The sequence below is a fragment of the Oncorhynchus clarkii genome, chromosome 9 (genome assembly GCF_045791955.1).
Source record: "Oncorhynchus clarkii lewisi isolate Uvic-CL-2024 chromosome 9, UVic_Ocla_1.0, whole genome shotgun sequence".
In the NCBI taxonomy this organism is placed as follows: Eukaryota; Metazoa; Chordata; class Actinopteri; order Salmoniformes; family Salmonidae; genus Oncorhynchus; species Oncorhynchus clarkii.
The window spans coordinates 63936071-63997018 of record NC_092155.1 but is presented as its reverse complement, the minus strand read 5'-3'; the positions used below and the strand labels follow the sequence as shown (position 1 = coordinate 63997018).

At 41.3% G+C, this 60948-nt stretch overlaps 2 protein-coding genes across 7 annotated transcripts; one reads left to right on the top strand and one right to left on the bottom strand.

Moving 5' to 3' along the window:
- The first annotated feature begins 9725 nt into the window (after positions 1 to 9725).
- LOC139416727 (transmembrane protein 269-like) lies at positions 9726 to 38950 on the top strand. Of its 4 annotated transcripts, none has more exons than XR_011635120.1 (8): positions 9726 to 9963; positions 18751 to 18811; positions 23062 to 23209; positions 30323 to 30420; positions 33151 to 33294; positions 33496 to 33696; positions 36508 to 37537; positions 38402 to 38950. XR_011635120.1 is itself a non-coding variant. In XM_071165730.1 (8 exons), the coding sequence occupies exons 4-8, from the start codon at positions 23160 to 23162 to the stop codon at positions 36615 to 36617; spliced, it is 603 nt and encodes a 200-aa protein (XP_071021831.1). In that variant the 5' UTR covers positions 9795 to 9963; positions 18751 to 18811; positions 19837 to 19901; positions 23062 to 23159; the 3' UTR covers positions 36618 to 37965. The 4 variants fall into 4 exon arrangements, 3 of the variants coding, with proteins under 3 accessions (XP_071021829.1, XP_071021830.1, XP_071021831.1); XM_071165730.1 differs by lacking the exon at positions 38402 to 38950 and adding an exon at positions 19837 to 19901 and having other exon boundaries at positions 9795 to 9963; positions 36508 to 37965; XM_071165728.1 differs by lacking the exon at positions 38402 to 38950 and having other exon boundaries at positions 36508 to 37965.
- Positions 38951 to 39279: 329 nt separating this feature from the next.
- LOC139416726 (tyrosine-protein kinase STYK1) lies at positions 39280 to 46336 on the bottom strand. Of its 3 annotated transcripts, none has more exons than XM_071165727.1 (10): positions 46215 to 46336; positions 45428 to 45540; positions 45091 to 45246; positions 44629 to 44793; positions 43983 to 44164; positions 43604 to 43687; positions 43032 to 43285; positions 42773 to 42813; positions 42524 to 42620; positions 39280 to 42326 (listed from the first exon to the last, which is right to left on the bottom strand). In XM_071165727.1, exons 2-10 carry the CDS (start codon positions 45474 to 45476, stop codon positions 42155 to 42157), a joined length of 1200 nt encoding a protein of 399 aa, XP_071021828.1. In that variant the 5' UTR covers positions 45477 to 45540; positions 46215 to 46336; the 3' UTR covers positions 39280 to 42154. The 3 variants fall into 3 exon arrangements, with proteins under 3 accessions (XP_071021828.1, XP_071021826.1, XP_071021827.1); XM_071165725.1 differs by having other exon boundaries at positions 41854 to 42326; positions 44629 to 44796; positions 46215 to 46322; XM_071165726.1 differs by having other exon boundaries at positions 41854 to 42326; positions 44629 to 44796; positions 46177 to 46311.
- Between the last annotated feature and the right edge of the window lie 14612 nt (positions 46337 to 60948).

Here is a 60948-nt window from a genome sequence, read left to right as displayed (position 1 = left end):
TCTATCATTTCTTTCTATTTTTTCTCTTCTGTGTTTTCTTACTTTACTCTGGACAAGAACTGCAATCTCTGGGATGGAATTCATTGATCTAAAGTGCAAATGCAGTTTGAGGCTTTGACTACAATTGATGGCTGTTTTATGATGCCACCTACGGGTTTGTTTGTGTAAGTGGGGAAGTGGAAGCTGTTAGAACTACAAAGTCCGGTTCACATGCCCTGTAGAGTTTTGTCAAGGTGGGTATCCTATATTATAGTTGTCAGACAATATAAACTAACCCCAAGGAGTGTCCTCGATAACCAAAATGTGTTTGTCTCCAAACTATTTTTGAGACGCAAACATACTAATTCTCCCACATGTCCATGGTACATGGCAATGTCAAAGCTTGGAGACAAACAAACAAACTATATTTTAGCTTTAATCATTATAATGAATTACTGTGAATCTGTAGCTCAAGCACAAGTTCACATTTCAGGGTTTTCATTGTTTTGAAAACACAAGGCTGCTCTCATGTTGTTTGTGTTGATGGCAGAATCCCTTTTTAAATGTCATGTTTTATTACAGGTTTAATGTTCTAGTCTTTTAGGGGTGTGGGACACGGTGGCTGAGCAGTGATAACCCATCAGATGAGGACTACCTGGAGTCCATACCCCAGCTGCTGCAGATGTTTCCTGGTCAAGTGTGTAGAAGCCCCATCAGCATCAAGGCCCAGACCAACTATGGGATATGTGCTCAGCACACTGGAGACACCTTCCTCTCATGAGCAGCTCCTCTAACCTCAACCCTAACCCTAGCTTCATGTCCACATCCTGGTTAAACACGAGCTTAATGTCCACATCCTGGTTAATCCCTAACCCTAGCTTCATGTCCACATCCTGGCTCAACCCTAACCCTAGCTTCATGTCCACATCCTGGTTAAACCCTAACCCTAGCTTAATGTCCACATCCTGGTTAAACCCTAACCCTAGCTTCATGTCCACATCCTGGTTAAACCCTAACCCTAGCTTCATGTCCACATCATGGTTAAACCCTAACCCTAGCTTCATGTCCACATCCTGGCTCAACCCTAACCCTAGCTTCATGTCCACATCCTGGTTAAACCCTAACCCTAGCTTCATGTCCACATCCTGGTTAAACCCTAACCCTAGCTTCATGTCCACATCCTGGTTAAACCCTAACCCTAGCTTCATGTCCACATCCTGGTTAATCCCTAACTCTAGCTTCATGTCCACATCCTGGTTAAACCCTAACCCTAGCTTCATGTCCACATCCTGGTTAAACCCTAACCCTAGCTTCATGTCCACCTCCTGGTTAAACCCTAACCCAAGCTTCATGTCCACATCCTGGTTAAACCCTAACCCTAGCTTCATATCCACATCCTGGTTAAACCCTAACCCTAGCTTCATGTCCACATCCTGCTTAAACCCTAACCCTAGCTTCATGTCCACATCCTGGTTAAATCCTAGCTTCATGTCCACACCCTGGCTCAACCCTAACCCTAGCTTCATGTCCACATTCTGGTTAAACCCTAGCTTCATGTCCACATCCTGGCTCAACCCTTACCCTAGCTTCATGTCCACATTCTGGTTAAACCCTAGCTTCATGTCCACATCCTGGTTAAACCCTAGCTTCATGTCCACATCCTGGCTCAACCCTAATCCTAGCTTCATGTCCACATCCTGGTTAAACCCTAGCTTCATCTCCACATCCTGGCTCAACCCTAACCCTAGCTTCATGTTCACATTCTGGTTAAACCCTAGCTTCATGTCCAGATCCTGGTTAAACCCTAGCTTCATGTCCACATCCTGGCTCAACCCTAATCCTAGCTTCATGTCCACATCCTGGTTAAACCCTAGCTTCATGTCCACATCCTGGCTCAACCCTAATTCTAGCTTCATGTCCACATCCTGGCTCAACCCTAACCCTAGCTTCATGTCCACATTCTGGTTAAACCCTAGCTTCATGTCCACATCCTGGCTCAACCCTTACCCTAGCTTCATGTCCACATTCTGGTTAAACCCTAGCTTCATGTCCACATCCTGGTTAAACCCTAGCTTCATGTCCACATCCTGGCTCAACCCTAATCCTAGCTTCATGTCCACATCCTGGTTAAACCCTAGCTTCATCTCCACATCCTGGCTCAACCCTAACCCTAGCTTCATGTTCACATTCTGGTTAAACCCTAGCTTCATGTCCACATCCTGGTTAAACCCTAGCTTCATGTCCACATCCTGGCTCAACCCTAATCCTAGCTTCATGTCCACATCCTGGTTAAACCCTAGCTTCATGTCCACATCCTGGCTCAACCCTAATTCTAGCTTCATGTCCACATCCTGGCTCAACCCTAACCCTAGCTTCATGTCCACATTCTGGTTAAACCCTAGCTTCATGTCCACATCCTGGCTCAACCCTAACCCTAGCTTCATGTCCACATTCTGGTTAAACCCTAGCTTCATGTCCACATCCTGGCTCAACCCTAACCCTAGCTTCATGTCCACATCCTGGCTCAACCCTAATCCTAGCTTCGTGTCCACATCCTGGCTTAACCTTAGCTTCATGTCCACATCCTGGCTCAACCCTAATCCTAGCTTCATGTCCACATCATGGCTCAACCCTAACCCTAGCTTCATGTCCACATTCTGGTTAAACCCTAGCTTCATGTCCACATCCTGGCTCAACCTTAACCCTAGCTTCATGTCCACATCCTGGCTCAACCCTAACCCTAGCTTCATGTCCACATTCTGGTTAAATCCTAGCTTCATGTCCACATCCTGGCTCAACCCTAACCCTAGCTTCATGTCCACATTCTGGTTAAACCTTAACCCTAGCTTCATGTCCACATTCTGGTTAAACCCTAACCCTAGCTTCATGTGCACATTCTGGTTAAACCCTAACCCTAGCTTCATGTCCACATTCTGGTTAAACCTTAGCTTCATGTCCACATCCTGGCTCAACCCTAACCCTAGCTTCATGTCCACATCCTGGTTAAACCCTAACCCTAACCCTAGCCTCAACCCTAACCCTAGCTTCATGTCCACATCCTGGTTAAACCCTAACCCTAGCCTCAACCCTAACCCTAGCTTCATGTCCACATCCTGGCTCAACCCTAACCCTAGCTTCATGTCCACATTCTGGTTAAACCCTAGCTTCATGTCCACATCCTGGCTCAACCCTAACCCTAGCTTCATGTCCACATTCTGGTTAAACCCTAGCTTCATGTCCACATCCTGGCTCAACCCTAACCCTAGCTTCATGTCCACATCCTGGCTCAACCCTAATTCTAGCTTCATGTCCACATCCTGGCTCAACCCTAACCCTAGCTTCATGTCCACATTCTGGTTAAACCCTAGCTTCATGTCCACATCCTGGCTCAACCCTAACCCTAGCTTCATGTCCACATTCTGGTTAAACCCTAGCTTCATGTCCACATCCTGGCTCAACCCTAACCCTAGCTTCATGTCCACATCCTGGCTCAACCCTAATCCTAGCTTCGTGTCCACATCCTGGCTCAACCCTAGCTTCATGTCCACATCCTGGCTCAACCCTAATCCTAGCTTCATGTCCACATCATGGCTCAACCCTAACCCTAGCTTCATGTCCACATTCTGGTTAAACCCTAGCTTCATGTCCACATCCTGACTCAACCCTAACCCTAGCTTCATGTCCACATCCTGGCTCAACCCTAACCCTAGCTTCATGTCCACATTCTGGTTAAATCCTAGCTTCATGTCCACATCCTGGCTCAACCCTAACCCTAGCTTCATGTCCACATTCTGGTTAAACCTTAACCCTAGCTTCATGTCCACATTCTGGTTAAACCCTAACCCTAGCTTCATGTGCACATTCTGGTTAAACCCTAACCCTAGCTTCATGTCCACATTCTGGTTAAACCTTAGCTTCATGTCCACATCCTGGCTCAACCCTAACCCTAGCTTCATGTCCACATCCTGGTTAAACCCTAACCCTAACCCTAGCCTCAACCCTAACCCTAGCTTCATGTCCACATCCTGGTTAAACCCTAACCCTAACCCTAGCCTCAACCCTAACCCTAGCTTCATGTCCACATCCTGGCTCAACCCTAACCCTAGCTTCATGTCCACATCCTGGTTAAAACCTAGCTTCATGTCCACATCCTGGCTCAACCCTAACCCTAGCTTCATGTCCACATCCTGGCTCAACCCTAATCATAGCTTCATGTCCACATCCTGGTTAAACCCTAGCTTCATGTCCACATCCTGGTTAAACCCTAGCTTCATGTCCACATCCTGGTTAAACCCTAGCTTCATGTCCACATCCTGGCTCAACCCTAACCCTAGCTTCATGTCCACATCCTGGCTCAACCCTAACCCTAGCTTCATGTCCACATTCTGGTTAAACCCTAACCCTAGCCTTAACCCAAACCCTAGTGTCACGCCCTGGCCATAGAGAGGCTTTTATTCTCTATTTTGGTTAGGCCAGGGTGTGACTAGGGTGGGCATTCTAGTTTCTTTATTTCTATGTTTTCTATTTCTTTGTTTTTGGCCGAGTGTGGTTCCCAATCAGAGGCAGCTGTCTATCGTTGTCTCTGATTGGGAATCATACTTAGGCAGCCTTTTTCCCACCTGTGTTTTGTGGGTAGTTATTTTTTGTTTAGTGTCTGCACCTGACAGAATTGTTTTGTTTTTGCACTTTGTTATTATTATTTTTTTGAGTAATAAAGAATCACGAACACTTACGACGCTGCGTTTTGGTCCATGCCTTCCGACAAGAGACGTTACACCTAGCTCATTAATGTTAATGTCATTTCAGAGTTTGTTTTGTTTTTTTATATTGAGTTTTAAATGTACTTCCACACTCCTAGTGAGAAAAAGTTAAAACACAAACTTTGACTTTCCTCTGAAGTGACAGATTATTTTTGTTCTTTGCTCAGCTATGATGTCACATTTGGGTTTGTCTGCATCAATTCTACACAGAAAGAAGTGGACAGTGCAAGGACTACCACGTGATGCTAACCTGTCCCTCTGAATTCTGCCAAGGTAAATCCTCCTCACATACTTTATTGCGAGGTCCATGCAGGAGAAGCACCTTTAATTGTGTTTGTCTTTATTCAAGCTGATATGTGATATGCAACTGCCGAACGCTATATATCCATGGTTTAACTGGAATGAAATATTCCTATCCTGTATATTTGACTGTGATATGTGGTTGTTTCACAAAACTATCTTAAGATGAATGCACTTATGTCTGTCATTAAACAACCCCATGCCATGATTAGATAGTGAAAAAAACACAGCAATCTCTTTAATCATTTCTTTAAACAATAAAAGCAAATTGACCAACATTTAGGAAAATGTCTATATATTCAACTAAACTTTAGAATCGTGTTTATAAATAAGAACACTTGCATTACATTAAACTAGAGCATAATAAGTTAAGCATAACACAAAATATGTATTGATTGAGGTGACTACATGTTGCTATCTACAAAATGTCAATCAAGTCATCTTTACTGAGCTGGTCTTGCCTGTGTGACAGGTTGCAGGACGCGTTGGTTTGACTTGGACAATCGTATTGGGCGAGGCGACTATGAGACCATTTTTTAGCTGCAGATGGAATACCCCAATGAGGTCTGTTCCCGTCCTGTGGTCATCGAAGCCATAACCGTGTCTGATACCCCCGCTCTACAGATCGGAGATGTCCTCCAAGCTGTTCATACTGTACCTGCTCACAGATGACTTAGTGATTTCTATGATGTGTCACTGACACCCAATGATATCCAATAACAAATAATAACAAACTAGGTATTGACGATATTAAAGGGTCAATATCCTTCACAGTTCCAACTTACATATTAAATTAGCTTACATTCACATTTCCAAAGCTGTATGTATAGAGCATCAGGAGTTAACAAATGCCCATAGCTACTAAATTATTTGCCTGTGTGTGTTTTCCAAGTATGATGCCACTCACGGATTTGACTGTGTGAATGCAGAGCAAGATGGTAGACTCTGTCAGGACTACAAAGTCTGTTTCCTGCCCTCAGGCATTCTGCTCAGTGGACAACCAATGAGAACCAATCCACATGAAAGCAAAAAGAATCTGAGTTCTGCGCCGAATGGGACAAATGTGCTTTTGGTCTGAGTTACTTTATATATGAAGGAGCTGTAATTCCTAATGGCTGCTATAGAATATAACATGTAAAAGCAATCCTTCGTCTGCCTTACTTCTGACCTGTAAAGTAAAATGCTTTAGTCTATGTGGAACAGGGTTGTGGTCAACTCAATTTCAATTCCAGGCCATTTAGAAAGTTAACCCAATTCCTATTCCAAATGTTCCTTATTGAAAAAACATTGGAGAGAATTGGAACTTCAGTGTACTTCCTGAATTGGATAGAATTAAAATGGAATTGACCCCAACCCTGATGTTGAATTGATATCTAAACGTACATTTCTTCACGTTAACATTAGAAAATATGTAGTATCATGTTTCCTTTCATGTACTCTACAGTGTAGCCTACAGGCGAACTACAATTACAGTAAGCCATAGTGTGTAAAAAACAACAGTGATCACAGATGCACAAAGAGGCACAGACTGTTATCAAAAATTCAACGTCTACACACAATGTAGTCTAAATTTGGATGGCTAGACTCATGGGGACTGAATTCTTTAGAAATCTCAGATTTAGTATGACAATGCAATGAGTTTATGTGTGGAATGTGTTTATTTTCTCCTGTGGGGTACTAAAACAATCACAGAATGAAGGCAGTGTCACATACCCTACAACCGTTAGGACTATGTACTGGTAGTCTCCTGCCACTGTAAGTCATGGTTTGAAAATGTGACTCTTTAACCTTTAATCTTTAGAGTAAACTTTTTTGCATTACTTAATGTTGGTCATTTCATGTTTATCTTTCCAAGTTCAGAAAACATTAATGAACTAATTTGAGGAATGACTTGAGCCCCAAGTCAGAAAACATACTACTGTATCCTAATAACCTGAATGAAAAAGTGAACAGCAAGTCAGAAAACATACTACTGTCCCCTAATAACCTGAATGAAAAAGTGAACAGCAAGTCAGAAAACATACTACTGTCCCCTAATAACCTGAATGAAAAAGTGAACAGCAAGTCAGAAAACATACTACTGTCCCCTAATAACCTGAATGAAAAAGTGAACAGCAAGTCAGAAAACATACTACTGTCCCCTAATAACCTGAATGAAAAAGTGAACAGCAAGTCAGAAAACATACTACTGTATCCTAATAACCTGAATGAAAAAGTGAACAGCAAGTCAGAAAACATACTACTGTATCCTAATAACCTGAATGAAAAAGTGAACAGCATGTCAGAAAACATACTACTGTATCCTAATAACCTTAATGAAAAAGTGAACAGCAAGTCAGAAAACATACTACTGTCCCCTAATAACCTGAATGAAAAAGTGAACTGCAAGTCAGAAAACATACTACTGTATCCTAATAACCTGAATGAAAAAGTGAACAGCAAGTCAGAAAACATACTACTGTCCCCTAATAACCTGAATGAAAAAGTGAACAGCAAGTCAGAAAACATACTACTGTCCCCTAATAACCTGAATGAAAAAGTGAACAGCAAGTCAGAAAACATACTACTGTATCCTAATAACCTGAATGAAAAAGTGAACAGCAAGTCAGAAAACATACTACTGTATCCTAATAACCTGAATGAAAAAGTGAACAGCATGTCAGAAAACATACTACTGTCCCCTAATAACCTGAATGAAAAAGTGAACTGCAAGTCAGAAAACATACTACTGTCCCCTAATAACCTGAATGAAAAAGTGAACAGCAAGTCAGAAAACATACTACTGTATCCTAATAACCTGAATGAAAAAGTGAACTGCAAGTCAGAAAACATACTACTGTATCCTAATAACCTGAATGAAAAAGTGAACAGCAAGTCAGAAAACATACTACTGTATCCTAATAACCTGAATGAAAAAGTGAACTGCAAGCTAAATAAAAATACATTTGACGGTGGATCGTCAAGATATTCTCTTTGCAACTGTGCATCTAAAATACTGTAAGTGATTTATTGATTAATAGAGTGGCAAATCATTGGGTATTGATTGACTTTCCTGCTAATAAATTATCTTGTGATCATGTGACTGCATGAATGAGCATTAGAGTGAGAGTTTCTAAGTAGAGCTTTCCTCTCACAACATTCAGACTTGCGTTTTGCTTTGTTTTCAGTACATATCAGAGGAACATACGTTGACAAATGAAGAAAATAACTTAACCGTCTTAAAGGGGAATCTGCAATTGCTACATCCATTTTTGGACTTATAAAGAAATGATGTATACCCATTGATTCTTGAAGACTATAATTTATAAATGGTCTGTCAGATCCCACCAGGACTGGAAAATATAAGCTTGTTTTACTTCAATATTTGTAAACATTGTAAATGTAAACAAACACAGTATAGCCTCAAAACATGGATACAATTATAATATTCCCATAATGTACACTATATATACAAAAGTATGTGGACACCCCTACAAATTAGTGGATTTGTCTTTTTCAGCCCAACCGTTGTTGACAGGTGTATGAAATCGAGCATACCGCCATGCGATTTCCATAGACAAACATTGACAGTAGAATGGCGTTACGGAAGAGGTCAATGGCATTCAACGTGGCACCGTCATAGGATGCCACCTTTCCAACAAGTAATTTTGTCAACTTTCTGCCATGCTAGAGCTGCCACGGTCAACTGTGAAGTGGAAACTCTAGGAGCAACAATGGCTCATCCACGAAGTGGTAGGCCACACAAGCTCACAGAATGGGACCGCTGAGTGCTAAAGCGTGTAGCACGTAAAAATCTTCTGTCCTCGGTTGCAACACTCACTACCGAGTTCCAAACTGCCTCTGGAAGCAACATCAGCACAAAAACTGTTAATCAGAAATGGGTTTCCATGACTGAACAGCTGCACACAAGCCTAAGATCACCATGCACAATGCCAAGCGTCGCTGGAATGGTGTAAAGCTCGCCGTCATTGGACTCTGGGGCAGTTGAAACGCATTCTCTGGAGTGATGAATCATGCTTCACTATCTTGCAGTCCGACGGACTAATCTGGGTTTGGTGGATGCCAGGAGAACACTACCTGCCCCAATGCATAGTGCCAACCGTAAAGTTTGGTGGAGGAGGCATAATGATCTGGGGCTGTTTTTCATGGTTCGGGCTAGGCCCCTTAGTTCCAGTGAAGGGAAATCTTAAAGCTACAGCATACAATGACATTCTAAACAATTGTGCTTCCAACTTTGTGGCAATAGTTTGGGGAAGGCCCTTTCCTGTTTCAGCATGACAATGCCCCCGTGCACAAAGCGAGGGCCATACAGAAATGGTTTGTCGAGATCGGTATAGAACTTGGCTGGCCGGCACAGAGCCCTGACCTCAACTCCATCAAACACCTTTGGGATGAATTGGAATGCCGACCGCGAGCCAGGCCTAATCGCCCAACATTAGTGCCCGACCTCACTAATGCTTTTGTGGCTGAATGGAAGCAAGTCCCCACAGCAATGTTCCAACATCTAGTGGAAAGTCTTCCCATAAGAGTCAAGGCTGTGACAGCAACAAAGGGGGACCAACCCTATATTAATGCCCTTGATTTTGGAACGAGAAGTTCGACAAGCAGGTGTCCACATAATTCTGGTTTTGTAGCGTAAATTTGTTCATTACAATGGCCAGAACAAGAATGGACCGTTTGTGCGTCACATCCGGTGGAATATTCTAGCGGATTCGTCTGTGGGGCTTTAAAAGCAGGCGCGCTCAGACTCAAAGTGAGATACTTTGGACAGGAGAATCATTATTGGAATGCGATAAGCAGCCACTTTGTACACATGAAGAAGTAACTATTACAGAAGAGAGATTTATTTAATACGATTATTTAGTTCCATTCAAGACGTGTCAATCATTTGCACTATTTCAGCAGCATCTTTAGGTCATTCCAGGTAAGTACAACTGTTTAAACTAACCGCATATCAGCTTACATAGTGTGCATAAAACCGATTGTTGTCTCCCATATGCAATTTCTATGAGCATTTCAGTCAATTTTATTTAGAGAGGCTATGGATCGACGACTTTGTTCTCAATGTGTGACGCACTTTGTATAAAATAAAATTGCAGCAACCATTTTGTTTTTGTATTTTGAAAATCATTTCAGATTTAAAAATAATATTATCTACAGTGAGAATTATGCGTTTAGCGCCCAACTTTACCCACTGTATAGACTATTGAACGTAGTAAACCAGCGAGGAATGTATGAAGATGCGCGTGGCTCTGGTGCTGAAGAAACTGCGTAGTGTGCGCACACCCACCGGATCAACCTATAGGCTACTGCCGAGCCCACTGTCGACTTGTTATCTGTTGTAACTAGATACTCTAGTACTTTGACTGTGTTTAGGAACTTGCAGTAGTTCATATTTTGAAAATGTACAATAAATATTGCTTTTGAAATAGATTTTCCTTTGAAAATGAAATTGATAGTATTATTTTGGAGCGTTTTTGACTATAATAGATGAGGCTGCTATGGCTTGGTACATTGTGAGCCTGTTTTTTTTGTGTGAATGAATTGTATTTATTTTATTTCACCTTTATTTAACCAGGTAGGCTAGTTGAGGACAAGTTCTCATTTACAACTGCGACCTGGCCAAGATAAAGCAAAGCAGTGCGACACAAACAACAACACAGAGTTACACATGGAATAAACAAACATACAGTCAATAATACAATAGAAAAAGTCTATATACAGTGTGTGCAAATGAGGTAGGTTAAGGGAGGTAAGGCAATAAATAGGCCATAGTGGTGAAATAATTACAACATAGCAATTAAACACTGGAGTGATAGATGTGCAGAAGATGAATGTGAAAGTAGAGATACTGGGGTGCAAAGGAGCAAAATAAATAACAGTATTTTACCTTTATTTAACTAGGCAAGGCAGTTAAGAACAAATTCTTATTTTCAATAACGGCCTAGGAACAGTGGGTTAACTGCCTGTTCAGGGGCAGAACAACAGATTTGTACCTTGTCAGCTCAGGGATATGAACTTGCAACCTTTCGGTTACTAGTCCAACAACAACCCAGCCGCCCCAAGTATGGCGATGAGGTAGTTGGATGAGCTATTACAGATGGACTATGTACAGGTGCAGTGATCTGTGTTTCCAGGGTCCCATATGGCAGCACACAATTACGTTTCCTACAGATTCATTTGATATATAATTATCCGAGAGATTGGTGGTTGATTGAGTTTCTTTAGGCATAGGCCTACAGTGTTTATTTATGCCTAGATCAGAGTCCCTACAATAATAATTAGATGGCTCAGTCAATTATCAACTGCAGGGGATTGAACAAGTAGCGAAATGGTCTTGTGGCCTACCATAATGGACAAATGCAGACCTCAAACCTGGAGCTCTGAATATAGCACGATTATGTGCACCATTGTTATAGCAGTTATTGTAATGTAATATGTCATGAAGTTGACTATACATTAGGACAGATAATACAAATGAATATAAAGTCAAATCAAAATGCAGCAAAGTGTTCTCTTAGTCGACTGGGTTATCTCACTATGGGACACACCCTCTTGCGGGTCATTGGTTGAAGACTTATTCAACCACTCCTATTTGCCATATCTTCAATTTTAGCCTACTGGAAAGTGTGTGCTCTCAGGCTTGGAGGGAAGCAATGGTAATTCTGCTACCTAAGAATAGTAAAGCCCCCTTTACTGGCTCAAATAGCCGACCAAACAGCCTGTTACCAACCCTCAGTAAACTTTTGGGAAATATTGTGTTTGACCAGATACAATGCTATTTTACAGTAAACAAATTGACAAACTTTCAGCATGCCTATATCGGACATTCAACAAGCACAGCATTTCTTTTTTTTTTTTTTACCTTTTATTTAACTAGGCAATTCTTATTTTCAATGACGGCCTAGGAACAGTGGGTTAACTGCCTTATTCAGCGGCAGAATGACAGATTTTTACCTTGTCAGCTCAGGGATTCGATTTTGTAAACGTTTGGTTACTCGTCCAACGCTCTAACCACTAGGCTACCTGCCACCACTTACACGAATGACTGATGATTGGCTGAGAGAAATTGTTGATAAAAAGATTGTGGGGGCTGTTTTGTTAGACTTCAGTGCGGCTTTTGACATTTTCCTTGGCCCAAAAAAACGATACCGCAAAAAAAATATGTGCAGCCTTTTAAGCATTCTAATACAGTTACATAGTTAACACACACGGACGAAGCGGTCAAAGGCACTGCATCTCAGTGCAAGTGGCATCATTACAGTCCCTGGTTCAAATCCAGGCTGTATCACATCCGGCTGTGATTGGGAGTCCCATAGGTCAGCACACAATTGGCCCAGCATCGTCCGGAATTGTAAATAAGAATTTGTTCTTAACTGACTTGGCTAGTTAAAGGTTACACACACACCACACTAGCCAAAAAGTTATTTTGTTGGCATTTACGTATGTCCCCGTTACCAGTAAAACATAATCAAAACCTATTGATTTCACTTACTTGCCGTGCTGTTCAATCATTTCATTCCAAACCAGGATTTCATCATGCATGTCAAGAAGTGAAGTTTCAGCGCTGTCTGTCCATGGCCTCGGTGCGCACTGTCACTGTGTCCGTCTCCATCTTGTCCAGCTGTGTATGTAACATTTCACGTTAACCCTGTTTGTCTGCATCGAAGTAGCGGCCCTTGTACCTAGCATCGAGCATGGTAAAGAGGCTCAGAGAGAATGCCACCGAATCGCTTGTTCACAGCCTCAAGTTTTAACCCCACGGTATGTGTCAAAGTTTTGTTGAGCAGGCGTTTCATTGCCATGACAGACGGTATGGTATCACGTCTGCTGCAGATGCAGTTGATGAGCTTATTTCCTGAGTCAGTTGTTCGAATGGAGCCAGTAGTGTGTTCATGTTCTCAAATGCCATTGAAATTGCAGCAGTGTTATGAGAACCAGCACATTCTTGAGCATGCAATACGGCTTTCCTCAGTATGAAATCATCGTCGACCCACTGTGCTGTCAGACTCATAATGCTCATGGGGCTGACATCGCTGGACCAAATGTCAGTAGTGAAGCTCATGGATGTGAGTTTCAACAATACTGTGTAACTCCAGTAGGGCAACATTTGAAAAATAGTGTGTACCAGGGCTCGACCAGTCGGCGAAAGCCAACATAATCCATGACAGAGCATGATTGATTGTCAAGGGCAATTAATTCCATTATCTTGGCGTTAATGGATTTCGCCTTTGAGTTGTCTCGCTAAAAAGGTCTTACTCTTTCAAATGACTGCTTGACTTGAACTTGTTTAGTTGTTGGAAGTGTGCGCTTAGCATTTTTCTGCTTTTGTCTGTGTAGCGCTGTCTTTTTCATTACGTAATCTACTTACATTATATAGGTATGCACGTCAGCTTTGACATCGGTTTTGCACATCTGGGTTAAACTAGACATCGGGCCGATGTTGACATTTTTGGCTAATATCGTCCGATTCCGATATATCGTGCATCCCTATGTGTTATGGCTTTACACCCCCTGCTATATTGGGATAATGAGTTACCTGTCTAACAGAACACAGAGGGTGTTGTTTAATGGAAGCCTCTCCAACATAATCCAGGAAGAATCAGGAATTCTCCAAGGCAGCTGTCTAGGCCCATTCATTTTTTTCAATCTTTACTAATGAATTGCCACTGGCTTTGAGGAAAGCCAGAGTGTCTATGTATGCGGATGACTCAACAGCTACTACAGAGACTGAAATGTCTGCAACCCTTAACAAAGAGTTCCAGTTAGTGACAGAGTGGCTGGCAAGGAATAGGTTAGTCCTAAATATTTCTAAAGCATCGTATTTGGGACAAATCATTCACTAAACCCTAAACCTTGAATAAATCTTGTAATTAATAACGTGGAAATTGAGCAAGTTGAGATGACTAAAATGCTTGGAGTAACCCTAGATTGTACTGTCATGGTCAAAACATATTGATACAACAGTAGCTAAGCTGAGGAGAAGTATGTCCATGATAAGGCGCTGCTGTACCTTCTTGACAGCAGTGTCAACAAGGCAGGTCCTACAGGCCCTACACCTACTAATTCAAGGGATTTTCTTTTCTTTTTACTATATTCTACATTGTAGAATAATGGTGACGACATCAAAACTATGAAATAACACAAAAAAAAAGTGTTAAACAAATTTTAAAAATATGAGATTCTTCAAAGTAGCCACCCTTTGCCTTGACAGCATTGCATAATATTGTCATTCTCTCAACCAGATTCATGAGGTAGTCACATGGAATTCATTTAAATTAACAGGTGTGCCTTCTTAATTTGTGGAATTTCTTTCCTTCTTCATGCATTTGAGCCAATCAGTTGTGTTGTGACAAGGTAGGGTTGTTATACAGAAGATATCCCTATTTGGTAAAAAAACAAGTCCACATTGTGGCAAGAACAGCTCAAAGCAAAGAGAAACAACAGTCTATCTGTAACGATTGTCGTCGGGAGAAGGAGAAGAGGACCCAAGTGCAGCGTGGTACGTATTCATAATGATTTTAATAAAGATGACTACTGGAACAAAAACAACAAACCGACAAACGAACAGTTCTGCAAGGTGCAACAAAAACACTAAACAAAAAAGAATCACTAACAACTCAAAATGGGAAAACAGGCTACGTAAGTATGGCTCTCAATCAGAGACAACGATAGACAGCTGCCTCTGATTTAGAACCATACCAGGACAAACACATAGAAAAACAATAACTTAGACCTACAACATAGAATACCCACCCACATCACACCCTGACCAAACTAAAAATAGAAACATACAAAGCAATCTACAGCGTGACACTATCAATACTTTAAGACATGAAGGTCAGTCAATTCTGAAAATTTGCAGTCGCAAAAACCATTAAGCGCTATGATGAAAATGGCTCTCATGAGGACCACCACAAGAAAGGAAGACCCAGTGATACCTCTGCTGCAGAGGATAAGTTCATTAGTATTACCAGCCTCAGGAATTGCAGCCCAAATAAATGCTTCAGAGTTCAATTAACAGACATATCTCAACATCAACTGTTCAGAGGAGACTGCGTGAATCAAGCCTTCATGGTAGAATTTCTGCAAAATAAACATTGCTAAAGGACACCAATAAAAAGAGACTTGCTTGGGCCAAGAAACACTAGCAATGGACGTCAGACCAGTGGAAATCTGTCCTTTGATCTGATGAGTCCAAATGTTTGATTTTTGGTTCCAACTGCCGTGTCTTTGTGAAACACAGAGTAGGTGAACGGATGATCTCCACATGTGTGGTTCCCACCGTGAAGCATGGAGGAGGAGGTGTGATAGTGTCACCAGCAAATCACCGTCTGATTTATTTAGAATTCAAGGCACACTTAACCAGCATGGCTATCATAGCATTCTGCAGCGATACGCCATCCCATCTCGTTTGGGCTTAGTGGGACTATCATTTGTTTTTCAACAGGACAATGACCCAAAACACACCTCCAGGCTGTGTAAGGGCTATTTGACCAAGAAGGAGAGTGATGGAGCGGAAAAGATCCTGAATGGACAGCTCGATCCCACCAGACTGTTTGGAGCATCCGACATATCAGAGATCCAGGCCAGGTTCGAGTCTCGACTAAAGGAGACGTGGGCTCCCTGTTACCACGCAATCAAGCCCCAGAAGCCCACATTCACCCAGGTCGTCACCATGAGGCCTCCCTCCCAGAACTGGAGGATCCTTAAGAAGCCTCAGTAGCCTTCTCCGGCAGCTCCGTCCCAGGGACACGGACCGTCTGCTCACCAGCAACGTGTTGCCTCAGGGCACAGGCATCACTCCAAGCAATGAGCAGCGGAGACCACCTCAGCTCCATTTGGAGGGACATGGAAGAAGCGGCACACCTAGTGTAATGTGTGGGGGCTCGAGGAGCCAGCAGAGCTCCTCTGACCTCGCTGACCAGAGTCTTCTTAGGAGTCCTGCGTCAGGTCACAAGCTCGTTTACACACGGCAGAGGTGTAGCACAGGTGCCCCCATCTCAAGACCCAGAAGTTGAGGCAGGTCAACACTGTTCCCCAAGTTCAGTTCTCAAATGGTTCCCATTTACATACAGGCCGATAGGCCAAGGTGATGGTTCAGAATATTCCCATGCAAAACAAAGAACCTTTCGAGGGCGTCATTGTCTGGCCTGGCTGGTCCCACATCCCTTCCACAGGACAGGTTGCCCACATGCGGAGTCGCCCCAGGGGAGCAACTGCCACAAATAAAAAGAGACGTGACTTGGCCCCCCGTCATTGTTCCATCACTGCCGTTCTTTCCTTCCTACAGGAATGGCTCAAAAAGGGCACAGCCTTTTCCACCTTTAAGGTATACTTGGTGGCGATCTCAGCCTGCCATGTAGGACTAGGTGAGACGACAATCGGGTCTGACCCCCTGGTTTGTCGTTTTATCAAAGGGAGTCTCCGTCCGGTCTCCAAGCCACTTGCCCCATCATGGGCCTTGGCACTGGTTCAGGATGCAATTATATGCGATCACTTTGAACCTCTGGAGACAGTGGCTCTTAAGACTCTTGTCTTATAAGATGGCCTTGTTGCTCTCCTTGGCTACAGCCAAGCGCTTTAACAACCTTCATGCGGTCTGTTTATTTGTGCGGTGGCTAGTTGGGCTTCCCCTCACACCTTTTGAGGTTCTATTGCCTGGATGTAACCGCGCCCTCCCTGGTGCACACAGTCCATGGTGCTGAGTAGGATGGATCAGGTACATTACCATACATTGTAATATCGTGTGTGTGTCTCTTCACTGCCCGTGTTGTTCCATAAGGTGTAGTTGTTACTGCTTACTTGAGTTACTTGATGTGGAATAGAGTTCCATGTAGTCATGTCTCTATGTAATACTGTGCATTTCCCAGAGTCTGTTCTGGACTTGGACTGTGAAGAAACTCATGGTGGCATGTCTTGTGAGGTGTCTGAGCTGTTTGCTAGTTGTTTTAAGTTGATGGGTCATTTATAACAAACCCTTTTGATATAGCCAATAATTTCAATGGCTGTTTCACTGGTAAAGTGGACAAACAGAAGTTTAATAACATTGAACAGTGAACCATCATATTTGTGTATTGAAGATCTAATAATGAAAGATAAGGATTTCTGTTTTGAATTTGGTCATGTTCATGTGGAGGAGGTGGAAAAACAATTGTTATGCATCAATAATGATGAGCCACCAGGTATAGAGAACTTAGATGGTCAACTATTGGGAATGGTAGCAGACTTTATTGCCACCCTTATTTGCCATGTTTCTAACCAAAGCCTAAAGAAGTGTTTGTGTCCACAGGCATGCAAGGAAGTAATTACACTACCTTTGCTGGCCTTAACAGCCACCCAATCAGTTTGCTGCCTGTTCTTAGTAAACTGAGTCATTTTTTAACAAAAACTTGTTCTTTGAAAAATAACATTATAAACTACTGACTTTCAGCATGCATTTAGGGAAGGGCACTCAACTTGTACTGTATTGACTCGGATGACTGATTGGCTAAGCTGCTTCTCTAACATCAGATATGTACAGTGCGGTATCTCTCAGGGCAGTAGCCTTGGTCCGTTACTCTTCTCTATTTTTACAAATGATGTACCACAAATGATTAGCCAAGCTAAAATGATTATGTATGCTGATGTTTGCACTTTCTACACATCAGCACCTAAAGCCAGTGTTTTCACTAAGACTCTTAGGAAGGTGTTCGTGTCAGAATGGGTAATTAAAAATAAACTGGTCTTAAATACATCTAAAAACAAAAACATTGTATTTGGTTCAAACCATTCTTAGACCTAAACCTCAACTGGAGTTGTGCATAAAGGGTGTGACCGTTTAAAAAGCTGAACTCCTAGGAGGATATCATAGTCAAGTCATATTGACAAAGTTGTTGTGAAGATTGGGAGAGGTATGTCTGTTGTGAAAAAATATATATGTTCTGCGTTTTTGACACATCTACTGTACTAGTTATTCAGGCTCTGATCTTGTCCCATCTTTACTACTGTTCAATAGTATGGTCAGGTGCAGCAAGGAAAGACTTAGCAAAGCTGCAGCTGGCTCAACTTTAGCAGCACGCTTTGCCCTTAACACATAACTAACATCAAAACATGCATGATAGTGTTTAATGGTTGAGGAGAAATTGACTACTTTTTAAGAAACGTGTGTGACAATGCCTAACCACTTGTATAATCTGTTTGCATACACTTCAAACAGACATACATACCCCATCAGACATATGACGATGGATTTCGTCACGATACCCAAACAAACAAAAAACACTAAATGCGTCGCTCAGTTATGTATCAAGTCATTGTGGAAAGCTCAGCCACCAGAGTTTACTCTGGCAAAAAGTAAGTTTAATTTACAATATGTTGTTGATCTTTTTTTATTTTTTATCACAGTGCCTCACCTCTCTAAAGATCTAATTTAACTTTACTATATATATGAATAGTGTGTAAATAGCATTTTTGTTGTCTGTCTTTCCAATAACTTTTTAAAATGTAATATCTTATGATGTTTTTGTCTTACTGTTCTGTACTTTGTCATGTATTTGTACATTTCCTCTGGACCCCAGGAAGAGTAGCTGCTGCATGTTCAGCAGCTAATGGGGATCCTAATAAACTAAACTTAACTGAAAATGCTATTTCCTTTAAGTATGATTTTCAGTCCAGAACTAGGCTTAATCTGTTTCTTGGAAACAGTCCCTAAATGCTGTCTTTTTTCCAGCTGCTGTGCTGTGGGCAGACTGACGCAGAGAGAACCATGATTCTGCTGACTCCATCCTCTGGTAAGTGCTTGTTTTTGGGTGCCCCTGGGCAAACGTGCATGACAAGGTTTTGATTATCTGTGTCAACACTGGAGGTCCTGGTAAGAATCATGCAAAACTTGTATCCTGTTTTATAAGTGTGGTGGTAAGGTACTGTAGTATGCAGTATTTGAGGGTAGATACAGTAGATGGAAATAGTCAAGCCCAAAGGGTCAAGTCAAAGACAGCCACGCATGTGAAGAGCTGGGTTGAGGACAGCTATGAGCCACTAGGCATAATGATGATGATAATAATTGTGTTTAGGTGCTGTAGCTAACATGGAAGTGAGTGTCGTTTTTTCACATCTGAGAACACGCTTTTCCTTAATACTTGTACTAAATTAGAGTTATAGCAGGTTGTCCACTTTCAAATGATACAGTGGATAATACATATTGTTACTCATCAATATATGTGACTATGTAGATTTTAATTGAATGCTACAGCAATATCCTTTATTTCTATTTTTTGATGTACTGTTGCACCTTTTTTTCTAAGAGTGTAGGATCAGGTCCCCCCTTTCTTATTCATTATAATCTAAAAGGCAAAACTGGTCCTAGATCAGCACTTCTACTCTGAGACACTGAATATGGGCCCAGAAATACTAACTTAAAAGTGTGAATGTGTCTGGCTTGATACTTGGATGGGATTTATCAGTGGTGAGACAGTATTGCCTGGCTGGATTAGGGATCAGACCTGGTGTATCCTTTCCACTGAGATGTGAAACACAAGATGGCTATTTTGATTTTTCCGGAAGAGTAAGAAGTGTATTTCTGTCATAACTGGGTTATTTCAAACATTTTAAATATTTGCTGTTATATTTAGTCTGTTTAGCCTAGAATATCTGGTTATTGATTCAGCATAGTTGACCATTTTGGGTTTTCTGGTTAGGTTGTCGAAAGACAGGTAATGTAAATGGGTAATGAGAAGCATTCTTGTCAAGTGAACGTAACTTCTTCTTAGAAGTTGTTGTTGGCTTGTGCTTTGTCTCATACACTGTTTTCTTTCAGATGAAGAGTCTGTTGAACTCGACTGGCTTTGGAATCACACGAAGTTCTGTGTGCAAAACAGAATAGTAGGAACATGACTTTAACCCTTTTTCACGTACAGACTTTAGTTTGTTAGACTGTTGTTTTGTTAAGTTGCTATGGTAAGCTTTTTAATTTATGTTTATTTTATTTAGTGCTATGTGTGTCTTTTGTCTGCGAAGACAACCTCTTTGCTACTTTTATCACTTCAGTTTATTAACTTCTGTGTGAAATCTAAACTCCCTAGCAGAGCCACAGACACTCAAGAACAAAGATCCCTTTGTTTGCCTTAATTAAAAACCCTCACAGCATTGCAAGGAACAAAAACAGTTCTGGCCATAGTGAAGCAGCTTGCATGATTAGACCTTCCAGCTTGCTAAGTAAGATGACCTATACATAACGCCTTTCAATATGTTTCAAGATTCTGTCATTATTATTTCAATGAGAGTCAAATGAAATTGCCCTTACATTCATTCTTTGATTACTTTAATAACTGTGATGGAATTACTCAGTATTATACAGTTACTTCTGATAGGAGCTTTGTTATAATAATACTTGGTTTCCACATAACACATGTATAAGGAAACTGTATTTGCAAGTAATTACTATGCCATTTCTACAAACTATGACAAAGACAGACAACAGACAAACTGTTAAATATTGATAATTTTTTTAATAGCTTCCCATCCATGTGAAAGTTGCTGCCATGTGTTTGTCATTGTTCCAGGTCACTGGTTTTGCCAGTCAACCAGCTTAATGAATCAGCAGCCTGGTAGAGTCAATGTCTCAGGGTTGCACTATAGTAGTATGTGTGGAGGATAGTCCAGTACTATAGTATAGTACTATGTGTGGACAGTCCATTACTAAATCATAGTAGTATGTATGCACAGTCCCTTACTCCCTCCCCACCAGTCTGTCTCCGCTATAAATATAAATACACTGCCGGTCAAAGTTGTAGAACACCTACTCATTCAAGGGTTTTCTTTATTTTTACTATTTTCTACATTGTAGAATAATAGTGAAGACATCAAAACTATGAAATAACCCATATGGAATAATGTAGTAACCAAAAAAGTATTAAACAAATCTAAATATATTTGAGATTCTTCAAATAGCCACCCTTTGCCTTGATGACAGCTTGGCATTCTCTCAACCAGCTTCACCTGGAATGATTTTTCCAGCAGTCTTAAAGGAGTTCCCACATATGCTGAGCACTTGTTGGCTGCTTTTCCTTCCCTCTGCGGTCCGACTCATCCCAAACCATCTCAATTTAGTTGAGGTCGGCTGATTGTGGAGGCCAGGTCATCTGATTCAGCACTCCATCACTCTCCTTCTTGGTCAAATAGCCCTTACACAGCCTGGAGGTGTGTTGGGTCATTGTCCTGTTGAAAAACAAATGATAGTCCCACTAAGCCCAAACCAGATGGAATGGTGTATCGCTGCAGAATGCTGTGGTAGCCATGCTGCTTAAGTGTGCCTTGAATTGTAAATAAATCACAGACAGTGTCACCAGCAAAGCACCCCCACACCATAACACCTCCTCCTCCATGCTTTATGGTGGGAAATACACATGCGGAGATCATTCGTTCACCCACACCACATCTCACAAACACACGGTTGGATCCAAAAATCTCAAATGTCTGCCGGTCTAATGTTCATTGCTTGTGTTTCTTGGCCCAAGCAGTCTCTTCTTATTGGTGTCCTTTAGTAGTGGTTTCTTTGCAGTAATTTGACCATAAAGGCCTGATTCACACAGTCTCCTCTGAACAGTTGATGTTGAGATGTCTGTTACTTGAACTCTGAAGCATTTATTTAGGCTGCAATTTCTGAGGCTGGTAACTCGAATTAACTTATCCTCTGCAGCAGAGGTAACTCTGGGTCTTCCATTCCTGTTGTGGTCCTCATGAGGGCCAGTTTCGTCATAGCGCTTGATGGTTTTTGCGACTGCACTTGAAGAAACTTTCAAAGTTCTTGATATTTTCCGTATTGACTGACTTTCATGTCTTCAAGTAATGATGGACTGTAATTTCTCTTTGCTTATTTGAGCTGTTCTTGCCATAATATGGACTTGGCTTTTTACCAAATAGTATCACCTCCTACCTGGTCACAACACAACTGATATGCTCAAACGCATTCAGAAGGAAAGAAATTCCACAAATTAACTTTTAAGAAGGCACACCTGTTAATTGAAATGCATTCCAGGTGACTACCTCATGAAGCTGGTTGAGAGAATGCCAAGAGTGAAAAGCTGTCATCAAGGCAAAGGGTGGCTACTTTGAAGAATCTGATTTGTTTAAAACTTTATTTTGGCTACTACATGATTCCATATGTGTTATTTCATAGTTTTGATGTCTTCACTACTATTATACAATGTATAATAAATAGTACAATGTAGGAAATAGTAAAATACAATGTAGAAAATAGTAAAATAAAGAAACCCTTGAATGAGTTTTGACAGGTAGTGTATATTTGCAAAATAAGTATTACGTGAGTCAATATGACTATGACAATATTGACACTATCAAATGGTGTTTACTGTACATACTGAGACAGCCCCCTCATTTGAATGTTTTATTCTGAAAAGTGGAATAGTCTATTGAATGGTGGGTCTCCAATAAACGTACATACTACTTGGTAAGTGCTACTACTTTTTATTAGTTACATTAATCAGTTTTGTATAGGTTTGTAAATAATGTACAATTTGTATATTAAAAATGATGTTTCTTTGCAAATGTTCATTCTTTGATAACGAAATACATGATTTAATACTGTGCTTCAAAAAATTATAATTGTTACAATCTTAACCACATATATGTATTTAGGTAATACCATATACTCAATATACTGTTTACAAGTACTACTGTAGGTTGAATGCTGTAGGGTGGGTGCTTGGTACAACTGCTGATTGCTGTTCTGGTGTTGAGGGGCCACATAAGTAGCAAGTCATATGAGCCAAACAAGTTAAACTTGATCATTTGCAAAACGAAATTGTTATAGCAATGATTATTTTGCGTGTTTGGTTTGTTTGACATCTGTTTAAACAGGATAGCACTTTTGGCATACTGTACAGCAGTATAAGTATGGCATTCAGATATGATATGGTCCTATCATATCTGTAGTGTTTCAGCAACAATCCTCTTCAGAGCAGCTAAGTGAACCTAAAATAGACCACTAGCTAATAGCAATCACTGTCCTCACTGTTCTCAGGTTTCTTCCAGCAAACCAATAAGCTCTTTCTGAGCGAGCACGCCACTGGTGTCCAGCTCAAGGAGTTTGTACGCAAAAATGCAGCCAATGCTCTGTCTATGGCCAACATGCTTATGGGCATGGCCTCTATTCTCTGCAGCCTGAACGGGTGAGTGAACATACATTTCAGTGTCTGATTTAAGAAACTATAGTATGGATTGAATGTTTCTACTAGTAAATGGATTTGTAAGTGGCAGTATTATGTTACAGTAGCGTACATCTTTGTTAATCTGTGAGGCATATTTTTTTTCTAAACAAATTTGATTGCCATATTGACAGTTAACACACACATGTCCTGCCAAACAAGCTGAGCTGTTGAGGGAAGACCAAGATTAATACAAGCAGCTTAACAAGGTCAGGTCATCTGGCCTTTAGCTCTAAAACATAATACAGCACACTTCAAACACCACCCTTAAAGCGTTATTGAAGTAAAATAATATACACTCGTGGCCAGTTTTTATTAGGTATACCCATCTAGTACCAGGTCAGGTTGCCTCCAGAACAGCCTAAATTCTTCAGGGCATGGCTTCTACAAGGTGTAGCATTCAAACATTGCTCAATTATCAAGGGACCTAAGGTGTGCCACGAAACAATTCCCCACACTACTGCACCCAACCTGTACCGTTGTCACCAGGCAGGATGGGGCCATGGACTCATGCTGCTTATGCCAAATCCTGACTCTGCCATCAGTATGACATAACAGGAACTGGGATTTGTTGGACCAGGCAATGTTTTTCCACTCCTCAAATGTCCAGTGTTTGTGTTCGCTTGCCCACTGGAGCCCCTTCCTTGTTGTTTTTAGTTGATAGGAGTGGAACCTGGTGTGGTCGTCTGATGCAATAGCCCATTCGTGACAAGGACCAATGAGTTGTACGTTCCCGAGATGCCGTTCTGCACATCACTTTTGTACTGCGCTGTTATTTTCCGGTTTGTGGCCCGCCTGTTAACTTGCACGATTCTTGCTATTCTCTTTCGACCTCTCATCAACGAGCTGTTTTTACCCACAGGACTGCCTCTGACTATGTTTTTTGTTTATTGCACCATTCTCAGTTAACCTTAGACCAGGGGTCTCCAACCTTTTCCAGCAGGAGAGCTACTTACATTTTTTAAAACATGTCATGAACAACTTTGTTTTCCCCAAATAGGCACATTCTTCTCTCCCCTGCAACTCTTCCCCGAGTTCTTAGTGTACAATATAAAATAGTGCACTGTTCTCTGTCAATATACATGGTTAATAAACAACTTTAAGGGGGCACTATAAAATCTATTTTTTTTTTCTCTCCCAAATTATGTTCAAGTTATTTTTTTGCGGTTTTAGATTGACTTTTTTCTCACTCAATTACAATTGTTCATAGTAAAATAATTAAATTGGATGTTCTGAGTTCATGTCAGTGGTTAAATAACTTTAGAATACAATTTTTTTTTTAGGTCCGGAAGAACACTTTTTTGTTGTTGGTGTAATTCCCCTTTTTAATTGTATCTACAGTGGCTTGTGAAAGTATTTTTTGTTCTTATTTTTTTGCCTTACAACCTGGAATTAAAATGTATTCTTTGGGGAGGTTGTATCATTTGATTTAAACAACATGCCTACCACTTTGAAGATGCAAAATGTTTTTTACTGTGAACAACATAAGAAACAGAACTTGATCGTGCATAACTATTCACCCCCCCCAAAGTCAATACTTTGTAGAGCGACCTTTTGCAGCAATTACAGCTGCAAGTCTCTTGGGGTATGTCTCTATAAGCTTGGCACATCTAGCCACTGGGATTTTTGCCCAATCTTCAAGGCAAAACTGCTCCAGCTCCTTCAAGTTGGATGGGTTCCGCTGGTGTACAGCAATCTTCAAAAGTCATACCACAGATTCTCAATTGGATTGAGGTCTGGGCTTTGACTAGGCCATTCCAAGACATTTAAATGTTTCCCCTTAAACCACTCAAGTGTTGCTTTAGCAGTATGCTTAGGGTCATTGTCCCACTGGAAGGTGAACCTCTGTCCCTGTCTCAAATCTCTGGAAGACTGAAACAGGTTTCCCTCAAGAATTTCCCTGTATTTAGCGCCACCCATCATTCCTTCAATTCCGACCAGTTTCCCAGTCCCTGCCAATGGAAAAACATCCCCACAGCATGATGCTGCAACCACCATGCTTCATTGGGGATGGTGTTCTCAGGGTGATGAGAGATGTTGGGTTTGTGCCAGACATAGCATTTTCCTTGATGCCCAAAAAGCTACATTTTAGTCTCATCTGACCAGAGTACCTTCTTCCATATGTTTGGGGAGTCTCCCACATGCCTTTTGGTGAACACCAAATGTGTTTGCTTATTTTTTCTTTAAGCAATGGCTTTTTTCTGGCCACTCTTCTGTAAAGCCCAGCTCTGTGGCGTGTACAGCTTAGTGGTCCTATGGACAGATATTCCAATCTCCGCTGTTTGCAGCTCCTTCAGGGTTATCTCTGTTCTCTTTATTGCCTCTGATTAATGTCCTCCTTGCCTGGTCTGTGAGTTTTTGTGGGCAGCCCTCTCTTGGCAGGTTTGTTGTGATGCCATATTCTTTAAAATAAATTATAATGGATTGAATGGTGCTCTGTGGGATGTTCAAAGTTTTGGATATTTTTTATAACCCAAACCTGATTTGTACTTCTCCACAACTTTGTCCCTGACCTGTTTGGAGAGCTCCTTGATCTTCATGGTGCTCATTGCTTGGTGGTGTAGCAGACTCTGGGGCCTTTCAGAAAAGGTGTGTGTGTGTGTATGTGTGTATACTGTGTGTGTGTGTGTATATATATATATATATATATATATATATATATATACAGACCTCTACATGCTTTCTAAGTAGGAAAACCTGCAAAATCAGCAGTGTATCAAATACTTGTTCTCCCCACTGTGTGTGTGTGTATATATATAATATATATTTTATATTTTATATATTTTATATAATATATATATTATATATATACACACACACACAGTGGGGAGAACAAGTATTTGATACACTGCTGATTTTGCAGGTTTTCCTACTTAGAAAGCATGTAGAGGTCTGTAATTTTTATTATAGGTAGACTTCAACTGTGAGAGACGGAATCTAAAACAAAAATCCAGAAAATCACATTGTATGATTTTTAAGTAGTTAATTTTATTTTATTGCATGACATAAGTATTTGATACATCAGAAAAGCATAACTTAATATTTGGTACAGAAACCTTTGTTTGCAATTACAGAGATCATACGTTTCCTGTAGTTCTTGACCAGGTTTGCACACACTGCAGCAGGGATTTTGGCCCACTCCTCCATACAGACCTTCTCCAGATCCTTCAGGTTTCGGGGCTGTCGCTGGGCAATACGGACTTTCAGCTCCCTCCAAAGATTTTCTATTGGGTTCAGGTCTGGAGACTGGCTAGGCCACTCCAGGACCTTGAGATGCTTCTTACGGAGCCACTCCTTAGTTGCCCTAGCTGTGTGTTTCGGGTCGTTGTCATGCTGGAAGACCCAGTCACGACCCATCTTCAATGCTCTTACTGAGGGAAGGAGGTTGTTGGCCAAGATCTCGCAATACATGGCCCCATCCATCCTCCCCTCAATATGGTGCAGTCGTCCTGTCCCCTTTGCAGAAAAGCAACCCCAAAGAATGATGTTTCCACCTCCATGCTTCACGGTTGGGATGGTGTTCTTGGGGTTGTGCTCATCCTTCTTCTTCCTCCAAACACGGCGAGTGGAGTTTAGACCAAAAAGCTCTATTTTTGTCTCATCAGACCACATGACCTTCTCCCATTCCTCCTCTGGATCATCCAGATGGTCATTGGCAAACTTCAGACGGGCCTGGACATGCGCTGGCTTGAGCAGGGGGACCTTGCGTGCGCTGCAAGATTTTAATCCTTGACGGGGTAGTGTGTTACTCATGGTTTTCTTTGAGACTGTGGTTCCAGCTCTCTTCAGGTCATTGACCAGGTCCTCCCGTGTAGTTCTGGGCTGATCCCTCACCTTCCTCATGATCATTGATGCCCCACAAGGTGAGATCTTGCATGGAGCCCCAGACCGAGGGTGATTGACCGTCATCTTGAACTTCTTCCATATTAATTGCGCCAACAGTTATTGCCTTCTCACCAAGCTGCTTGCCTATTGTCCTGTAGCCCATCACAGCCTTGTGCAGGTCTACAATTTTATCCCTGATGTCCTTACACAGCTCTCTGGGTCTTGGCCATTGTGGAGAGGTTGGAGTCTGTTTGATTGAGTGTGGACAGGTGTCTTTTATACAAGTAACGAGTTCAAACAGGTGCAGTTAATACAGGTAATGAGTGGAGAACAGGAGGGCTTCTTAAAGAAAAACTAACAGGTCTGTGAGAGCCAGAATTCTTACTGGTTGGTAGGTGATCAAATACTTATGTCAATAAAATGCAAATTAATTACTTAAAAATCATACAATTGGATTTTCTGGATTTTTGTTTTAGATTCCGTCTCTCACAGTTGAAGTGTACCTATGATAAAAATTACAGACCTCTACATGCTTTGTAAGTAGGAAAACCTGCAAAATCGGCAGTGTATCAAATACTTGTTCTCCCCACTGTATATCCTGAGATCATGTGACACTTAAATAAAGTCCACCTGTGTGAAATCTAACTCATTATGTGACTTATGAAGGTAATTGATTGCACCAGATCTTATTTAGAGGCTTCATAGCAAAGGGGGTGAATACATGCAGTTGAAGTTTACATACACCAAATACATTTAAACTCAGTTTTTCACAATTCCTGACATAAAAATTCCCAGTCTAGGTCAGATCACCACTTTATTTTAAGAATGTGAAATTATTTATTTCAGCTTTTATTTCTTTCATTCCCAGTGGGTCAGAAGTTTACATACACTCAATTAGTATTTGGTAGCATTGCCTTTAAATTGTTTAACTTGGGTCAAATGTTTTGGGTAGCCTTCCACAAGCTTCCCACAATAAGTTGGGTGAATTTTGGCTCATTCCTCCTGACAGAGCTGGTGTAATTGAGTCAGGTTTGTGGGCCTCCATGCTTGCACATGCTTTTTCAGTTCTGCCCACAAATGTTCTATGGGAATGAGGTCAGGGCTTTCTGATGGCCACTCCAATACCTTGACTTTGTTGTCCTTAAGCCATTTTGCCACAAGTTTGGAAGTATGCTTGGGGTCATTTTCCATTTGGAAGACCCATTTGCGACCAAGCTTTAAATTCCTGACTGATGTCTTGAGATGTTGCTTCAATATATCCACATTATTTTCCTACCTCATGATGCCATCTATTTTGTGAAGTGCACCAGTCCCTCCTGCAGCAAAGCACCCCCACAAGATGATGCTGCGACCCCCATGCTTCACGAATGGGATGGTGTTCTTCGGCTTGCAAGCTTCCCCATTTTTCCTCCAAACATTACGATGGTCATTATGGCCAAACAGTTCTATTTTCGTTTCATCATACCAGAGGACATTTCTCCAAAAAGTACGATCTTTGTCCCCATGTGCAGTTGCAATCCGTAGTCTGGCTTTATTATGGTGGTTTTGGAGCAGTGGCTTCTTCCTTGCTGAGCAGCCTTTCAGGTTATGTCAATATAGGACTTGTTTTACTGTGGATATAAATACTTTTGTACCGGTTTCCTCCAGCATCTTTACAAGGTACTTTGCTGTGGTTCTGGGATTAATTAGCATTTTTCACACCAAAGTACGTTCATCTCTAGGAGAAAGAAAGCGTCTCCTTCCTGAGCGGTATGACGACTGCGTGGTCCCATGGTGTTTATACTTGCATACTATTGTTTGTACAGATGAATTTGGTACTTTCAGGCATTTGGAAATTGCTCCCAAAGATGACCCAGACTTGTGTAGGTCTACAAAAAAAATTCTGAGGTCTTTGTTGATTTCTTTACATGTTCCTATGATGTCAAGCAAAGAGGCACTGAGTTTGAAGGTAAGCCTTAAAATGCATCCAAAGGTACACCTCCAATTGACTCAAATTATGTCAATTAGCCTAGCAGAAGCTTCGAACGCCATGAGATCATTTTCTGGAATTTTCCAAGCTGTTTAAAAGCACAGTTAACTTGGTCTATGTAAACTTCTGAACCCCTGGAGTTGTGATACAATTTCACTTCACCAATTTCGACTATTTTGTGTGTTTTTTTAAATTTATTTTTAATTTAACCTTTTCAATTTCAGGTTGTAATGCAATAAAATAGGAAAAATGGGGATGAATACTTTTGCAAGGCACTGTAGCGAGTGAGGAATGGGCACTTTTAGTGTGCCGGTCTAGTGACGGTTCTGTACAGCTGCCACTCATTTCATGGCAGTTTGCATATAAGAAAAATAATAGATACAAATGACATATTTATTCATGATATACTTCTGCCAGGTAAGCCTACTTTGCAGTTAACATTCAATTGACAAGGTTTTGGGGAAAGTATTTCTGTCAACCCACGAGACAGTAATCACGTCAACTGGCTACACACAGGGATAGACAAATGTGCACACCACACAGACAGACTGGGCTATATTGCTGGAAATGTGCTTGGCATTTTTAAGCCAATAGTGGCTAACCAGGCGTGGGATAATGTTAATGTTGCGTTTGATTAGATAGTAGCTGGGAGCTTGCAGTGTCTGATACCTGTGATATTTGTTTGACAGTTTGCGGAAGAACACGTGAATTGCATGTACTTTCAGAATTGTTTGGTGAGCTACTCAAAGGTGAGCTGGGCTGTGAACTACTGGTAGCTCGCGATCAACCTGTTGGAGACCCCTGCCTTAGACACTGTCGCGCTTGGAAAAACCCAGGATGCTGGCCGTTTCTGAGATACTGGAACCAGCACGCCTGCCACTGACAATCATACCATGCTCAAGGTCGCTTAGGTCACTTTTTTTTGCCCATTCTAACGTTCAATCAAACAGTAACTGAATGCCTCGACGTCTGCCTGCTTTATGTAGCCAGCCACATGACTCACTGTCTTTAGGAGCGAACTATTTTAATGAACTGGCCACTGAGTGTATATGGTGTGACAAGCCCTAAGTAAGCAGCTAAGTAAGTAGAAGGTACAGTACATCTTCTGCCAACAAGCATCCCTCGTGGTGTGACATTATCCTAAGTAGGTCCAGTGGTAACAAACAAGTAATGCGTAGGTTATAATTGTGTAATTACAGTTATCATGTAATGTCTTAGTAATACCTAGTGATTTCTGTATTGTAAAATAAAATTCTACCCAACATTTGACCCTCATTTCCCAGCCACCAACATGCTGCCTGCTGGCTGGTCCTGATTGGCTACCTGCTGGACTTGGCAGACGGGGCAGTTGCCAGGCGACTGGATGCATGCTCTGCACTAGGTGAGTGGAGTGATTACCAGGGTTAAACTTCCACAGACACACTGATGCACTAGCCTGAAACATGTTAGTTTGAAAATGACTATGAGAGGGCAAGACCACACAAACATATGGAACCAGGTTAGTGATGCACACAGCCCAGCCCTCTACTACAGGCACGGGTCATTATAGCTGATGGATCAAAAGGCCTAAAAGGCAACAGTTACTCCTTAAAAGACAGAAAAAGGAGGCATGTATAATGCAGAGAAGTGAATTTACCAATGTATTTACATATTTTACAGAGGTAGAAGCCGATCAGCATACACTCTTAGAAAAATCTACAACCTAAAAAGGTTATTTGGTTGTCTCTATAGGAGAACCCTTTGAAGAACCCTTTTGGTTCCAGGTCGAACCCTTTCTACAGAATTCTACATGGAACCAAAAAGGGTTCTCATATGGGGACAGCCGAAGAATCCTTTTGGAAGTGTAGATACAGTGCCCTCAGAAAGTATTCGCACCTCTTGACATTTTCCACATTTTGTTGTGATACAGCCTGAGTTTTAAATGGATTAAATGATCACTGGTTTACACACAATACCCCGTAATGTCAAAGTGGGATTAGGGATTTAGACATGTTTCAGATTCAACAACAAAGACCAGGGAGGTTTTCCAATGCGTTGCAAAGAAGGGCACCTATTGGTAGAAAAAAAAGTTGAATATTCCTTTGAGCATGAAGTTATTAATTTAACTTTTGATGGTGTATCAATACACCCAGTCACTACAAAGATACAGGCGTCCTTCCTAACTCAGTTACCGGAGAGGAAGGAAACCGGTCAGGGATTTCACCAATGGTGACTTTAAAACAGTTTAACGGCTGTGATAAGAGAACTGAGGATGGATCAACAACATTGTAGTTACTCCACAATACAAACCTAATTGACAGTAAAAAGGAAGCCTGTACAGAATACAAGTTTTCTACAACATGCATCCTGTTTGCAATAAGGCACTAAAGTAAAACTGCAAATAATGTGGCAAAGCATTTAACTTTTTGTCCAGAATGCAACGAGTTTGGGGCAAATCCAAAAACGCATGACTGAGTACCACTCTCCTTATTTTCAAGCATAGTGGTGGCTGCATCATGTTATGGATGGACTTATAATCGTTAAGGACTGGGGAGTTTTTCAGGAGAAAGGCAAAATCTTAAAGGAAAACCTGCTTCAGTCTGCTTCCCACCAGACACTGGGAGATGAATTCACCTTTCAGCCGGACAATAACCTAAAACACAAGACCAAATATACATTGGAGTTTCTTACCAAGAGGACATTGAATGTTCCTGAGTGGCCTTCAAAATCTATGGGATGACTTGAAAATAGCTGTATATACCAATGATCAACAACCAACTTGACAGAGCTGGAAAGAAAATATTGTACAATCCAGGTGTGCAAAGCTCTTAGACTTACCCAGAGTCACAGCTGTAATTGCTGCCAAATGGTGGTTCTAACATGTATTGACTCAGTGCTGTGAATACTTATGTTAATGAGATTTATATATTTAATTTTCAATAAATGTGCAAACATTTCTAAAAACATGTTTTCACTGTCATTATGGAGTGTTGGGTGTAAATGGGTGAGAATGAGTTTTAATCCATTTTGAATTCAGGCTGTAACACATTAAGTTGAGTGGTATGATTATTTTCAGAAGGCACTGTGACAGCAGATAACAACTGGTTTTCCTTCTGAAGACCCCATAAGAAAACCTTCTTAAATGACATGGAGAATTCAAAAGGCACCTAAGTGACAGCAAACCAAACGCAAGTGTACTTGCTGTCACTGCTATCCTGATCTGCTTCTATCTTTGTATGTAGTTCAATAAATTCTTCTCTGCATTGCAATGGCTTCATGCTGTTGAATTCCCTCTGCCGTAGGGCTATTTAAAATACTTGTGTATTATTAGGAAATGGCATAGCTAACGTTTCCATACTCATTGTTCCCGACACAGCACATTCTCAAATGATCACAACATAAAAGTACATACTTTGTACATGACAACCTCCTGTGTGCAGATAGTCACGTCTACACTACCGTGGTCGCCACGGCTGCCTGAAATAGCTCCCAGCAGGTGCACCACAATGCGTCGTCACCCGGACATTTCGGGCTTTGGCTTTGTGTCCCGACAGTATTTTTCTGCATGACTTTGCAGGTGGGTGTTGTTGTACCCCCCCCCCCCCCCCTTTTTTGTGTCAATTGAACAATCACTTTACGATTAAGCATTCTAATTCGGGGAGATCATGCTCCAATTGTCTGTTTTATCCCAATGCTTTGGGCTCTCAGCATATCTGAAATTGCTAAAATTGTTGACCCCTGTGCTGTGGAATTCCATCTCGTTCATTGGAGCTGGGGTCAAAATCACCTCATGCTCGTCGCTCAGTGAAAACATTCTCCCTGCTCAGGGGGGACAAATAGACTGTGGCATTTGGGAATGTTGTTTACAGAGGAAAGTGGCAGGCCTGAAAGGTTGACACTGAAATGTCCACTACAGACAAACACACTCACGCATGCACGCACGTGCACATACTCACACACACTGATAAGTAGGCCGTTGGCATAAACAAGATTAGATAAACTTGTTTTGCCTTATGTAAGAAGGCATTAGCAGTGAACTAGCCTCACAGCAGTAACATGTTAATCTGTGATCTGTGTGACTCGAAGTTATGAAACAAATGTATAACTAGTCACTTCCTGTCTTCTGGTTCAGGTGCTAAACTGGATGATTTTGCAGATTTCACAACCTTTGGGATTGCAACTTCATTGCTCCTGAGGACACATGCCTTAATGGACAACATCCTGTGCATGTGCTATGTCCTGTCTGTGATTGTCCGACTCTGCTTCTTCTCCAGCGGTAAGGAACACCATCAAGCAGAAAAAAAGCATGGTATCCCTTGTGAAATGCTAGGATAATAGCATGATCAATTTCTAGACAGTCTACGAAAACAGCTCTTTGTGTATTTGCCACTCAGAAAAAAAACAAATCTTTGGGTATTTCAGATTCAGAAGTCCTGATGTGGGTTCTGTCTCTCTTTCTGTGGCTCTTCTTCTCTAGGCATCCCCTTCATGTACCGTGGCCTGCCATGTATCTACTCTTCTGCCATCCTTGCCTGTCTCTCCCTGCTGACCGGAGGTAACATGGTGATCCTGCGGGTCACTGCTGTGGCCATGATCCTCTTCATGGTCAACCAGGGATTCTACCCTCACGACAGGGTCCTGGAGTCACAGGCCTGGAAGAAGGTGGTCTACGCTGGAGGTAATACTCAAGACCAGTGTTTCTTAATCCTGGTCCAGGGGACCCAAAGGAGTGCACAATTTGGTTTTTGCCCTAGCACTACACATCTTATTCAACTGATCAAATGTTTGAGTTGATTAGTGGAATCAGGTGTGTAGTGCTAGCCTCAAACAACCTGCCTGAACTCACGAGCTTACATAAATGATTTGCTACATGGATCATTTATGTAAGCTCACAAGATCAGGCTGGTTGTGCGTTGCTAGTGTAGAGCTAGGCCCCCATGACCAGCATTAAGAAACATAACCAGTAGAATAGTGTTGTGGAAATTCAGTACTGAGAGAGATTTGGTCATTTCTTCAAACAATCAAGGAGCATCATAAGACACTCTGGCTTCATCCTGTCGTTATCTGCAGTTGGGTTGTTGTCTTAACCCCACGCTGACTTAGTTTCCCAGATGCAAGGATGCATTTGAGACAATGAGGAATTGTTCTACTCCTAAGCTATCTCTAGTAAAACACATTATTGTCTCTGTAATGCAGTCTTTAACCCATTTGTCAGCTCAAGCCATCTTCAGTGACCATACACCCAGATTAGCTGTAGGGAAGTAGAGTGGAGCCCATGAAAACACAGACACTAGCAGGACACAAATGTCTTACCATTAGTTGAATATCAATTGTTAACCATCAATATCAAATAAACCAGGTAAATATGTCATTTTTCTATCACAAGAGGAAGTACAGAGGAAATAGCTGTTGAAAAATAAAGGCGAAGGCTTGAACTGTTCCGCCTCTGTCCCACCCCCCTGGACGCCTCTTCCCTTGAGCTAAACAGCCATATCACATTCTGCTCATCATGTGTTACGTATCTGCTTCCTTCACATTTCTCACTTTACTCACTGTCAGTCGTGAATGATAATTCTTCAAGTTTTACCGGTGAAACATCCATGCTGCATCTGCATGTCAACCATTAGATCTCAATTAGTTACATGGGAATATGCATTTTAGATATTCTTGAATTATGTACAGTGTTTCGTGATAGAATTTTAAAGCAGGCAGTGCTAAACTGCAGTATTCTTGTGTTTTTGTTTCAATCAAAGCACATGTTATACCTAGTGGCGCATGCTGTGTAGTTTTGACCGCATGTGAGAGAAATGCAATCATTCACACAATCTTCCTAAAATATCAAGACATTTCTCAAGAAATTAGTTGGCTGTTTTTGTCTTACATTAATATTAGCATATTATATTTGGTTATGTAGAATACTAATGAAACATTATGTTATCTAGCAGACATTGATTCAGCTGATCTAACTTTATTAAACAAGCACCATTTACCATTTATTGAAACTCACTCGAGTAGCCTATTCTCTCGGGCAGCTGAACATTCTACACGTGACGGCGGGTCGTTCTTGAATTGCGATGTCATTTAGACATTTTTTTATTTGGGAACATCTTCCCATTTTTTAAAATCAACTAATATGTCAGCTTCATGACTTTAAATAGTTTTGACAATGTTGAACATTGACACCAGTAGGAATAGAAACACCAATGATACATTTTAGGTAAATTAGCATTGTCTTAAATGGAGGCCACAGATGGTCAAATCTAAGGCCATTAAATCTTTAAAAAAATATTGACTTAAGTGATATGATTAATCACAATATGATTTCCCTTCAATTAAATTGAGTAACACCTAGTGACACTTTGGATTTAGGCACACCAAAATGATCAATGGAGTCCTCAAATTTATGACATACTAAAAGGGTGTGATTAGCTAGTAATTTAATATAGACCCCTCCCTAATAACTTTGCCACTTGAGGGAATGCTCAAGGTCCTTGTATGACTGATTTTTCCACACTGCAACACCAATGACCTAAAACCTAGGGAAACATTTGTTAAGAAAAGGTATTTAAATAGTTATTTGTTTTTATTGATCTCTACAATTTTGTTTATTTTCTAGCATTTAAAATAATAGATAAACCTCTCAATCCCCAAAACATGTCACTACAACTCTACCGGGTTACTACTGGGGCAAGCCAATTTGCCTTCCCTAAGTACGTTAAACAATGCATAAACATCAAGTTTTGCAGTATAAATGGCTCACTTTATGTTTTATCATTGATAAAAAAGTTCAATATCAACACAAACTTGAAGGATGTGTGGCAATTTGTCGTTTTTAAAGAGTTTTTCATGGTTGCAAAGGCAAGGGAGCAAATGCCACCATAATTCAAGAACAACTCAGGCGATAGGCTAACCATGTTTGACAATGACAACATGCCCGGTCAATTCAAGTGATCAGTCTTCCGCAAATAGGTTACAATGTGTGTGGGCACTAAATTCGATTGTTGTTTATAGTTACAACAACTTGCCGAAGTTTGTACACCAGACCAAGATATCCGATCGTGTGAGAACAGAAAAGAGGGGCAAGTGGCAGCAGGAGCAGCATCTATGGAAACGTTTTTGCGTAGTCTAGAGAAGGCTGGGTTGTTTACCTATCAGGAAGACGTGTCCAGAGAATTCAGCCAAGCAGCCACTCCATTAAAATAAAGCCTGGGAAACACTTCTGTGAAACATCCAATGTAACATTTTAGTTTAAAGAGGTGTTAAAACAAATGTATGTTTGGTCCTGTAAAATCTATTGGGATGTTGATACCGGGTACTTTACACATGTGAGCAGTAAATAGTCTCTTTCAGAATAAGAGTTCATACTTAAATCTCAAATGAAAGTTTATGAAGTTTATTCATGTTTCAGATCACAAAAATCCAGCAATGAGAAAGGTAGGTTATTCGTTTAGCTAGGCTATTCATCACATTTTTCTGTTTTGTTTTGCAGGAGTTGTCATGGTGTTCTGTTCCTCTTTCCCTCCGGCATGTGTGTACTACCTGTTGTGGTCTGTGTCCTACATTTTGTTCCCAACAACACTATGGAGCTGCAAAGTGTAGTAGGCATTAAAGGCCTTGCTACAAATTCACACTTGCACATGGCTTGTCAACGGGCTGTCCAGTGGGGTTAACTAAAGCGCCCAGACTGCTGCTGCCTACAGCGGATCGAAACAGGACGTAAGAGGAAGTTGTAATGTTTTTGTAAGATTGAACTGCCTTCTTCATCATGAACACTTGATGGATAATGTACTGTACCTTAGCCATTTTGTTTTTGAATAAGATAGGGTTTGGGTATCTGTAGCTATTATGTTTGTACAATACAACTGCAGAGTCGTACTGTACTGCCTAGTGTGTGTGTGTGTGTGTACTGTATCATCCTTATACACAAATTGTGCTTGAGGTTACTACAACAATAATACAAAAAAGTATTTTCAGTCATTAATAAAGTCATTGAGTAGCAGTTTTTACTGTAAAGAATAAGAAAATGTCAACAGTTTTTGCATTAAAAAAAACATGGCACCCCCCCTTTTTTTCTGAACATAGATTCAAACTACATTCAAACATATGGCATGCTCTCAATTTGTAATACAAAAAAAAGTTTCATTATATTGCAGATACAAACGAAGTCCATTAAATCATGTTTTTTTAATTATGGAAGACACTACCATCTCGAGATCTTATGTTCTACTGTACTTAAAATAACTACCAAAGTGATTGTACATAAGAATTGTGTGGATATGGGATTGTTGAGAAATATTGTTTTTTTTATTTTCCCATCAACTGCATTCTTTAATTGGAATAGTATTTTTTTCTTCTTTAAATTGTTCTAGCCATTTTCAGACAAGATTAGTTTGCTTTTATTGCTAGCAAAATGTAACCGTGCTTTAATTTAAGAGTGTTTACGTTCCCACCAGATATACAGTGCCCTCTGTAATTATTGGGACAATTAAGCATTTTTTCTTCTTTTGGCTCTATACTTGGTTTGGATTTGAACTCAAACAATGACTGAGGTTAAAGTGCAGACTGTCAGCTTTAATGTGAAGGTATTTCATCCATACTGGGTGAACTGTTTAGAAATGACATCACTTTTTCAACAACAAAAACAAAAAATTCCTGTGTGTAGTAAAACATTACATTTTTGGTCCCATATTTTGTAGCACGCAATAATTACATCAAGCTTTTGACTCTAAAAAATGTTGGATGCCTTTGATGTTTTGTTTTGGTTGTTTCATATGGTTTTGTGCCCAATAGAAATGAATGGTTCATGATGTATTGTGTCATTGGAGTCACTTTTCCTGTGAATAGAAATGTTTCTAAGCACTTGGTAGAACACGTTGTAGCACAGAATCCTGAATGAGTCGTGAATAAAAATGATTACCGCCCCTGTTATTGTAATGGTGAAAGGTTAGCATGTCTTGTGGGGTCTGATACTTTTTCACTCATTATTCATGGTTCATTTGGGATTATCTGTAATCGCGGTAGCATCCACATTGATATAGAAGTGTTTAGAAACATATTATTTTCAATAAAAGTCAAACAAATTACACAATACATTATTTACCATTCATTTCTATTGGGAAGAAAATAATCTGAACACAACTAATAACAAAGAGCAAATGCATCCAACAAAGTTGTAGAGTCACAAGCTTGACGTAGTCATGGTGTGCTATGAATATGGGACCAAATAGTACTTTTTACTACTTTAATACACACGTGAATTTGTCCCTCTCATTTTAGGGGAGCAATGTACAAAAAGTCCTGTCATTTCTAAACGGTGGACCTGCTATGGATTAAATACCCTCAAGTTAAAGCTGAGGGTCTGCACTTTAACCTCAAAGTCATAGTTTGATTTCAAATCCAAACTTTTGGAGTATAGAGTCAATAGAAGAAAATGCTTCACTGTTCCAATAATTACAGAAGGCACTGTATATTAAAATGATCATAGGCTAGCTTTGGTGAATACAATCATGGGCATTCATATAAAATGACTGGGTTCTCAGTTCTCTTATTAAATGCCCACAGCAGTATAAATCCACTTTTTTCTAGCTGAAAAACGATGGCCAGAGTTTACCCATGAAGTTTGACAATGATTTAAGTCCAAGTATATTTGGGCTTGAAGTGACATCTGAACTGCCCACTTTTCCCAAATCCGTGTGAATGCGGTGTCTTTTCCTATGACGTACACATTATTTTCAGCCTCCGTTTTGTTTCAGGGCTGGGTTTTATTTTAATGTTACCACCAGCATGACTTTGTTTATGATTTAGAAACCGCTGCAAAAGTTATTCATCTTGGACCATGTTGAGCCAAACAATCCTCTGTCCACTTGACTGCCTGAACCATGGAGCATATTAAAATACTTGTTTTTATTTTACCATAAAATTATCATAAGCCATTGGATAATTTTGTCGATTTTCGCTGTATTATATATATATATATATATATTATACATGTGGTATATTGCGTGATATGTTAGCATTTCGCAAACCCGCTACCACTGTCACCCCAAGATGAACGGTTTTGCTTCACTACACGCTCCACTGCTTTGATTGGTGTAATGTTGGCAAGAAACCACAAATGTCTATACAGATAATGAAAATGGACCCGCAAAAAAATTATTTTAGGAACTTCTAGACGAATTGGTTGTTTAGCCACAAAACCGCCGCGTGCGCAACTATGGGGTATAATAGACGGGGTTAGCTTAGATTGTTGACAACAAAACTATATTTCATCTCCAATGTTTATTGAAAACAAATACATTTGCACAATGAACACGTGTCTCTCATACATCCTTGTTGGTTAGCTAACAAGCGACTTTTAGCCAAATTAGCATGATATGAAATCAGTCGAAACACTTCAAAACAAGGCACGGTATCAAGAACAAAAAACTAGCTGAAACGAGCCATTTACGATTCCCCACACATGGTAGTCTCATTGATGCTAGCTATCTGCCCATCCAGAATCACGACACACGGACTTCTGCCCCATTGAAGCGTGCATTGTTGTCGCGACGTCAGTTAACCCATCTAAAGTTACATGTAATGTGTGGCGTGTCATTTCCCTTCCACTGTGAGAACCATGAGCACGGACAGACTTGGTTTTGCAGTGCCGCAGCTGAAACCTGCCAGCAGCCTACCTACCTACCTATGTAGACAAACGCATATCACCTATCTTTCAATAGTTATCCATATTTAACGGAGCTTCACCTTATTCATTCGAACTATTTCAATGGCGGATTCGCAGACGCAATTTATGGCCGATCCCAAAACTTGAGATAACACATGGCGAAGTCAAAGATAAGCCAGTGGTTTCCATCTGTGGCACAATTGTGCCTAAACCAATGCTTATGACAAATCTAGCTGGCTACTCTTTTGAATAAGGTGTAGTAAAAAACACGAGGTTAAAAAGACACAGCTGTCAGTGTCCTTATTCGTTGATGTTTATCAACTCCACATACAGTCCCACCCTCAATTTGCGAATATGTATCCTTCGTCATTCTTTGGTGGTCGACCCTAAATGTGCATTTCCTCTTTGTATCCTTCGTCATTCTTCGGTGGTCGACCCTAAATGTGCATTTCCTCTTTAGGATGGGAAATTTCGTTGAAATACTGGCGGAAACTTCCTCTGGGGGGGCTCCTTTAAAGCAGGGGTTCCCAAACCTTTTCACTCAGGCCCCCCTTCCAGCATTGGGGAACACCCTGCGCCCTGTATATTTCTATGGGCACAAGCACTATTCATGACAAACTGTTCACACAACTCTTGTTGGCAGAGAGAATGACATGTCTATGAATTCATGTGATATTTGAAAGATTCAAACATTACAACAAAATATATGGACAAAGAAAAACGTTAGCTGACATGGGCTAGTTGATCTGGACATTCCCGACAAGTTATAAATAGCTCACTAAGCAAGGTATTCAATGACACATGAAAACTGATGATGCATTTCGACATTTCACCTTGTGCATTCTACTAATACTCTTGAAAGTTGTAAGTTGAAAGCCTGACTGCGTTCCCCCTTGTGTGAGCCTCACAGTTTGGGAACCACTGCTTTAAAGGCCCAGTGCAGTAAAAAACATGAATTTCCTGTGTGATATATGTCCACACTACAAGGTTGGAATAATACAGTGAAATTGTGAAAATGATAATCGCCTTTTAGTGTGAGAGCTGTTTGAAAAGAGCCTGTTTTGGTGGGATGGAGTTTTGGCCTGCCTGGTGATGCACTAAATTAGTTAATTGACCAATAAGAAAGAGTTCCAATTCTCTCTGCCAATAACAGCTAGTTTCCCTCTCCCCACTCTGACAGTCCTTTTAATTTGACTTACACATGACATTGTGGTCAGTTTGCGCACCTCTGCTTCTGTTTTAGAAGGCTTTACATCATTTAAAAAATGCTTTACCATCCCAATGCTTTTATTAACCTAAGGTACAGTGAATAGTTAAACATTTTTTTTTGGTTCAGTTGATAACCTGTACCCTTTCACACTATAGTGCCAGCCTGAACCATTCTGTGCTGGCTTAGATGTATTCCTTTCCCGTTGTCATTTCCACTACGATTTCAACAACTATAGTGGGTGTGTAACCAGTCCTGCACAGATCATCTTGGCTTGGTTCGGCTCACCTCAGCTCAGTAGTGTGAAAAAGCTTTGCGGTTACTTTTAAGCGTGAGTCATGAGGACAAAATGTTGTCCGGAATATTCCTGTTCTTGATCCATTTCCGCATGCCTCGGTGTGTTATTCTGAAAATGGTGGTTTGTACCTCTCTTTAGAATTTTAGATATGAGTGTGCGATGGAGACAATGTGATGATGGGTTTGTTTTGAATTGGCTTAAGAGACAATAGCAACAGGACAGTAAAACTATAAATGTCACCTCCACGCCATCCAAACGGCTTGTTTGTTGGCATCGCGGTCAATGATAAGCAATGTTATGAAAATCAACAGTGTTGAGTGTGTGCAGTACACTTTTACATATCGTGATCACAGTGACTTCAAGACAGTCTCATTGTGGGCATTAACTGTATGGCTACAATATTACATGTCTCATTACTAATGTTAAAGGCACAGGAGTGATCCTCACCAAATTATAAACTAGTAAAACATCTTATGAAGATCTCCATTTTAAATTCTGTAAATGTTTTGACAATTAAAGTGGTGATATAATGACTTGCCTGGTTTCATGACACTGGGGACAATATGACATCAAGAACACTATTCTTACATTTGTACAAATTCTTAAAATATGTTTCCTTGTGATGGCCTAAAAATTTGAGTAGACAATAACAATATAGTGGCAGATCTTTTTTTCCTGACATCCATTTATGTGCTAAAAGGGACACATTCAAATATGCAATCTTACAATAAGGCTTTGTTGCATCCTCCATACAATACTTCCACACCCTCATGCAGCCTCATTATGTCAACCCATTTACAGCATTTGATTTCAGCATCATAAAATAATCTCTCTGAAAGTTTATAACACATTTGATACCACAGTACAGTACACATCAACCTAAAATCAACTACAGCCATGCTTTGTCATGGACTCACCCCTTGCTTCTAGCTTCTTCATTCATGAATGTGATGCCTTGGACTATATATTTAGGGCAGCACACCTGCCCTCTTGATGTAGTCAGTGATGTCCATGTCCTCTGGGATGTAGATATCTTTAGTGCCAGCAAGGTATGTGTAAGACCCCAGAAGCTTGATGATGGCGGAGAACACAGGCCGGTCCTTGAAGCTCCACATCCAGCAGTACTTCATCAGATCATACCTGGAGAGAGAGAGAGACCGGTGAATAGAATAGAATGAGAGAGCGTAATTAGATTAAATATCAGCTACAACATGGAGGCATTACACAGCTAATAATGGGCTTTACATTGGCTATGGCATAATTACATGTATATTCTTATGGCTTAATGTGAATATTATAGACAGAATGTTTTTGGCCAGGGACGGGCACAGACTTACAAGGGTCCCCCACAGTTGTCTGGCCTCTTCATCCTGTATGATTTCTGTAGGTGGAGGAACACACGCTCCGGCTCCAGATCAGGGTAGGGGGGAGAGCCTGAGGGAGCGATATGAAAAACAAATTAAATATTGACGACTACTGAAACAAAAACAAACAAAAAACCTAATTGAAAATATTGTTGTCTTATTGTAGAGGTAGGCCTACATCTCCAAATTACTTGAATCAGATATCAGCAAAGTAACAGTTACCCAATGTGATCAATTCATACAGAAAGATTCCAAAAGACCATCTGAGGGGGAGAGAACACAAGTTATCAAGCATGTTGAGATGTTACAAAAAAACAACTGAAAGTCATGTAGAAATATTATGTCAGAACGTTAATAAAATCAAACAAACATTTGGTTAATGTACACTCTACACTATGGGCCAGATTCCCAAGCACAGGTTAAGTTTAGTCCTGGGCTTAATCTGTGTCCGGGAAAGGGGCCTAAATGACCTAAAACTCACACATCACTCCTGTCAGTGGTTGGGTGCTTCATCATCCTCTCTGGAGCCTGCCATTTGAGAGGGACCTCAGCTGTTCTCCGATTGGCCAGTTTGTCATTCTGGCACATGTGATAGGCCAGTTTGTCAGTCTGGTGCTGGCGGATCTCGAAGGCCAGGTCCAATCCAGATACCCTCACAGAGAACCCTGGACCAATCAGGATGTTCTGTGCAGCAACATTACCATGTACAAGCCTGTGCTCTGACAACAGATAGTCCTGAAAGAAGATTGTAGAAAAAAATAGATCGTAATAATAATGATGTGCTTGAATGCAGAAACCTGGATATAATTGATGTGATACTTTAAATTGCTTGGATTACATGCTCAAAGTCGTTGTATTCTAGCAACTGACTGCAGTACCAATATTATCCATGAGGTGTCGTTTATTGACGATGAAACTGTTGTAAATCACATTGGTATCCTATATGCACCTAGGACATTACACTGTATTCACTGCAAAGAGCTTGTTGTGGTACTGTATTTTGGCCTTCCATTGGATATTAGATCTCTCCAAATGCTACATAAAATCACTTACCAGGCCTGCTGCCACCTGCTTTGCCACCAAAAACACTGATCTCTCTGAAAAGTGTTGCAGTGGATCCAAGGGCTCCGAATCACTCTGGAGAACAGGGAAATTAATTATTATTCAGTCAACTCAGGGGGATGCTCAGTATTCAATTTCTGAAATTAAAGTGACCAATTATTTATCTGTAGACCATTCAATTAATGACTTCAATTTGAATTAAATGTAACTGAAAAATGGAATAATGAATTCTTATCATATTGGGAATAGAAATACAGTATTATTCATATTCAACATGCTTGATTCGTGAGGGCTCTGGTGAGTATGATTTCCAATGTATTTGTTACAGCAAATAAACCTGAACTTAAAGTCCCACCCATTGTTGTCTTACATTTCTCAGGGTCCAGAGGTAGTGCAGAAGGTTGCCAGGACTACAGGCCTCCAGTACCAGGTACATAGGTAGTCTCTGTGTCTGACAGTACAGCATCCGGACCAGGTTCTGGTGTTTACACACGGTACCATGGAAAAGGATCCAGTCAACAAACTTCTTTGCCTCAGGCTGATTTATGCCTCCTGAAAGGAGATTTTTTATTTATTTTTTTACATTTATTCAACTAGGCAAGTCAGTTAAGAACAAATTCTTATTTACAATAATGGCCTACCCTGGCCAAACTCTAACCCGGACGACCCTGGGCCAATTGTGCGCCACCCTATGGGACTTCCAATCACGGCCGGTTGTGATATAGCCTGGAATCAAACCAGGGTCTGTAGTGATGCCTTTAGTACTGAGATGCAGTGCCTTAGACCACTGCACCACTTGGACCAAAGTTTTTAACTTCTTAAAGAAGGAACAAAATCATAAAAATCCTAATCCATTGCAGTGGGATCCTCTAGGAGTAAAATGTAAAAATTCTGTATGTTTTTACCTGCGAGGTACACACAACTCTCCCATAACTCAAACTTGCTTGGTTCAATATCTCCAAAAACATGCAGCAATGTCCCACACACAGCCTGTATAAAACTGTACAAGCATATACCTCGGAGTGTCTTGACCACTACAGCACTGAGTATATCCTTTCTTCTTATTGTGCCTCTGCAGATAGGACCATAGTGGCCAGTCTGCCAGAACTCCAGCCCCTCCAGAGTACATTCTCCTGGGATCTCCCACAGACTCACTGGGCTACTGGACACGCACTCCTGACCTGCTGGACGCAACGCAGTACTGTGCTAAACATTTGTGATGACATGCATTTGAATTGCAACTTGAAGTTGTTTCTTGAGGTTGATGTTTTAATGTTTTTACAATGTCCTGTGCCTTGCTTGGCAGTAGAGGGCTCATGTTAGTCATGGTTCAGAGTGTGCATACTGATGCAGTGTTGGTATGAACAGGAACAGATTTCATTAACAATTATTTTTACATCATAATTCACTGTGGTGAATTCACTAGACAATATTACAGATCTAACACAGGTTGATATTTCCAATAGGTTTAAGTTTACCACGATTGGTGTAATGGGCAGGGATGGAGGTCCTCTCTGGTGCTGCTCTTCTTCTATGGAAGAGACTGCACAGTATGCTGGTCACAACAACCACTGTGCTGAGAGCCAGGAGAGTGGGGATAATGATCACAGCTAATGTGCCTGATCCTTCCTCATCTGAATACATACACACAGTTCAGAAGGTATGAGGGGAACACAACACAATCACTGTAACTGGTGCAGTCAGACAGACAACTGGTGCGTTAAACTTGGCTCTTGTTGCACATCTAATATTTTATCTGAGCTGGTGTTGATGAGAGACTGTTGTAGTTTACACATGGGAACATAAAAGACTTACAGCACAGAGGGTCTGAGGTGTTGTTGCATGGAGACGCCTGCACATCCATAGATTACAGGTGGTTCTTACCATTTCTCACATCTTCAGGAAGAGAGATTGATCCAACATAAGGCCTATGAATGGAAGAATATAATCAACATAGTATTATTTTGGTCTATAAACACTTTTATGATGGGAGCATCCATTCAGAGCCAGTCAGGTAAAAGCTATAATGGTTGACCAGCAAAAAAATCATAATAATGCTAGTAATATACAATAATTGCACCACATCAATACAGAATGATAAATCAGGTGTAGTTAGTTGACTTTAACATTTCAACAACAGGAAGAACTGCTGTAGTCATTTTGCAATGGCTAGACCAGTGGTTCCCAACCTTTCTCCGTTACTGTACAACCAACGGAATATTGCTCTGCCCGGAGTACCCCTTCATGTTAATTTTACCAGTAGGCCGATGCTCTCATGAGTCTTCTCAAGTACCCCCGTGGATAGGCCAAGTACTCCTACAGTCGGTGTCCTACCCCTGGTTGGGAACTACTGGCATAGACCACATAACAAACTAACACTCTAATTTTCAACTCACGTAAAATATCGTAAGCACATGCAGATGTGGATAAAGTCAACACCGGGCCATCGTGCCAATTACCAATATGCCTACTAATTGGTCTTCCAAGCAAGACAGAGAACTGTAAGAACAGCGTGTCCTTACAGATACCAAATGAAACTGAAGTTATGGACGCCGGCAACTTACCAGGGAGATATCAAAGAAATGTGTCTCCATATGCCTACCTGTAATATTTGAGTGAGCTCTCGTGACAACAGCTTTTAGAAAATACACACTTTTCTAACGTCGAATGCCCTCTGCTCTGGCTGAGCGGCTATAGCCATGAAGGTGACCGCGGTAAGTTGACTGACTGTTAATTATTAACACGAGGACATTTTGTGACTAACTATTTATTTAACTACTGAGATAATATTGAGTAAACGTGATGTTATATTTGTCTAGTACGCCTTTTCTGCTTTTCGTATGTGTCCTCCATTCACAGGTGTCCCCATCATAGACTTTGATAGTATCTATCATGTCGTTTGTGAGAGCATGGATAGCACGATTGAGGCCATCTCCATAGTGGTGGCGTGGAGTCCCATGCCGAAAAAATGTGAACATTTTCAAATACTTGTGAATATAAATTATTTGCCAAATATATTTTCATACAAATGTATGTATTCCAAATACTGTACATTTACAAATGTATGTCACGCATTTAAATACATTTCAAAATGTTTTATTTTTGGGGGATATATTTATTAACATGTATCCTAATTCCCAAAATATTTTTTCCGTATGGGGTCTACCGTTTCCGGAAGCGATATCACCATTAATTTTGTGGACTCGGTTCATTCAAACATCGTTTTAAGCTTTGTTTTACTATTGACAGTTACAGCAGATTTTTGGGGGATTGGTTGTCGATTTGCTTTACTTAAATATTAGTGATGGGCATTCCGGGTCTTTTCAGTGAGCCGGCTCGTTCGGCTCAGCTCACCAAAAAGAGCTCTATTGGCTCCCAAAAGACTCTTTAGAAAATGTTTTGTATTTTTTCAAATCTTTCAATTTGCGATAGTTTGACTATGATTGGTTTTAAAACAATTCTTATTAAATGAAATCATACTCTATCTTAACCACAATGTATTTAAAAATGGGTTGGTTTGTTATGAAAAATAATGCTATTAAACATTTGTATTTAAAGTATAACTTTTTAATGTATATAAACAAAGTGCATATAAATCGAATAATTAAAAACAAATACAATCTGAATAATAGAATATTGCACCTTATCAAAGAAAAATAAATAACAATGTGCAAAACTGCAGCATCCCACTTAAAACATTCAACTGGTTCCTTTTTTCTCTCCTTTATTGCCATGTTTATAACCAACAGCACACAGCAATGCTGACCATATTTTTCTTTTGAGAGAATTGCATTCAGAAACGCAAGGTGCCTTACTTTCGAGGGGCCGATGCGGTTTCTTATCTCAGTAATTATTTGTCCCGTTTTCGAGAAGACCCTCTGAGGGAACGGATGTGGCCACTATGCAGAGTCTCCCTGTCATGACTTTAGTAAGTCATGGGTAGACAGAGGCCTTGTTCTTCCACCAGCTCAGAGGATCTGCAGATCTTTGGAGGGGCTCCTCCAAATAGGATCGGATCTCCATTATGGCATATGCTGAGGGATTCCTTCGTGCTGCATCCCCAGTTGCTCTCTCGTCAAACAGCAGACGTTTGTGGCATTATTGCTGGGGCTTCTGCTCCATCTGATCCCTCTTCTTCCTGTTGCCCTGGTGCCTGAGCCAGCTGACTGCTGGGGCTGTCCCTCCCTGCTGCTGAGGTTATTCTTGAAGAGCCTCATCAATCGCTCTGGCATCACTGAAGGCTAACTTCTTAAACCTGGGTCAAGTGCAGCGGTTTCTGATAGCACGTTATTATATTCCATTCTGCGGAACTTTCTGTTCATTGATGAACATAGGGTGTCCATCAACTCTCACATGTCCTGTGGTTACATTTGCTTCTCTCTGGCGGCTGGGTGTGATTCGCTGCAGACCCTTACACAGGAGTCTGCAGCTGAAAAGAGTGAACAGTAACTTATTAGTTCAGGTTCATGTTTTGTCTACTGATACTAAAATCTAATTTCAAAATCAAATGTATTTATATAGCCCTTCTTACATCAGCTGATATATCAAAGTGCTGTACAGAAACCCAGCCTAAAACCCCAAAAAGCAAGCAATGCAGGTGTAGGAGCACGGTGGCTAGGAAAAACTCCCTAGAAAGTCCCAAACCTAGGACGAAACCTAGAGAGGAACCAGGCTATGAGGGATGGCCAGTCCTCTTCTGGCTGTGCCGAGTGGAGATTATAACAGAACATGGCCAAGATGTTCAAATGTTCATAAATGACCAGCATGGTCAAATAATAATAATAATAATCACAGTAGTTGATTACTGAGGTGCAACAAGTCAGCACCTCAGGAGTAAATGTCAGTTGGCTTTTCATAGCCGATCATTGAGAGTATCTCTACCGCTCCTGCTGTCTCTAGAGAGTTGAAAACAGCAGGTCTGGGACAGGTAGCACTTCCAGTGAACAGGTCAGAGTTCCATAGCCGCAGGCAGAACAGTTGAAACTGGAGCAGCAGCACGGCCAGGTGGACTGGGGACAGCAATGAGTCATCATGCAAGGTAGTCCTGAGGCATGGTCCTAGGGCTCAGGTCCTCCGAGAGAGAAATAGAGAATTAGAGAGAGCATACTTAAATTCACACCAGATAAGACAGGAGAAATACTCCAGATATAACAGACTGACCTTAGCCCACAAACTACTGCAGCATAAGTACTGGAGGCTGAGACAGGAGGGGTCAGGAGACACTGTGGCCCCATCCGAAGATACCACCGGACAGGGCCAAACAGGCAGGATATAACCCCACCCATTTTGCCAAAGCACAGCCCTCACACCACTAGAGGGATATCTTCAACCACCAACTTACCATCCTGAGACAAGGCAGAGTATAGCCCACAAAGATCTCTGCCATGGCACAATCCAAGGGGGGGGGGGGGGGGCGCCAACCCAGACAGGAAGACCACGTCAGCGACTCAACCCACTCAAGTGACGCACCCCTCCTAGGGATGGCATGGAAGAGCACCAGTGACTCAGCGCCTGTAATAGAGTTAGAGGCAGAGAATCCCAGTGGAGAGAGTGGAACCAGCCAGGCAGAGACAGTAAGGGTGGTTCATTGCTCCAGAGCCTTTCCGTTCACCTTCACACTCCTGGGCCAGACTACACTCAATTATATGACCTACTGAAGAGATGAGTCTTCAGTAAAGACCTAAAGGTTGAGACCGAGTCTGCGTCTCTCACATGGGTAGGCAGACCATTCCATAAAAATGGAGCTCTATAGGAGAAAGCCCTGCCTACATTCTCATCTACTGCTCATATACATATATAATACTGTATTAAATAATGTAGTAATAACTGCTTACTGTACCTCTCCACAGTGACCTGCTCAAAGGGTTCCAGGACTCTGCACACCTCCTCCACCATCTCCCATTCCTCTTGGGTCAGAGCATCAACAGGTGCATTGACAATGGCCAGGGTAGAGATGATGGCATCCTTTGACTCAAGAAACCGCTTCAACATATAATATGTTGAATTCCACCTTGTAGTGCAATCTTGTTTTAGGCCTCAGCTCAGGCATCCCCATCTGGCGTTGTGTAAACTTTCATTTTTCAGCACCTACTGTGCTCCTGTGGAAGTATTTCACAGCTGCTTTCACTTTGTCCACAGTGGGCTTCATCACCATCAGAGCATCTCTTACAATCAGGTTGATTGTGTGGGCAAGGCATGGATGATGGGTCCATTTAAACATTTTCATGGCTTTGGTTATGTTAGCTGCATTGTCGCTAACACAACAGACCACTTTTCCATCTACTTGCCTTTCTCTGGCCACTCTCAACAGTTCCTCTGCCAAGTTCTCTGAGGTGTCTGTTGCTGAACTCAAAGCAGTCCAGAAGACAGCTAGACATCGAAAAATCTTCAATGAAGTGAAATGTAAGAACTGGTTACCCTTGATGTCCAGCAGTCAGTGGTAAGGCAAGCTGCAGTAGCTTTTTGGACTCTTTCCTGCGCTGAAGCCTGTGTAATTTCTAAAACCTCTGTCCTCCACGATTGAAAATGGCTGCAAAATGGTGTCAATCATTTTAGACAATGCAATATTAATTTGGCCTTGTTTTGCTACAGACATAAACTGGTCCATAGAAGACTGCGTTGCTGTGGGTCATGGAGTAGGCCTAATTGACTGTCTCCCACTATCACCAGCAGGCCCACTAGCTAGCTTCACAGTTGGGTGCACAGTTCGCATATTCCGGTGTAGGTTGTGCGTAGAACCGGCTTGATATGATATTTTGTTTTGGCAAATGCTACACTGTGCTCTAACATTGTCTACATTATTAAAATGCATCCAAATGCTACACTGTGCTCTAACATTGTCTACATTATTAAAATGCATCCAAATGCTACACTGTGCTCTAACATTGTCTACATTATTAAAATGCATCCAAATGCTACACTGGGCTCTAACATTGTCTACATTATTAAAATGCATCCAAATGCTACACTGTGCTCTAACATTGTCTACATTATTAAAATGCATCCAAATGCTACACTGTGCTCTAACATTGTCTACATTATTAAAATGCATCCAAATGCTACACTGTGCTCTAACATTGTCTACATTATTAAAATGCATCCAAATGCTACTGTGCTTCCGACTCATTTCCCAGCTGTTGTTTTCATAGCAGCCGAGGAGAGAGAGGAAGGACAGCTAAGTGTGTGACTGTGAGTGAGTTGGCTCGTCCCTCCCTCATGCATCTTTGGTTCATTGGTTGACACTGTGTGTCTGATTGACAGGAACAACAGGTGAGGCTGTTAGTCTGAGCAGATAGTCAGAACAAATGTGTGTGCTTGAGCATTTAGGCCTATTTTATTTAATACATGTTTTTGTTCTTTGAATTAGTTAATTACATTAATTTAAATCTTTTGATTTATTCATATCTTTATTGTTTTTATAAATAGATTTGTCTCTTCTGATATGCGAGCCGGCTTCCAATGTTCACCTACAAGAACCTTAGAGCCGACTCGTTTGCGAACGACCCATCACTATTAGTCATCTGATTTATTTGTTTTGGTCTCTGAACCTTACGCCGCCAGCTCCTGATATCAGGGCATAAAAAATGATAATATGATTCCTTAATTAGCCAAGTTGCATGTGCACCCAGCTATATATTTTTAGGTTTTCATTGTAAATAAGAATTTGTTCTTAACTGACTTGTCTAGTTAAATAAAATAAATACAAATAGTTTTCCCTGGCTAAATTAGCTGGCTAGCTGAACTATGCCAGTTTTCATAAATACTGCACCCTCCTCTTCAAAACGTATTTGTTAGTTATACAATCATGTAACTAAGAATGTTGCTGGAAAGAAACTTGAAAATGATTAATTGTTTTGTTCCATTGTCATGACTGTATTGAGCTATCTGTCGTAAGACGAGGGCGATGAAGGATATCAATGCTACCTAACAAGGATCCAAGTTCATTTGTGTTAACGGGCAACCTCTCCCTGCTTGGCTCGATGGGATATGTAGTGATTTTGCCAACACGGCTAGATATGTACAGTCTTGTACCCTTAAACTGACTATCGTATTTGTTGATTTAAATCAAGCTTTATTCATATAATGAGTAATCCAGGAATGTCACTAGTTAATTGAGATGAGAAACCTCGAAAACAGCAACTCTACAGCGCGCCAAGGACTACAATGAATGGCTAAATTACTTCCGGACACGAAGGGTCCAAGCTCCCCCTCACCACCCTATTTTGAAGTTGTCAGAGATCTGTGGTATATAATGACGATAACCTGCAGTTATGGAATGTTTGCTCACAAGTATGATTAATTGGCTGATCCCTCCTGGTGACCTGGATGGAATTTTGTGATCCTTCCTTAACCCATAGGATGTTCCACCCAGTCGACTACTTCAAAAAGGTACAAGTCTGTTGACAATGGGGTCATTACACCTTGATTGACTTGTGAGGATGATGATAACAATTTATTTTCATCATTAGCCAAGTCTGTTGGTGTTCTACCCAAAGTTGCAAAGGAAATGTTGTGATCTACACTGAACATATATTTCAAAGATTTTACAGTTCAGTTCATATAAGGAAATAAGTCAATGGAAAAAATTCACTAGGCCCTAATGTATGGATTTCACATGACTGGGCATACAGTTGGTCAGATACCAGAACCAGTCAGTATCTGGTGTGACCATTTACCTCATACAGCGCGACACATCTCCTTCGCATACAGTTGATCTGGCTGTTGATTTTGGCCTGTGGAATGTTGTCCCATTCCTCTTCAATGGCTGTGCGAAGTTGCTGGATATTGGCAGGAACTGGAACACTATCGTACATGTCGATCCAGAGCATCCCAAACATTCTCATTGGGTTACATGTCTGGTGTGCAGGCCATGGAAGAACTGGGAAATTTTCAGCTTCCAGGAAATGTGTACAGATCCTTGAGACATGGGGCCGTGCATTATCACGTTGAAACTTCAGATGGTGGTGGATGAATGGCATGACAATGGGCCTCAGGATCTCGTCACAGTATCTCTGTGCATTCAATTTGCTATCGATAAAATGCAATTCTGTCCATAGCTCATGCCTGCCCACACCATTATCCCAGCTCCACCATGGGGTACTCGGTTCATAGCATTGACATCAGCAAGCCACTCTCCCACACGATGCCATCTGGCCGGTACAGCTGAAACCGGGATTCATCCGTGAAGAGTACACTTCGATGGCCACTGGCATGCTGGAGAAGGTGAGCACTTGCCCACTGAAGTTTGTTACGACACCAAACTGCAGTCAGGTCAAGACCCTGGTGAGGACGACGAGCACGCAGATGAGTTTCCCTGAGACGCTTTCTGAATTGTTTGCAGATATTTTTTGGTTGTGCAAACCCACAGTTTGTCTGTGGCTGGTTTCAGACGATCCGCAGGTGAAGAAGCCGGATGTGGAGGTCCTGGGCTGGCGTGGTTAAACGTGGTCTGCAATGTTAAGGCAGTTTGGATTTACTGCCAAATTCTCTAAAACAACGTTGGATGCTGCTTATGGTAGAGAAATTAACATTCAATTCTCTGGCAACAGCTCTGGTGGACATTCCTGCAGTCAGCATGCCAATTTCACGCTCCCTCAACTTGAGACATCTGTGGTGTTTTATTTCAGTTCATCAAAGTTGGGACCAACATTTTACATATTGTGTTTTTATATTTTTGTTCAGTTTATTCACCAAACACGAGACTAACAACATGGATAAAAGGTTGACGGTATAGCAGAAACAGCAGCATCTAGTGGTCAACCTGGTACTTTCACACTACTTTATGGTAAACTAGGGATTTGAATTACTCATTTCTCTGAACCATCACCGGATTCACAGGAAATACATTACATGGCATGGAGAAGCAATACTCCAAGCCATAGCGTCATACTCCTTGCCAAGCATAGAGCACTGATACTGTATACTGGTTGGATTGGCATGGGATGTGGGTGGCTTGAAATAAAATTTTAAAAAGATTCCTCATGTCTTATTGGTAGGAAGAAGTCAAAATCAGATGTTGAATACTATAGTTATTGAACATCTGAATCATTAAAATGAAAATGGCCAATTTGGGTGATATCAATTGGCTTACTTTCTCAGATCAATTACATTTTAAAAAAATCGAATGTATTTGTCACATGCTCTGAATACAATAATACCTTACTTACAATGCAGTTTTAAGAAAATATTTACTAAAACTAAAAAGTAACACTAAAATAACAATGAGGCTATATACAGGGGGTACCGGTACGGAGTCAATGTGTGGGGTACAGGTTAGTTGAGGTAATTTGTACATGTATGGATAATAATCAGCAAGTATCAGCAGTGTAAAAACAAATGGGGGGGGCTGTCAATGCAAATAGTCTGGGTGTCTATTTGATTAATTGTTCAGTCTTAGGGCTTGGGGGTAGAAACTGTTAAGGAGCCTTTTGGTCCTAGACTTGGTGCTCCTGTACCTTTTGCTTGGGTAACTGGAATCTTTGACAATAGTTTTTTTTTTTTTTTTTTTTTTTTTTTGTTTGCCTTCCTCTGACACCACCTAGTGTATATAGGTCCTGGATGGCAGAAGGCTTGCCCCCAGTGATCTACTGGGCTGTACGCACTACCCTCTGTAGCGCCTTATGGTTGGATGCCGAGCAGTTGCCATACCAGGCGCTGATGCAACCTGTCAGGATGGTGCAGTTGTAGAACTTCGAGGATCTGGGGTTCCATGCCAAATCTTTTCAGTTTCCTGTTTCCACTTTTCAGTGCCCTCTTCACAACTTTCTTGGTGTGTTCCAGGAATTCTGAAATTCCAATGTTACCTGTTTCTATCCAAAGAAACGATTTCAGAACAATCTGAGAAGGTTTCATGGCTCGCTGAAAAGTGGTCTTCCCAAATGCAGTGGCAATTTTAACATGTAAATCTTGGTGGGGCAAACAAAAACAATGTGGGATGCATGCCAACAAAGCCCCTACACTACACTAAACAATACATTAACTATAATGATGACAAATGGTGCCCACAAACTGTTAGTGCCTACCTAAAGCTGTCCCAACACCTTACCACTGCTACACCTGGCTTTTAGTGGAGCCTTGTCTGGCAGCGAAACAGTTCATTTAGCCTCATTTACTGCCTTTAAAAACAAAAAACAAAGCTGACTTGCTTAAACGAATGTGCATCCTACTGACAATTGAGATGGACAAACTGGCATAAGAGGGCGACAAGTGCTTCTACACCTGCATTGCTTGCTGTTTGGGGTTTTAGGTTGGGTTTCTGTACAGCACTATGATAGATCAGCTGATGTAAGAAGGGCTATATAAATACATTTGATAAGAGGCAGTCCGTAATTTCGATTGACATTTATTGAGTTAGCGACAACTATTTGTTCAGCATTTTTTAAATGTACAGCAAAAGAATTCAGAACATGGGCCATTCTTAGTGTACTCCCTGTACACCAAGTCAGAATAAATAAAGGGGCATATAAACAGAACATGAAAGCTCTTACAATATTCTGTGATTACATTTCTCTAAAACAGGTTATAGGCTACGTGTGCACCACCAAGGTAGAACAGTAGGCGAAGTTAAGAGGTGAAAATAGACCAAATGATTAGGGTGAGGCACAATTGAACGCCGTTTGGGTCTTTGCGTGTCAAAAAAGATACACATCATAACACTATCAGGTGTTAAATAAGCTTTTAATTTGACACGTCAAATAACACAATTCTATTATAGAATGTTGTGTGTGCTGAATTTTTGTACGTGCAAGTCAAGCGCCACCACTAAAAAAAACACAGCCACTCCATTGAATAGCAGGCTAACGTTAGTGGTTGCTTTGCAATGCTTGCAGTTAGCCACTGATTCCTTCCAAACGACTCATTGTTGAATTTGTCATTTCCAACTTGTTGTGCAATCTTTATGTCCAATGGCCGATGAGCACCAGTACATTTTATCGATCATTTCTCTTTGATATTTCTCTTCATATAAAAAGGATTTGCCAGTAGATTGTCGACTTGATTCATGATGACTGCTAGCTAAGACATTGAAAGTATGATGTTGACACAATTAGTCCAATCAAAGCTACTGTACATATAATGTGATTTGATGTCCTTTTATCTGTGGCCAATGACCTTGAGCCTTCTTGGAAGGGCACTTCTTGGAAGGGCACTATGGCATGACCCAAAGGGCTGAAATGTTGGATGTGTACCCTTAATAAAGACTTAAACTTGGTGATGACGTACTGTCCCCATGAGTGAACACTGAGCCAATCACGACGCAATTCTCCTATTTTCTGCTGGCTCGCCCCACCACCACAGAAAGCACTGAGCTAGGCTGAAACACCTGCATTTTGGAGCTGCCTTAAGAAAACAAAAAAGAGACTGTATGCAGCTTTATTAACTGAATGATATATATTTTTTACATTGTTTGCAAACTGATATGTGACATGTATTATTGTCAAAATAACATGCAAAACAGGCAAGCCCAAAAATGTGGGGTTCCACTGCCCCAATTACATCACATCAACCTAGGCTATCAAGAACACAGATAAGAAATAGACAGTTCATATTCAGACATGAATGTTTTAGTCCATGATTGGGGAAATTCATGGAGGAGAAGCGCATTTGTAAACTGGTTCACACAGGTTGCGATGCATCTGGAACTAAAGGGCTTTTCAATCATACTAATGTGTGATGGCTTATCCAATTTGTCCCCCTGTCCAGATGCATCACAAGGTACATGAAGGAAGTTGAGCAGTTGAAGATCCTGCTCCACATCCTTTCCAAACACTCCACTAAAATTGCCTCGCACTCACAGGGTAAAACAAAGTGCAGCTCCATTTCATTATAATCACAATTTAACCAACACCTATCTATTTGTTCTTTGTGACATCCTGGACCTACCATTTGGTTTTGAGTTACTGAAATCAAACCTTATGATTTGAATGAAACGTATTTTAATGAACATGAAAAGGTGAATGTAAGAAGCACACATCATTTATCATATTTTCAAATAGGCTACATGTCATTAAACAGCATATAAAAACTCTAAATAGGTCAGGAGCCAGACGGGGAGCCTAAGAAGGAACAAACATGTATTATTTTGGCTACATTATTTCAAGGTTTTAGCCTATACAAAGATATACATTGTGGAGCATGTACGAGGGCAACACAATAGGCTGGTAGGGACATAAAGCGTTCAGCATTTAAACAACATTTTGTTGTATTAAATTATTACAGACTATAAATTGCGCATATAGGCTGAATTCCATTTTTAAATTTTTTTATTTCATTTGAAGTAAAATTACTTTTAGTTATTTTCTTTTTTTGAGAGGGCGGCCGCTGCAGTCTGTGGCTTCAGGCTCATGGGGTGGTGCTTAGAGAGCAGGCCAGCAGCAGAGAATATCCTCTCCACACTTGCAGAGCCACTGGGGATGCTAAACACCCTTTTGGTCACTCTTGCCAGGGTGGGCAGAGATGCAGTTGTATTTTTCTAGGGGAAGGTCTAAATGTTTTTAGGCAAAATAACCCAATCAAAACGGAAAGATCCTTGAACATGGGAATATGCCAGGCCTACTGGGCCAAAGTCAATTATGGCCTATTGTATAGATAAAAGAACAAAAATTAAGGAAACGTTTTAAGAGATCTGATTTTTAGTTTCTAACTAATTGTCTTATCATAGCAAAGTATTTATCTCCCCACGTCGTTCTTTTTAGCATGTATACATCATGCTTTCGGGATACGTGTCTTTTTGAATAGCACAATGATTCTTTAGTTGTGGACACTACATCACCTCTCTTGGTCCCCATCTTTGTAAGTCACCTTTATTTTGCATCTGTGTGTTTTATCAGTTTCTTTATGAAAATATTTAGCGAACTCCATCCATGACTGTAGCTAAAGCAAGGGGCTATAGCAGCCGGGGGGGGGGGGGGGGGGGGGTTAGAATCGTCCTAAGGGCCTGTGTACTAATACAACTAACATTGTCTTGTTTTTCGCAAAAAGTAAACATCCAGAGAGCCTCTGTATTGTGCCCCCCCCCCCTATTTACATGAAATGATTTGGTCCTGCCCCCAAACCAGGCACGACTTGCTAGCATCATGTCTCAGCTTCCTAAAGAAACATCTGGCTTCCAAAAACTAAAAGAAAGACAGAAGAAAGGGCGACAGTATGTCACCCAATTTTTCACAGAGGAAGGTGGGTGTAGTCCGTGAGTGGTGGAAATTAAACTGTTAGCTTAGTCCATAGTGAAATGGGCTACTTTTGCTCCCCTAACATTAGTTACTTAATATCTTCACAGAAAATTGAGTGTTTACATTTCGCTCCTCTTTCAGCCGCCATTTAATCAAAGCAAGCAAACTTTTAGCAAGCTATTCATACTAAATCAGTTTCCCTGTCCAACAGATGCAGCTTCAGGCTCAGCAGCCCTGTCGCCCCATACCCCTGAACCAGCCCTGTCTCCCCATACCCCTGAACCAGCTCTACTCTCAACTGAAGGAGGTGAGCAGCATTGTGTTGAATGACATGTCAGTTGGCATAATTGCAGGTACTGCAATGCGATTCTCCAGTCAGGAAAAATCTCACTTGACACGGAGATGCAAGCTCTTAGAGATGGATGGGAATCTCTCCTGTCTGAGGCAACACTGATTGCTACGCAAATGGATGTTGCACCTCAATTTAGCAAGGAACACCGCCGCCAGAGGAAAAGGAAGAGATTCCACAATGAGATCTCTCAAGAGGAGACGGCTAAGGACAGTGCAACAAACGGGGTTTCGGAACAGTTTTTTTTTACTGCTATGGACAACATAAGTGACTTGGTTCCACACCACTGCAAAAATGGTAGAATAATTTATCTTCTAGTATCTTCTAAGATGCAGCTGCAAAGCATTTTTGGACAAGTGTGTATTGCTTTATGTATATTTTGCACATTGCCTGTGAATGTTGCTGGTGGCGAGAGCTTTCAGTAAGCTAAAACTGATAAACTATTTGAGGTCCACTATGCCCAGGACAGGCTTTGCAGTCAGTTAGCTAGAAAGCTGGACTTCAAAGACTTGATCAGGGACTTTGCTAGCAAGAAGGATTGTCTCTTGGTGAGGAAGGCTGAGCAAGGGCCAGTGATGACTGTTAAATGGCATGGTTGTGGATATTGGATCACTACACACATGATGCCCACAGCTTGAGAACATGATATATCTCAAAGTAATGGCTGGATTGCCATACAACAGATTTCTTCCGTCACGATGTCCCTCTAAGGCCTTTCTGCTATCTTGCTAGCCCTAGCCCGCTAGCTGTCTGAATCTCCAGCCCGCCTAGCTACTCACTGGACCCCTATGATCACTCGGCTACGCATGCCTCTCCCTAATGTCAATATGCATTGTAGAGCCTCTAGCCCAGCTCAGTACACCTTAGCTAACCCTTTAGTTCCACCTCCCACACATGCGGTGACCTCACCTGGTTTAAGTGATCTTTCTAGAGATGATATCTCTCTCATCGTCACTCAATGCATAGGTTTACCTCCACTGTATTAACATCCTACCACGTCCTTTGTCTGTACATTATGCCTTGAATCTATTCTACCTTGCCCAGAAACCTGCTCCTTTTACTCTCTGTTCCGAACGTACTAGATGACCAGTTTATATAGGCTTTAGCCATACCCTTATCCTACTCCTGCTATGTTCCTCTGGTGATGTAGAGCTTAGTCCAGGTCCTGCAGTGCCTAGCTCCACTCCAATGCACTATCATTTGTTGACTTCTGTAACCGTAAAGGCCTTGATTTCATGCATGTTAACATTAGAAGCCTCCTCCCTAAGTCTGTTTTATTCACTGCTAACCCGGATGTCCTAGCCGTGTCTGAATCCTGGCTTAGGAAGACCACCAAAAACCCTGAAATGTCCATCCGTAACTATAACATTTTCTGACAAGATAGAACTACCAAAGGGGGCGGAGTTAGCCTGCTGAGTTATGTCTTACTATCCAGGTCTGTCCACAGACATTTTGAGCTTCTACTTTTAAACAATCCACCGTTTCTCACCATTGCCACATGCTATAGACCATCTTCTGCCCCAGCTGTGCCCTGGACACCATATGTGAATTGATTGCCCCCCCCCCATCTATCTGCAGAGCTTCTGCTGTTAGGTGACCTAAACTGGGACATGCTTAACACTCCGGCTATCCTACAATCTAAGCTTGATGCCCTCAATCTCACACAAATTATCAATGAACCTACCAGGTACAACCCCAAATCTGTAAACACGGGTACCCTCATAGATATCATCCTAACCAAACTGCCCTCCCAAATACAACTCTGCTGTCTTCAACCAGGATCTCAGCGATCACGACCAACCCGCATCACTGTCAAACGCTCCCCAAAACACTTCAGCGAGCAGGCCTTTCTAATCGACCTGGCCCTGGTATCCTGGAAGGATATTGACCTCATTTGCATCCTGTAGCACAAACTCCAAAAAGTTCTGGGACACTAAAGTCCATGGAGAATAAGAGCACCTCCTCCCAGCTGCCCACTGCACTGAGGCTAGGAAACACTGTCACCACCGATAAATCAATGATAATTGAGAATTTTAATAAGCATTTTTCTACGGCTGGCCATGCTTTCCACCTGGCTACCCCTACCCCGGTCAACAGCCCTGCACTCCCCACAGCAACTCGCCCAAGCCTCCCCCATTTCTACTTCACCCAAATCCAGATGGCTGATGTTCTGAAAGAGCTGCAAAATCTGGACCCCTACAAATCAGCCGGGCTAGACAATCTGGTCCTTCTCTTTCTAAAAATATCTGCAACCCCTATTACTAGTCTGTTCAACCTCTTTCGTATCGTCTGAGATCCCCAAAGATTGGAAAGCTGCTGTGGTCATCTCCCTTTTCAAAGGGGAAGACACTCTAGACCCAAACTGCTACAGACCTATATCTATCCTACCCTGCCTTTCTAAGGTTTTCATAAGCCAAGTTAACAAACAGATCACCGACCATTTTGAATCCCACGGGAACCTTCTCCACTATGCAATCTGGTTTCCGAGCTGGTGATGGGTGCACCTCAGCCACGCTCAAGGTCCTAAACAATATCATAACTGCCATTGACATGGCCAAGGCTTTTGACTCTGTCAATCACCACATTCTTATTGGCAGACTCAACAGCCTTGGTTTCTCAAATGACTGTCTCGCCTGGTTCACCAACTACTTCTCAGATAGAGTTCAGTGTGTCAAATCGGAGGACCTGTTGCCCGGAACTCTGGCAGTCTCTATGGGGGTACACAGGGTTCAATTCTCCGGCCGACTCTCTTCTCTGTATACATCAATGATGTCACTCTTGCTGCTGGTGATTCTCTGATCCATATCTACGAAGACGACACC

What these genes read in the sequence shown, in the direction of transcription:
- LOC139416726 (XM_071165725.1), bottom strand. Translation starts at nt 45,476, where the DNA reads ATGGATGTGCAGGCGTCTCCATGCAACAACACCTCAGACCCTCTGTGC. An exon ending in CACCTCAGACCCTCTGTGCT is followed by an intron (nt 45,247 to 45,427) that starts GTAAGTCTTTTA and finishes GTATGTATTCAG; the next exon opens with ATGAGGAAGGATCAGGCACA. An exon ending in AGCAGGTGGCAGCAGGCCTG is followed by an intron (nt 43,286 to 43,603) that starts GTAAGTGATTTT and finishes ATCTTCTTTCAG; the next exon opens with GACTATCTGTTGTCAGAGCA.
- LOC139416727 (XM_071165728.1), top strand. Translation starts at nt 18,787, where the DNA reads ATGATTCTGCTGACTCCATCCTCTG. An exon ending in GGATGCATGCTCTGCACTAG is followed by an intron (nt 30,421 to 33,150) that starts GTGAGTGGAGTG and finishes CTTCTGGTTCAG; the next exon opens with GTGCTAAACTGGATGATTTT. An exon ending in ACTCTGCTTCTTCTCCAGCG is followed by an intron (nt 33,295 to 33,495) that starts GTAAGGAACACC and finishes CTTCTTCTCTAG; the next exon opens with GCATCCCCTTCATGTACCGT.